At 36.3% G+C, this 72,089-nt stretch overlaps 2 protein-coding genes across 3 annotated transcripts; one reads left to right on the top strand and one right to left on the bottom strand.

Moving 5' to 3' along the window:
* Positions 1-25,486: 25,486 nt before the first annotated feature.
* Positions 25,487-53,145, bottom strand: LOC125493483 (uncharacterized). Of its 2 annotated transcripts, none has more exons than XM_057391982.1 (2): positions 52,781-53,145; positions 25,487-26,146 (listed from the first exon to the last, which is right to left on the bottom strand). In XM_057391982.1, the coding sequence occupies exon 2, from the start codon at positions 26,144-26,146 to the stop codon at positions 25,649-25,651; it is 498 nt and encodes a 165-aa protein (XP_057247965.1). In that variant the 5' UTR covers positions 52,781-53,145; the 3' UTR covers positions 25,487-25,648. The 2 variants fall into 2 exon arrangements, 1 of the variants encoding a protein (XP_057247965.1); XR_007270080.2 differs by lacking the exon at positions 25,487-26,146 and adding an exon at positions 47,043-47,242.
* Positions 53,146-58,201: 5,056 nt separating this feature from the next.
* On the top strand, positions 58,202-59,164 carry LOC125493249 (uncharacterized). The gene has a single exon (XM_048636406.2). The coding sequence runs from the start codon at positions 58,202-58,204 to the stop codon at positions 59,162-59,164; it is 963 nt and encodes a 320-aa protein (XP_048492363.2).
* The last annotated feature ends 12,925 nt before the right edge of the window (positions 59,165-72,089 follow it).

Below are 72,089 nucleotides of genomic sequence, written 5' to 3'. Positions count from 1 at the left end.
CTCAGTCTGACCATAAGTCGCAGAGTGAAAGGTTGTACTCATATTTAATGTTATCCCAAGATTCAATTGGACCTTTTTCCAAAATTTCGAGAGAAATCTTAAATCAGGATTAGAAATAATATCTTTTGGAACTCCATGCAATCTCACTACATGCCTAATGTACGTCTTCGCAATTTGTTTCTTTTTCCATGTCTCCTTAATATGTATGAACATGGCGGACTTCGTCAGTCGGTCAACGATAACCCAAATAGTATCATTGCCACTCCTTGTCCTAGGCAAAGTAGTCACAAAATCCATTGAAATGGAATCCCACTTCCATCCAGGAACCTCTAAGGATTGAACCTTCCCCATGGGTCTCTTATGATCTATCTTCACTTTCTGACAGGTTAGGCCCTTAGACACATATTCAGCTACCTCACGCTTCATGTTTGGCCATCAATATATATCCATAAGGTCTTTGTACAATTTGTCACCCCTATGGTACACAAAATATGGAGTGTTATGCCCCTCATCCATAAGAAGTCTCTTATGCTCATCACATTTTTGTGGTACACACCACCTTCCCTTAAACCTCAAACATCCATCATCATGGATCTTAAAGTCGGATTTCTTACCTTGCTTCATTTTCTCCTTGGTGCTCATCCCCAACTTGACCCTCTTTGATCTCGTCGAAAACTGACAACCCCAAAGATAAAACGCTCAGTCTTGCCTCACTTTACCCAGGATTTAAAATTTCTAGGCTCGACCTTTGCATATTTCGACACAACTCCTCAGGGACTTCCAAGGCACTCACGCTACGGCTCGACTTACTACTCAAGGCATCAGCAACTTCATTTGCTTTCCCTTCATGATATTGGATGTCTAAGTCATAGTCCTTAATCAACTCCAACCACCTTCTCTGCCTCATATTGCGGTCTTTCTGGGTGAATATGTACTTCAAACTCTTATGGTCGTTAATATTTTACAGGTTGCCCCATAAAGGTAATGTCTCCAAATTTTAAATGCAAACATCATGTCGGCTAACTCTAGATCGTGGGTAGGGTAATTAGCTTCATAAGTTTTCAACTAACGCGACGCATATGCAATTACCTTCCCGTGCTGTTGTAACACACATCCCAGAACATTCTTCGAAGCATCACTATACACCTCAAATCCCTCAATCCCATCAGGTAGGGTCAAAACAGGTGCGGAGGTTAAACGTTCCTTCAAATTTTGAAAGGCTTCTTCACACTTTTTATTCCACTCGAACTTTGACTCTTTCTTCATCAAATTTGTCATGGGCCTCGCTATCTTCGTGAAATCTCTCACAAATCTCCTATAATAGCCTGTTAGACCTAGGATCTGACACATTCTTTGGAGTTGGCCACTCACTCACAGCTTAAATCTTAGCATGATCTACAGAGACTCCTTCCTTAGACACATAGTGACCCAAAAATGCTACTTTCTCCAAACGGAACTCAGACTTAGAGAACTTGGCATACAATTGATTCTTCCTAAGTGTCTCTAATATAGTTCTCAAGTTCTCATCATGCTCTACTTCATTCCTCGAATATATCAGAATATCATCAATGAATACCACCACGAACTTGTCTAAATACTCATGGAAAATCCTATTCATCAAATCCATAAATATGGTAGGAGCATTAGTTAACGCAAACGACATTACAGTGAACTCATAATGACCTTAACGCGTCCTAAATGCAGTCTTAGGTACATCCTTATCAGCTACCCTCAACCGGTGATACCCCAAACGCAGATCAATCTTTGAGAACACACTTGCTCCATTTAATTGGTCGAATAGGTCATCTATCTTAGGCAAAGGATACTTGTGCTTGATGGTTACATTGTTCACTTCCCTATAGTCAATACACAACCTCATACTTCCATCTTTCTTCTTCACAAACAATACAGGAGCTCCCTAAGGTGATGCACTAGGCTAACATCACCCTTATCTAACAATTCCTGCAATTGCATCTTCAACTCACTCATCTCATGTGGTGCCATTCTATAATGTGCTTTTGATGATATTAGTTCTAGGAACTAAGTCTATGGTAAACTCAAAAGCTCTCGGAGGCGGCATGCCCGAAATCTCACTTGGAGATACGTCTATAAAGTCGTTCACAATTGGGACATCCTTAATCTTCATCCCAACTTCCTTACTCACATCCTGCCCACCATAGAAAAAAAATTCACACCCCTTCTTCATCAACTTCCTCACTTGCATCGCAGAATTAACCCCAAAGTTCTTAGGCTTCCCAAAACATCTATAGGAGGTTAATTTTCCAGAAGGGTTTTTCAACATTACCTTCTGAACCTCACAGTCAATATTCGCCTTGTAGAAACTCAACTAGTTCATCTCAAGAACAACATCTAAGTCCCCCAAATTGAACTCTATTAGATCAGATGGAAATACACAGTCTTCTATCTTTAGAGACAAATTTTTAAACAATTTGGTACATCTTATGATCTTTCCAGTAGGTATATTAATATGCAAGTCAATTTCTTCACAATCTACTAACCCAGACTCTTAAGGCTAGATGACGACATAAAAGAATAAGTCCCTCCCGAATCAAACAGCGTTTTAACAAGAACGAAGTTAATAGAAAAAGTACCAGAAACCACGTTAGCAAATCTTTCAGCTTCCTTGCGACTCATGACGTACAGTTTACCTGGAGCCTTGTTCTGGTTAAGGTTCTCACTAGAAGGCTTATTATAGTTTTCCTGGTTGTTCTGCGACCCTACAGGCTTAGAACCTTGGTTTCCCGACTAGTTGAACCCCGATCTGACCTGGTTACCACTCCCATTGCCATTCTGCTCCTTCTTTTACTTAGCAAATCACTCATACTCCCTATGACCCTTCTTATGGCAGTAGTTACAAGTTACTGGTTCTCCCTTATAGTCTCTACTAGGATGGTTGTTGCTGCACTTCTTACAGTGATACACTCTCTCGGCTCTACCCTTATTGTTGTTGTCTAGATTGTTCCTCCCTTGGAAATTCCAATTTTCATTCCGGCTTCTCTTGAAGTTCCCCTGATTTCCCCTAGCACTGAAATCTTTCCTCATTTCACCTAATACAACATTCTTTTTGTCCCGCCTCGACTGAAGTCCATAAATGTGGGTGACTCTTCCATACACAATGTCTAGGGATGTAAAGGTCTCACAACCTAACCCCAGCTGTATCTCATCAATTAAACCTTGCTCAAACCTCTTAGTCTTCAACTCCTCAGCTTGACCTACTCTCATACCCTTAAAACAGTTCACGGCCCCCAAAGATCTTTTCAAACTTCCTAATCCAACTCTTTAAGAAGGTAGGATCAACTTTCCCCTTAAAGTATGATGGCTTAATTTTGGCTGGCCTTTCAAACATGTCCCCAGCAGGATCAGGACTCTTAGTTCCATTTTGAGTTAATTTCTCCGCCAAAAGACGAATTCGTTACTGTTGGCCATTCCATTTCACGACCTTAAATTTAACGTAACTCAACTTTAGGTTTTGATACACAACTTACTTGTCATTCTCTACGAAGGCAACACTTGATTTAACCATACAAGATCGCATCAACATACAATTCTCATGGAGTTACTATAACTGATAACACTAAGTTCACAAACTATGAACCATAACAATCATAGATTCACGCATGAATAAGTATTCACATTATAAGAATCACATAAGGATCAAATGAAACCAATCATAATAAACAAAATATTTCCATTTTCACGTACTGAATTATATTCTCACTCAACTCAAATAACTAGATAATAACTTTCATTCCTCGAATGATAATAAGAATATTCTTCCAATCCAAAATAACTAACTCATTCCTCAACAATATCAAAATGCTAAATAAGGAAATCTAAAACCATTATAGCTTAGCTACTTATTCAATTACTAACCTTAGAACACAAATAAATACTCTATGGAGTTACATTATCATTCCTATGATTATTTTCTTTGTACTTTTATGGAGTAAACATTTTATCTTCGAAGTCTCCAAAGTCTTCACTAAAATAATAATAATCTGAATTCCTAGGTCTAATAGATATTCGAATCCTTTTGGGCTGATGTTCATTTTCATCCAACTCGGAATCACTCAAATTGCTCAGATAATGTCTCCAACTATCATTGTAGATTTCCTTTAGGGTTTGCCCTCTAGTACGATCAAACTCTTGAATTACTTCATATATCGCTAACAGGGATGTCAACTTTTAACATAGAATGCATAATGATCTCTATGCTAGTGTAGCTATCACTGCCAGACTCATGACCTCCATGACTCTCATCACCACTTAACAAAATAGGGTTATAGTAGCTCTCTACTCTAGTATCTTCTCTATCTAACATGGCTAGAAATATATAACAAATAAATATAACTTCCATAAATATTTGGTACTCTCACTTAACGTAATTCTCAGCAATAAACAATAAGTCAGCACAACAAAAAAATATAAGCATAAGAATATAAATAGTTAACAGAGAAGAAAAATATAATCATGCTAAACTAAATATTTAATGCGAACATTTAACCTTTCTATCCTATATGTCTTTCCTATATTACCCATCTCTCACAACACAATGAAGTAAATAAAATAAACTAGAAATATTAAAATAAAAAATAATATATTTATTATTTTCAAATAAATAATAAATAAAATAAAAAACGTTGAACCTAATAAAAAACATTCGGAAATAATTTCAGACAATAAAAAAAAATTCGAGACTCACATAAATTTTAGAAATAAAACAAAAATTTTGGATAACAATTTTTTTTTTGAATAATAACATGTTTTAAAAATTAATTTAAATACAACGAATAAGTAGGAGCTCATTTCTAAGAAATTCATTTTTAAATAATTAACTAGTTAGGCGCCTAAATTTTATAAAAGAAACCTAAAGCTCTGATCCACTTTGTAACAACCCCATAATTCTCTCTTTTCCAAAAATACTTTTCTAATATAAAACTAGATAATCATCAATGCATTATCGCCCGTGTGATAACGTATCGGCTTATTCAAAATTTTGCAGCGAAAAACATATAACTAAAATTTAGAATTGAAATCTAATAGATAACTTAAAACCAAATAACAATTTTAAAGTTAACTTCAAACCAACTTAAATATAAATGTATCAACTTTAATATGATAAATAAAATCAACATGCTACACAAGCTCTTAATTCCCGAACCCCCATGATGCATCATCTACGCACCTATAGATAACAATGCACTAGAGAATTTCCGCATCAAGAATGGATCATCACAAGATCAATAAGGCAAAATCATGATCAACACATACAAACAAAGCACGTATGTAATCCCCCATAATTTCAAAGGATTTTATAAATAATATATTTTAGTATTTATATATTTATATTTAAACATAAGTTACTTTTAAATGATTTGATCATTTATTGAAGGTTGACTATTTTAAAAGTCAAATGAAATTATTTTAAGGATTTAAGAAAGTTAAAAATATTTTATTTAGGCATGCTTGGAAAAAGGTTTCAAATACTAATTTGATTTGGAAAACAAGTCTAAGTGGACTTGAGGAACCCGAATTCTAAGTAGATGAGGAAAAAGGAGTTATATTAATGTTAGGAGTTCTAATTTATTTATCCTATTCATCATCAATTTTAATTGAGCCCAATCTCCTTATCCTAAGCCCAAAAGGAAGCCTCCTTATAAATATCTTAATACCCAATTATTTTACCCCACACAAAGATTATTTTCTCTCTCTTCTCTCTCAAACCACACGACCAACCTATTCTTTTTCTCTCCTCACGTTCTTTCTTGTTCTCTCTTTCAAATCTTTTCTTCTTCTTCAAATAATGTTTCTTATTCAACAAGAAACGTCACAGAACCTTCAAATCTTCAAGTTGTGCATCGGATTTCTGCTGCTACGTGTCCTTTGTTTCGACGCCTTTCATTCTTTTCTTGGTTCTTTGCTTTGTTGGTTAATTTCTTTTCTTCTTCCTCAAGATTCCATTAAAGACTATGTTTTTATGCTTTATTTTAATGCTAATCATGATTATTGATTTTAATTTACTATTTTAATAAATAATCTTGATTCATATATATTATATATTATAAGAATAAATAATCTTTGCTTTGTTGATTTTGTTTAGGAAAGTATAACATTATAGTAACATTCATTTTATTAAGTACCCTTTATGGAGGAATAAAAGCTATTATTTATTTATATGAGTGAGTAAGAATTTATTCTGGACACGTGATGGGAATGTTCTTTTTTATTATTTAAATTTTTATTATGTGATTATATTCTTGCTTGCCTGTTTCTACTTGCATGTTGTTGTGAATATATTTTACATGGATGATTATGTGATTATTGGAGAACATTACATGTCAAACTTGAAACTAGTTGAGAAATTGTTTGTTGATGCAATCATTAATGATCAAATCAAATGTTACCTTCTGAGTTGGACATGTAAGTTATGCTGGAACCTAAAGTAGAGTTATATTACTTTCAGGTCCCAAAGTAGAATGGCTAACAACAACGACCTAGCTGTTGCCATTCGCCTCTTGGCGGAGAAATTGACTCAGGAGAGAGATGAGCGTCCTGAGACTGCTGGGGAGATGTTCGAAAGACTAGCTAAGGTTAAATGATACGAGTCGTTTACCGTACACAAATTAATAATTTATAATACCTAACTTTAACCTTAAAAAAAGTGTTTATAACTAGTACAAAGGTAAGAAAGGATCGATCCCACGAGAAGATTATTATAATTCCTAAACTCAAATATTCAACTAAGTGACAAAAACATATATATATACGAATTTACACTATTTAGACTATTCACATATATACGATTAGGGGGGTTTCGGTTGTAACCAAATACTTAGACGAAGTAAAATTAAAACTACTACTAAACTAATAATTACAAGTGACGACACACAAACTCTATTAATTCCCGATTCGATCATAGAATGTTTAGTCATGATTTAGCTTCTTAACCTTTATGAATGAGACCACTTTAATAGTTAATTTAGCATTTAGATTGGTGAATTATCGCCGCGATCAATTCTTGTCTTACTCACTAAAAATCTAGAATCTTGCTAAGACAAATCCAACCCTAATAAACTTGTTTTATTAGCACAATTCATACACTTAAGAATATTAAGATGAGCCGCTCACTCTTATTAATCTCAAGTCGTCCACCCTATCCAACTATTAAACGCGCGCCTAATAGTCATATAGCACAATTTGAGTATCTAAACAACTAATTGCGTCCAATTACAAGTAAAGATATCAAATTTCATAACCAACCAACAATAGTATGAATTGTATAAATACTAAATTAAATAATTAAAATCAATCAACTCAGCGTTAACCAATTAGACTCAAATAATAGAAATATAAGAAACTGAAAATATGAATAAATTCAGATAAAATCCAGTTCAATCACAAGAACAACTAATTGAAAATAGATTAGAGAGAAAACTCATGATTGTAGACCCGAATTGATGTAGCCGCTACCCTCAATTCGCCTCCGAACGCAATAATTCTTCAATTCCTATCAACTTGTCGATCTTGGACGAACCCGATTATTTTCTTCACTCTCACGAACTCTCTTGTATGTGTGCGTGTTTTCCATCTCCGAAAGATGGTGAATTCATATCTAATTGTGTAGAAGATAGAATCAAAAAGATAAAATTTCACAACTGAAAATCTCCTAACAATGTGTATCATGAGAATTTTTAGAGATAAAATCATATCTCCTCCTTGTTTCTTGCGTGGAATTCGGAAGGTAGAAGCTGACTTCCTTTTTTTTTGTTTGCTGAGTGTACAGGTAAGAAGAAGGGGGAATTAAAAGATGTAATTACCCCCCCTTTGTTATTTCCTTCAATCTTGCCAAAGCTCACGTGAGTTTGCTCATTTTTTTTTTCTTTTCTTTTCTTCTCTTCTTTCTTCTAGTCTTGTTGTCTTCCTTTAGCAAAGTGAACTTGTAAAATACCTATAATAAAATAACACACTATTTAAGCTAATTATTTAATAAAATATAATATGGACATAAATACGTCACTTATTAATAAAAGTCAATAAATATTATAAAATAACACATAAAAGACAACCATAAGACTAATTTTAGGGGACAAAAATATAGACATATATGCGCTTATCAAATTCCCCCATACTTAGCTTTTGATCGCCCTCGATCAAAATACTACTAAAATAAAAGTAAAAACTATACTAGGAAAGCAATAAACCTAACTCACTGTCGTAGGAATCACGTTGCACTTAGCATGTGCAACAAGCCCTTTAAACCCCTAGGCTACCCTAGTGGACGAGTAAGGTCTCGTGAGGATTTTCAGAGGCAACCCACAAAGCCTTATTAACATAGTTTCCCAAACCAACTAGCAAACATGGATATTCTAATGACAGAAACTAAATGCAAGACCTAATATACCACCTCAATTTTCTTTGTCGGAAATAACGAAATTAGATAAGCACACTACAAGAAACTAAAACATTTTAAAGTTAGTCAGAAAAACGTTGAGAAAATGTTAATGGAGATGTCATACTCTTGGTTTTAAACAATCGAACTATCAAATCTCATAATACTTCATGAACTAATTGTTATCTTTTGCAACTCAAAAATTTCCAGCATGAATCCACAAATGTATGCGTATCAAGTTCAATAAATAGACCCTCACAGGAATAAATAAAAACACTCAACTCTCATGTGTCTGGGTTAAATAATATTCACTCAAACCTATAACCGAGTCGACTCAAAATGAAGTATATTTCTTTAAACTTGACTATCGTCTCAATTCTCCACTTTGAAGTGACATAATGCATAAAGATCAAAAGGTCTTTCATAAGGTTGTAACGTGGCCAGGCTAAAGGGTAGGAATAATATTTAGGAATGTGGAGTTAATTATAAGCCGAGCTAAAGGGAGCAAAAATACATGACTTATGATGTTCCACTCACAACAAACTCCACTTTTTTTTCTTTTCATATTATTCACCATATCCTTCACATGTAATGCCATTATAATACTTATATGGATATTTCATAGCATTTTCATCGTTCTATGACTTTCAAACATTATTTCTTTGATATTTTTCAATAATAATAATTTTTCATAACCCTTGTTTTCTCTTTTTTTTTTTTCAACAATATATCACAATCTTACAATACAAACTCAATATATAATAACTCCCCTTAGCCAAGCATGGGTATAATCTGTAGGAGGCCGCAAGTTTGTAATGTATGGTTAGCAAAAAAACGGGATTTTAAGGCTCAGAAGGGCTAAACAAAGGAAATATTATATGAAATAAAATCTCTGAGGCTAAAAAAAATGAAAAGAACGCCTAAATCATTTCTTCATAGCATTTGTCACAAAAGTCTCAAAGAGACCAAGTCAAGTTCAAGAGCCACACTTCTTGAGGAACTATCACACAAGAAAGAAAATAATGAGACTGATGCAGATGTGTCAGTCTAATAGGCTCAGAAGCTCACAAGGTTTGGTCTATTTATCTAGCCACTTATTTAAGAGAAGCAAGATAATTTTTTTTTCAATTGTATTATAAATCTCTCAAGTTTGATTATCCGTTTCCAATTATATAACATTCCCAAAATCTTTTATTTCAAAAAATATATTTTATTTCAAAAACAAGTTAGATTAGAGTTTCTTATCAACTTACTAATCGCCATTCCTTAGGAAGTTAAGAGGTGGAAATCCTAAATTAAATGCAACTAAAGTTCTATAACTAATGCAAGCAAAAGCACAATTTCTTCTTTTTTTTTTTTTATAAGTACTTAATAAAATAAAAGTTCTACAGAAAATTTGGCAGCACCTCCCCTAAAACAGGACATATCCCAATTTATTTTCAATTTAAAGTCATGGATACCAAACCTGTATTTAGCCTATAAAATTATACATCATATAATGCCAGCACACGCCACAATCCACCTATGATTTTGCCAATTTACCACATGTCCAGCTCCAAAGTGAAATTTGTCACCATTTATCTCCCCCCACACTTAGAATGTGCATTGTCCTCAATGAAAAAGAATTGAATTAAAGAATGAGAGAACTTAGCTGGTTATGTGTATCTTTCTTCACAAAGAGAAATAATAATGAAAGATCATAACGGGTTGCCTTGTTCATATATGTTGCTGTAATGTGCTGCCTTCCTAATAGAAGATCTAGTTTGGAACCTCTGAGTGCTTCACCACTTCTAGAGTATCACTCATGAGATGTGAAGGTGGCATGGTGCTGGTGGACAAGGAGCAAAAACAAGTTAGAATATGACTAAATTTCCTAGCTATGATAAACATAAAGCATGAATGATGAGTGTAAAACTGAGAGAACAGTAAGAAAATAAAATGAAATAACAAGAGGAAGTGATAGTAGCAGGATTGGGTTGCCTCCCAAGTAGCGCCCTTAGTTTATGTCGTTGGCTCGACGTTATGCAAGCATCTTCTCGATGAAGCTCGATCTCTTCAATTAAACCTGCATGCTCAAACTCATAAAATGGTTTTAATCTGTGGCCATTTACTTTAAACACTTTTCCAGATTCCAAGCTTTTAATCTCCACTGCACCATGAGGAAAAATATCAGTAATAACAAAAGGACCTAACCATCTGGACCTAAGCTTACCAGGGAACAACTTTAAGCGAGCATTATATAAAAGGACTTTCTTCCCACTGAAAATCAGTTTGAATAATCCGCTTTCATGAAAGGCTTTAGTCTTATCTTTATAAATCTGAGTGTTTTCGTAAGTGCTAATCAAGTTCTTCTAGTTCTTGCAAACTAAGTTTCCTCCTCTGTCCAGCTTGTTCGTAGTCCATATTACATTGCTTTACAGCCCAGTAAGACTTATGCTCGATTTCGACAGGTAGATGGCATCCTTTTCCGTAAACAAGTCTGTAAGGGGACATTCTTAGAGGTGTCTTATAAGCTGTCCTATATGCCCACAATGCGTCATCTAATCTAAGGCTCCAGTCCTTCCTGTTAGGGTTTACCATCTTTTCTAGAATTGATTTGATTTCCCTATTGGACACTTCAGCTTGTCCGTTCGTCTGAGGATGATAGGCTGTTGCTACTCTATGTGTCACATGATATCTTTCAAGGAGAGTCCCAAATGTTTTGTTACAAAAATGGGTACCCCTATCACTAATTATGGCCTTTGGCATACCAAATCTGTTAAATATGTGACTCTTAACAAACTTAACAACTGTCTTAGCATCATCAGTTATGTAGCTTGAGCTTCCACCCATTTAGAAACGTAATCGACAGCAAGAATAATATAAAGATTACCAAAAGATGAGGGGAAGGGACCCATAAAATCAATTCCCCACACATCAAAGATTTCACATACTATGATTCCATGTTGGGGCATTTCGTTCCTTTTAGATACATTTCCAGTCTTTTGGCAACGTTCACAAGACTTACAGAACACATAAGCATCTTTATAAAGTGTAGGCCAATATAAACCACATTCCAGAACCTTATGAGCAGTCCTTTGAGGACCAAAATGTCCTCCACTTTCAAGACTATGACAGAATGTAAGAATCGAAGCATATTCAGATTGGTCTACACATCTCCTAATTACTTGGTCAGAGCATGATTTCCACAAATAAGGGTCATCCCAAAAGTAATACTTTGACTCAGATTTAATCTTTTCTTTTTGAGCTCTAGATAGAGTCGGGGGAATGTGCTAGTGACCAAATAGTTAACCATATCAGCATACCAAGGAGTTTCAACATGATACATTGAAAGAAGTTGTTCATCAGGAAAGAATTCAGTCATTAAAGGCCAATCATCTCTAGGAACAATTCTACTAAGGTGGTCAGCAACTAGATTTTCAACACCCTTCTTATCTCTAATTTCTAAGTCAAATTCTTGTAACAAAAGCATCCACCTAAGTAAGCGAGGTTTGGATTCTTTCTTTTTCAAGAGATATTTTAGAGCAGAATGGTCAGAATACACAATAACATGTGTGCCTAGTAAATAAGGTCTAAACTTCTCTAAAGCAAAAATCACAGCATACATCTCTTTTTCAGTTACAGTATAGTTGCATTGAGCAGAATCAAGTGATTTAGAAGCATAATGGATCACATAGGATTCTTTATCTTTCTTTTGACCTAAAACGGCACCGATAGTCTTATCACTAGCGTCACACATGATTTCAAAGGTAAGGTCCAATCAGGTGGTCGAAGCACGGGTGCACTAGTTAATCTTCTTTTAACTCATCAAAAGCCTTTTTACATTCCTTATTAAAATCAAAAGTGGCATCTTTAGCAAGCAAAACACACAAGGGAGATGCAATTTTTGAAAAATTCTTAATAAAGCGTCTATAGAAGCCAGCATGCCCTAAAAATGATCTAACTTCACGAACACATGTAGGATATGGCAAGAACTAATAACATCTATTTTAGCTTTATCAACTTCTAAACCTTTAGCACTTACAATATGCCAAGTACTACACCTTGTTCTACCATAAAATGACATTTTTCAAAATTCAATACAAGGTGAGTTTCAACACATCTTTGCAAAACACGAGCTAAACCCTGGAGGCATCTATCAAAGGAATCACCAAAAACAGTAAAATCGTCCATAAACACTTCCATATCTTGTTCAATCAAATCAGAGAAAATACTCATCATACAACGCTGAAAAGTTCCAGGGGCATTGCATAGTCCGAAAGGCATTCTCCTGAATGCAAATGTACCAAAAGGGCAGGTAAATGTGGTTTTATCGTGATCTTCCGGAGCGATGGGTACTTGAGTATAACCAGAATAACCATCAAGAAAGCAGAAGAATGACTGACCAGCAAGTTTTTCTAACATTTGATCAATAAAGGGCAAAGGGAAATGATCTTTTCTAGTAGCTTGATTAAGCTTCCTATAGTCAATGCAGACCCTCCATCCATTTGACACTCTAGTTGGAACAAGCTCTCCTTTAGTATTTTCAACAACAGTTATTCCACTCTTTTTAGGGACCACATGAACAGGACTCACCCACTGAGAATCAGAAATAGGATAAATCACGTCGGCATCTAACCACTTAAGGATTTCCTTTTTAACTACCTCCATCATGGAGGGTTTAACCTACGTTGAGTTTCTCTAGTGGGTTTAGCATCTTTTTCAAGAAAAATTCTATGCATGCATAAGGTGGGACTAATTCCTTTTATGTCAGCTAAGGTCCATCCTATAGCCTCCTTGTGGTTTTAGCACATTTACCAATTTATCTTCTTGAAATTGATTTAGAGCATTGGAGATAATCACAGGTAGAGTTTCATTTTCACCTAAATAAACATATTTTAGATGCGAGGGTAGTGGTTTCAATTCTAATTGAGGTGCTTGAACAATAGAAGGGATTAGTTTAGGTAGACACTGGCATAGAAAGATCAAAATTATCTTTTTTATCATTTTGCGAATCAAGACTTGCTACATCAGACATATCTACTAAAGAAACAGGCATTTCAGTGTCCTTGCTATCAGTAAAATTATCAGTCTCAAACAATTTTTCACACCACAGATCAAAAATTTCTTGAGCATCCAGTCAAAAGCATCAAAGGAATCAATAGAACTAACATTATTGACATCATTTGGGTACTCATAGCATCGAATATATTGAACTTAATTATTTCACCAAAATTCCATCGTCAAATTACCCTGATGAACATCAATTTTAGTCTTAGAAGTTTTCAAGAAAGGTCTTCCCAACAATAAAGGAACATTATCGGTTCTATCACCCATATCAAGAACATAAAAATCAGCCGGAAAAACTAATTCATTTACTTGAACCAGTACATCTTCTAACACTCCAATGGGAAATGCATTTGACCTATCAGCTAACTGAATAACCACATCAATTTTAGACAAATATCCCACATTTAAAGTATCATAGACAGATTTGGGCATCACATTAATCGAAGCTCCTAAATCTAACATGCATCTTTCAAATTTAGAATTACCAATTTTGCAAGGAATAGAAAACATGCCAGGATCTTTACATTTGGGGGAAGCTTCTTTTGAATTACAGCTGAAATATTCTCTCCCATACTTACCTTTTCAGAAGGATGAAATTGTCTTTTGTTAGTACAAAGTTCCTTAAGAAACTTTGCATAACGGGGAACCTGTTTAATAGCATCAAGTAAAGGAATATTGACTTCAACTTTCCTAAAAGTCTCAAGAATTTCATTGTCAAGAGTAGCTTTCTTAGCTTTAGCAAATCTGGAAGGGAAAGGGGCACATCTTTAAAATGAGAAACATCAATTTCTGGATTAAGCTTACCCTTTCCTTCATTGTCTTTCTACTCTCAATCTCTCCATTTCCCCTATATTAAGTTCATCGTCAGGTTTAACCTCTATCTCTCTTTCAATTCGCGACTCTTTGCCTTAGGTTCACTCAACTCTTTCCCACTCCTAAGGGTCACGGCTTTGGCATTTCTTTTGGGTTAGGTATGGCTGAGATGGTAGTTTACCTGAAAATTGAGTTTCTAGGTTACTTAGTGAAGTACAAATTTGTCCTATTTGAGTATCTATGTGGTGAAGGTGATTATCAGTTTTCTTTTGATACTCGACTCCATGGTTGTGAACTTGACCTATTTGAGTAGTTAATTGCTTCACTAAATCTTCTAATGATGGGCCAGAAGATTGAGGTGGAGGGTTTTGTACACCAAATTGCCTAGGTTGACTAGTTTGTGAAAACTGTGGTCTAGTTCCATACCTAAGATTTGGGTGATCTTTCCAACCTTCATTATAAGTCTGTGAATAAGGATCATATTTTCTTTGATTGGAAAAACCTCCTAAGGCATTAACATCTTCAGTTTTTAAAGTAGGACAAGCATCAGTGGCATGAGAAAACTCAGAACATATACCACATACTCTAGCTCTAGACTCATTTCCAACAACATTTAAAACTAAAGGTCAAAGTAGCAATTTGTTGAGCATTTTCTTGCAATTGAGATTTAACACCACTTAAGTCAATTTCATTTACCCTTTTAACATCATTTCTAGTGCTATGTTGTTGAGTGTTTTGGGCATGTTAGCAATTAAATTCCTAGCCTGAGTTGGTGTCTTGTCTACTAATGCGCCACCACTAGAGCATCAATCATACCCCTATCGTTAGGCAACAATCCTTCATAAAAATATTGAATTAAAGTTGATCAGTTATTTGATGTTGTGGACAGGAAGCACATAATTTTTTAAAACTTCCCAATATTCATAAAGTGTTTCTGAATTATTTGTCTAATTCCACATATTCCTTTCTTATGGATCCAATACGACTGGCGGGAAAGAATTTTTCCAGAAAAGCTTTTTGTAAGGCGTCCCAAGTCGTAATGGAACCAGAAGACATAGTATACAACCAATCTTTAGCTAAGTCATGTAGGGAAAATGGGAAAGCATGCAATCTTACTTGATTTTGTTCAATTCCTTCAGGTTTCATGGTTGAACAAACAACTATAAATTCTTTTAAATGTCTATGAGGATCCTCACCTGCGTTCCCATAAAATTTGGGAAGGAGATTAAGAAAACCTGAGTTCAGCTTCAAAGGTCTTTCCAAGGTTGGAAAAACAATGCAGAGAGGTTCATCATCTAGCTTAGGAGCTCCTAATTCCTTCAAGGTTCTTTCATCACCCATCTCTGAGTCTTCACGTGGTGTCTTGAAAATGTAAAGTAATTTCTCTGGGCTAGCTTCGTTTAGAGTTTCAATAAACAGGTTTATAAGCTTAAGTTTGGTTGCCAAATCCAAACTCATGCACCTGAAAATAGAAAAGAGAAAGTTTAAGAGTGAAGTTCATGAAATTATGTAATTTATGTATAAACACTAAATATCCAGGAAATCAAATAAGAGTTCATTGAGCAGTCATATACTGAAAGTGGTCCAGAAGCACTCATGTCCATGGTAGTTATATAAACATAATCCAAAAATCAGATCTTTATATACTTGCAGATAAACTTAAACTCTGATTATGGAGACAGTACATGATATGTTTCAGATCATCAATCATAATCTCAGCTAGATCTAAACGCAGTTTCTAAGTATAGAGCCATAAAACATATTACTTCTGATCATAACTAAATAAATCTCCATATTACAGCAAACACTCTTCTTCAGAAAACTGTAGAAATTTCATATTTGACTTTCTTCTTTAAGTTACTCCTTTTCATTCTTTTATAGGAAGTCAACTATTGTCAGATAATATTAATGAAAAGAAAATAGGTGTACTCAATCAAAGTGAATTTTAACAGTGAACAATTATAAGATCAACTTTTTAGACACCTAGAACACACACACATTCTAGATAAGCATGATTTTCTAAGTTCCACAGCTGCAAAATAAAATCCACCAGTATCAGTTATCTAGTTGACTTGCATTTTTAGTATTAAGTTCTAACTTAATACCAAAAAGAGAATAATTTAATTTGAATGCCAACTAAATCCTTATTTGGTACCAACTTACCTTTCCAGCCCGTGAAATTATCAAAGTACCTTGTTGGAATCTTTTAAAATATTACAATGATTAGACACCAAGCATTTCTCTGAGGAAATATGAACTTATCTTGAATAATAACATTTCAGCATGAAAATGCCAGTTATAATTTTCATTTAAATATCATACGCAGACAAGATCTACAAACAAGATCACAGAAAAACTATATCTATTTGTACTGCTGTAAAAATTCAGGATCACTTTTGTGATTGTTTATAAGGACATATACATCATCAACAATTTTTTAAGAAATTGGGGAAGTCATTAACTAAGTACTTATGTTAGGAAGCTAAATAAAACTGTGGTCAAATTTCTACTATCTTCTGTAAGCAACCAATTTGGCTTCAAGTTCAGCTCCATGTGCACCACCAAAGTTTTTTTATTTTTTTTATTTTTTAAACCAGTTAAACTATCAGAACACACATTCATTAAATCAAAACTAATCTCCCCTATAATTTCTTAACCGTGAACTAGAGCTATAACTCTAGTCAAGTGAAAGGAAAAACTTCATATAGACCAAAAGCCATGGAATCTAATTATCCACAAACAAAGAGCATGTGGCATAATCAAAACAAGGGAGTAAGATTAGTTTAATGAAGTCAAGCACACAATATTACATTTAGTGCCACATTTTCTAACCAAACATCTCAGCCCATAATCACTACATTTCCCTGGTTCTGTCCAAGCAACCCTTACTTACGAATGAATGCAGACAGAAAACTAAGGTTCCCTGGTTAAGCCATCTATAAAGCAAATTTGAAATTTGTGATTTTGCTTTTAGTATCTCCAGTATTGATTAAATAATGAGTGGAACTACATTCATAATGCTCCCTCATTATGAACCACAACTTAGTAACATATTAGTAGTGCAGAGGAAATCAATTCCAACCCTGTCACTTAATCCTAATTCAATAAACACATTAGATAATCATTATTCCCTTGGCAACTAATTCTGAATTTTGTGACAGTTGATGTATAATAATAAAAAAAAAACTGATAGTCATTACCATTAATCAAGGCTATTTGAATAAAAGCTGAATAAAGTAATGAACGAGGTACCTTAGTGAAATTATGACTAATGCCAAAATATGGATATTGATAAATCAGGATCTATACAGTAGTGATTAAAAACCATATCTACATTATGTTTCATGATTACAAAATTAAACAAAGATAAATGACATTAACACATGGTCACTCTTAAATTAACCTACTATAAAAATACAATAAACACGATTCATGCGCTTATCATTAAACCACCATATTATAAGGGGCAAGCTGACCCAACCTTCCTAGACAACTGGATTAGGGAGTTTGAGAAACTTTTTGAGGTTGTGAACTGCCCTGAGCATATGAGAGTGGGTCAGGCTGTCCTATATCTGAAAGATGAGGCTGATTTATGGTGGAGAGAGAGTGGAGCTAGAGGAAGCAAAAAGCCCAAGAATTCATTAACCTTAGGATGGGTAGTATGACCATCTTTGAGTACTACGACAAACTCATAGCCCTTTCTAGATTTGCACCTGAGGTTGTAGCCACTAAGAAACTTAAGGCGCAGAGGTTTGAGCAAGGCTTAACTGATGAGATACAGTTGGGATTAGGAGGAGAGACCTTTTTGTCCCTAGATGTTGTGTTTGGGAGAGCATTCCATATTTATGGTCTACAGTCCAGGAGAGATAAGAAAAATGGGGTAGTAGGTGAAAAGAGCAAAGATTTTAATGTTGGGGCAAACCAAGAAAATTTCAAGAAAAACCGAGATGGTAATGGGAATTTTCAAGGGAGAAACAACCAGGATAACCGCAATCAGAGTAGACATGAAAGATTTTATCACTGTAAGAAGTGTAACAAAAACCACCCTGAGAGAGACTGTAAGGGAGAATTGGTGATTTGTAACTACTACCAAAAGAGGGGTCGCAGGGAGTTCGAGTGCTACTCTAAGCATGGTAAGGAGCAGAAAGGCCATGGGAGTGGTAATCAGGTCAGATCAGGGGTCAACAGTCAGGAAACTAAGGTCGTAAGCCTGGAGGACAATAGAATAATCAGGGGAACTATAGTAAGCCTGCAAGTGAGAACCCCAACCAAAGTAAGCATGCGAGAAAGATGTACGTGATGAGTCGAAAGGAAGCTGAGAAATCTGCCGACGTAGTTTCTAGTAATTTTTATATTAACTCAGTCCTTGTTAAAATATTATTTGATTCGGGGGAAACTTATTCTTTTATATCATCATCTGTCCAAAAGATTCTGGGCTTAGTAGATTATGAAGTAATTGACTTGTATATCAGTATTCCTAATGGAGAAATCATAAGGTGTACCAAGCTGTTTAGAAATCTACCTTTGAAGATAGGATGCTGTGTCTTTCTATCCGATTTAATAGAATTTAATTTGGGAGACCTAGATGTGATTCTTGGAATGAATTGGTTAAGTCGTTACAAGGCCAATATCGATTGTGAGATTCAGAAGGTAGAGTTGAGAAACCCTTTGGGAAAATTGGCCTCCTATAGACGTTTTGGGAAGCCTAAGAAATTTAGACTTATCTCTACTATGCAAGTGAGGAAATTGATGAGGAAACACCGTGTCTCTCTCTCACACCCTCTCACCCTCAAACCCTAAAAGACACGAGCAACGTCTCTCATCACTTTTCCCCTCCCTCTCTCTCATTTTTCCATTTTTCGAATTTGTTTCATTCACTTATTTCAGGCTCAAAAGTAACCTACTGCTCTCTACCTGACGGAGATCCACAAAGTTTCTTCATTAACTTGCTGTTTCACTTGATCTAAAGCTATCTACCTTTTCAATCCCTAATTTATTGGGGGAAAAAGGAAGAAGAAAAGTTAACTCTAATTTTCAATTTTGAGAAGAGTAATTTAGGGTTTTGTGTATCTGAGATTGAGTTTATTGAAGATACAGTTAATTTTTGCGGAAATTAGGGTTGAAATTGATGGTGGAGGGTGAAGAAGGAGAAAAATGCAAGGGTAATTGAATAGGAATGGGCAGGAAGGCGACGAGAATAGGAATTGAGTTCGCATATGTTCTCATCTTGTTCCCCTGTTACTCTTCACTTTCATGTCCATCAGAGGGAGGTTTTTTCGTTCATCAGGTTTAACTTTTTTAAGTTTGCATCTCATCAGATGTAAAAATTTTTATTTTTGTATAATTTCTGTAAATGTGTAATTGATTTTTTTTTTCCTTTTGTTGATTTGCTTATTTTTATTTTCTGTAATTTTGTATTATTCTGTAATTAGGTTTTGTAAAAATACACTTTTATATCCAATCTAAAAATTCAACTTTTTTCAAGTTTAGCTTCTGAATTGCTGATTTGAATTTCATTATTTCGTTGCGGATGAATTGTGCGTGAATTATGCTGCTGATGAATGATGAAATTCATGGGTTGATTAGCCTCATGTGCGTCGCACATAGCACTACATGCGACGCACATGAGCTTGGCTGCTGGGATTGATAAGCCTCATGTGCGTTGCGTGTAGTGCTATGAGCGACGCACATGAGTCATCTGCGTCGCATTTTAGTCTTCATGCGACGTAGATGAGTCTTGCCTCTATGACATGGGTGAGGAGTCATCTGCGTCGTATGGTAGGCGGGGTCCGACGCAGATAGCTAATTAAATGCATCGCGCCGTTGTCTGACACAGATAGCTAGTTAAATGCATCATGTATTCTAATCTGCGTCGAGGCCTGTGGCGTCGGACCCATGTCCGACACAAATAGGCGCCTCGCATCCGACGCAAATCGTCTATTCTGTACTAGTGTGTGCAGGGTGTGAGTAAGGAAGTCGAAGTAAAGCTTGAGGATATCCCAATTGTGAACGAGTTTATGGATGTGTTTCCGAGTGAGATTTCACGTATGCCGCCTGCTAGAGCTATTGAGTTCACCATAGACTTAGTTCTTGGAACTGCACCCATATCTAAGGCACCCTATAGAATGGCACCTCTTCAGTGAGCTGAAAATGCAATTGCAAGAACTACTAGATAAAGGTTATATTAGGCCTAGTACATCACCTTGTGTAACACCCTCCAAATTTCAAATAAGTGTAAAATCCAATAAGTATAGTTTTAAGAAAATCCTTTATTCAAACTTGGAGGATATTACCGCCCATTTACTCTCTAGGAGTAAATGAAAGGCAACAAAAGATAAGTTAACCCAAAAGTCTTAAAATAGAAATATCATTATAACCAAAGTTAATAAAATCTAAAATAGTAACTCCAAATAAAAAAAAAAACTAAATAAGGTCGTCTAGGTGAATTAACTAAGCCTCCTCACACGAGATCCCGTCATCAAGTCCAACCTGCAAGTAATAGAAAGGAGACAACAAGGGAGACAACTCCCAAAAATCAGTAAAACTGAGTAATTCGACTCCATCCCGTAAAAATAATAATTTTATAAATAATTTTGGTTTTAGAAATAAAAAAAAGTGCTCCAACAAATTCAACACTAATGTTTGGATATCAACGTTTGTATTACTAACTCCAATTACAAGTCATATATCATAGCGTTTAGGCACACCACTTAAAATAATAATTTTAAATTAAGAGAGGGAAATGTGAACGCCAGTAGGCCGGGACTAATCCCTATTAACCGCCTACTTCAACAAGAGGTCGTCACCCCAATATAACCATGGCCAAAATCATAGAGTCCCTAGTGTGCACACCCCTTCTACTTGGATCACAACAAATAGAAGGAAGACAACAGTTCGTATCGTATCTATTAATCAACCTATAGATAGTTATACCATCGTATAGGGCAACCTGTTCAACACCCTTTCGGGCTTCATTACCCTCCTTAGTTTTTATTTAAAGGTCATAATAAACATAAATTCTCAAGTTGATAACCATACAATTCCACATGTTTTGTTAACATAAAACATACTCTAGTCATAAAGGTTTGCCACAAGAATATTCACATACTAATACTTTAGTTCAAAAGAACACATTATTATAACATATTTATACTCTTACCAAGTTATAATAACATACTCCAGTTCATAGTATTATGAGGATCCTACTTTTAGAATAGTGATTACTAACTCAGAAATTCATAATATTAGTCAATAAAATATTTGTCACATACATAATCACTTAATCATATAATCACACAGATAGCCGTTTTGCAACGGGAACTAGAGTACGATGAACATCGAAATTACCTCGAGTAGCGCAGATACGAATAATAAAGTCACCCCTAGAAAGCTCCTTCTACAAAATCTCCGTCTACAATAGTAAGTGAAGAACTAAATAGTCACCTATGTAATATTCGAATCTATTAAGTTTATGAATTGAAGGTGGATGAAATAATAAAGTTTTCACAAGATTTAATTGTCAAAAGTAGAAAAAAAAAGAAAATCTTTGTTTAAAAATTAGAGAATGAAGAGAAAGAAAAGATAAATAAATAATGAGAGAAAATAAGAAGTTGCATTAAACAACTTTACTGATTCAAGGAATCAGTTAGTAAGAAAAGACAAAAGGTAAAACCAAAGAAAATAAAAGGAAAAGAAACAAAAAGTAACTAAAGAAAATAGAAGGAAAAGAAACAAAAGTAAACTAAAGAAGATAAAAGGAAAAGAAACAAAAGTAACTAAAGAAGATTGAATCAGTAAGGTAGAAAATTTTGTACGAAGGAAAACTAAAAGACAGAACCAAAACAAGACCAGAGGAGAGAGAAAGAAGAAAGAATAAAGAAGAAAGAAGATGAAGATGAAGGAAGAAAGGGCCGGCCATCCGCGGCGGTACGCGACCCGTCCCCCCCCCCCCCCTTTTTTTTTTCTTCTTCTTCTTCTTCTCTGATTTTGTTTAACAGAAAAAGGGTTTCTCACCTACTGAATTTTTGAGCGAAAAATTGTGTTTAAATGAGGTATAGAAGTCCGGTATTTATAGTCTTAGAAGAGGGAAAGAGGAATAATTCAAGAAGGAAGGGAAGATTTGATTGAAACAAAGAAGGAAGGTTAGAATTGATTTTTCGAAATTTTTGGGTGATAATTGATTGAGAATCAATTTGACAGATTGCTTGATAAACTGACAAAATTCTGAAATCTGCGTGAGATTTGCTCCAAAACAGAATTTTTTTTTTTTTTTTTATAAGATTATTATTTCCGAAATTCAGATTTCCAAATAAAATAATTCAAGTATATTAGGTAATAAAGTATTTTTTTTGAATTTTAAAATAAAATCATGAATTTTGTAGTTTGGAGAAAATAATTATTTAGGAGTTTAAGAATTTCGGGATATTAGATTCACTCCTCCTAAAAAGCAAAGTTCGTCCTCGAACTTAAATTGCATAGACTCTCTAATTTAGAAAACGAAAAGTTAGTATTACACTCTTCCCTTCATTAAGGAAGTTTCGTCCTCGAAACTTTACCATACCTGAGGAAAAAGTTCCGGATATCGGTTTCTCATGGCATCCTCAGCTTCCCAAGTGGCTACCTCGGTTTTCTGATTCGACCATAATACCTTAACTAACCTCACAACTTTGCGTCGAGTATCTCGCGTTTTGGTATCTAAGATTTTAATGGGTCGGTTTTCAAAGGTAAGGTTTTGATCTAATTCGACAGTTTCAGGTTGAAGGATATGGTTTGGGTCATGAACATATCTGCGAAGTTGAGACACATGGAAAACATTATGGACATTGATCTAATTCTTCCTTATCTCTTGAGAAGACCAGAATGTCATCGATGAATATGACCACACACTTATCTAAGTACTGCTTGAAGGTTCGATTCATGAGGTCCATGAATGCAGCAGGCGCATTAGTGAGTCCAAACGGCATAACTGTGAACTCATAATGGCCATACCTTGTGCGGAAGACGGTTTTGGGTATGTCCTCATTCGCGATCCTTAGCTGATGATATCCAGAACGCAAGTCGATTTTTGAGAATACTACAGCACCTTTTAACTGATCGAATAAATCCTCGATTCTAGGAAGTGGGTATCTGTTCTTGACAGTGACGTTGTTTAACTCCCTATAATCAATGCATAATCTTAGAGATCCATCCTTCTTCCTAACGAACAACACTGGGGCTCCCCAGGGTGAGACACTTGGTCTTATATATCCTTTATCCAAGAGTTCTTCTAATTGCACTTTCAATTCTCTTGTTTCGGCTGGGGCCATTCGATATGGTGCTTTAGAAATAGGGCCTGTTCCAGGAACTACGTCGATTTTGAAATCAACTTCTCTCTCTGGTGGCATTCCTGGAATTTCTTCTGGAAATACATCCGGAAATTCACAAACAACAGGAATGTTGGGTATCTCCTCATCCTCCTTACTTATGTCTTTCATGTGACACAGGTACACTGTGTAGCCTTTCCTAAGGTAAGTTTGAAGGTTCAAAGCTGAGATAATCTTGATTCCAGGTGTAAAGACAACCCCTTGGTAAGATATCCTATTCCCTTGCGGTCCTTTAAGAGACACTTTTTGTTTATAACACTCAATCTTGGCCTTATATCTACTCAACCAGTCCATTCCTAAGATAACATCAAAGTCTTTCAGGGAAAACAAGATCAGATCAGCAGGTAGATCAGTCCCGCCTATGGTAATAGGAATGTCTTGAAAAAGGGTATTACATGGGATTGTGGTCCTGGTGGACATGACAATGTTGGCTAGACACGACGATGAAGGTTCTAAAGAAAACTTTTCCACAAAGGACTGAGAAATAAAAGAATGAGAAGCTCCAGAGTCAAAAAGTAGGAAAGCAGGATTAGAGTTTACGAGAAAAGTACCCGTCACGACCTTACTGGTGGTGTCCGCTTCAGTTCTGCTCATGACATGAATTCTGCCATAAGTTGGACGTGCACCATTTCCATTGATCTGGTTGTTGCTCTGGGTAGCATTTGGAGTGGCTTGATTACCATTGGTGTTTGGAACTTGAGGATTGGCAGGGCGATTAGGGGTCTGGTATTGGTTTCGATTGGTATTCCCATTATTGTGGTTTCCCCTATTTTGCCCATTTTGGTCAGTTTGCCTATTTGGACACTGGTTGGCCTTGTGTCCAGGTTCGCCGCACTGGAAACACTTAATTCGCTCACCCTGACATGTGAAACCTGGGTGACTCTTATTGCACTTCTTACAGACAAACACCTTCTTATTATTGTCTCCTGGTCTCCTTTGACCTTGATTGTTGTTGTGAGAACTGTTATTGTTGGTATAATGACCTCCCTGATGGTTACCCCCGCTATTATTTCCTCCATAGCGAGCCTTTTTCTCATAACCTTGAGTTTGAGAGTTCCCACTTTGGTCCTTCCTCTTGATTCGTCCCAACACTTCCTCTTCTCGTTTCAAAATTCTCTCCATGTTGCAAGCTTTACCATAAGCCTCCATAAAAGTGTGGGAGGTACTACCGCCTAGTCTCTTTTGAATTCTAAAACTAAGTCCATCCTCAATTTCTTGGGCTTTTGCGGCTTCATCAGGAACCATATTGGGGCAAACCCTAGCATATTCGTGAAATTTCTGAGCATACTCTTCTACACTCATAGTAGATCCTTGATTGAATCTAGTGAACTCACTACATTTTTGTCTCCTAATGTGCTCGGGAAAGAATCGGGCCCTCATAGCAGTCTTAAAAGTAGACCAATCAAAATTAGGTTGCATACGAATGGTTGGTCCTTGGGTTTCCCACCAAAGATCAGCATCCTCTCGAAGGTAAAAGGTAGCATGGTCAACCTTTTGGTTGTCAGGGGTTCCATTAGAGGTGAATATCTTCTCTATATCCCGCAACCAGTTTTCTAACACAAGAGGATCTTCTCGACCAATGAAGGTTGGTGGTTTCAAATTAGCAATTTTCTTGGCCATGGTTGCTTGGGATTCCTCACCGACGTGGTTGTTGAGTTGGTTTTGAAGAACAAGTCCAAAACTTTGAGATAATTGCTCGAGAGTTCGCAATCGAGTAGCAATTTGTTCGGGAGTCTCAGACATATTTTTGTTTGAGCGGAAACGAGAAGGAGTATAGACGTTTAATTGCATAAGCTACCTAGAAAAGAGAAAACAATGGTGTGACCACCATTTATTATTGATGTAAAATATAATAATGAGACATAAGTATTTAGTTTGAGCTAGTAACACAACTTTAGAAAAATTAAACATCTTTATTCAATCATTCAATCGACATAACATCGTTGGTCAACAAAACATCTATTGGTTCTAAAAAAAATCTTATTGCACGTAATAAAATAAAAGAAAGAATAACTTAGAGGTCATCATCCTCCATAGGCTCTTCATCCTCCATCTCGGACTGAGGGTAGGTAGGGTTAGGGCTTCTATTAGCTTCCCCTTCATCAGAACTAGAGCCATTTACATTGAGATTGTAATAGTATTCTTCCATAGCATCAATCATGACCCTTCGTAGATACTCAATGGTCAGAAACCATGATCCTTTATGCGTGTACCTCTCAACATTAGGGGCATCATTAACATAAACATCATTGTATTTTCTTTTGATTGCTCCTAATGGTCCTCGCTCAGGTTGGGTTGTCAATAAAACATATGCTTTCTTTTCACGAGTGCAAAAGTCTGAATCTCCATATAAGTCATTAAAATGGTAGCTTTCAATAGCCAAGTTCAAACGATGGACATAATCACAAATATCCTCCCCGTATCTCATGCGAATCAAGTAAGGTGAAGCAGAGAGAGGGCCAGTGAGTTTCCTCGCTGTCCTTTTTCTTGCGGTTTGGTGAAGTCTTGCCATCTAAAACATAAAGAAGCATATATTAAGTACTTAGAAATAGTACTTCAAAACATTAATAAAATAATCCATTTTCGAACCTACTCTCATAACTTAATTCATTTAGTCCTAATTTTATTTATTTAATTTACTTAACCTATTTAGTTCGTTTAGCCCAATTATCCCTAGTTAATCTTAAACCTAAGCTCTTGATACCACTTTGTAACACCCTCCAAATTTGAAATAAGTGTAAAATCCAATAAGTATAGTTTTAAGAAAATCCTTTATTCAAACTTGGAGGATATTACCGCCCATTTACTCTCGAGGAGTAAATAAAAGGCAACAAAAGATAAGTTAACCCAAAAGTCTTAAAATAGAAATATCATTACAACCAAAGTTAATAAAATCTAAAATAGTAACTCCAAATAAAAAAAAAACTAAATAAGGTCGTCTAGGTGAATTAACTAAGCCTCCTCACACGAGATCCCGTCATCAAGTCCAACCTGCAAGTAATAGAAAGGAGACAACAAGGGAGACAACTCCCAAAAATCAGAAAAACTGAGTAATTCGACTCCATCCCGTAAAAATAATAATTTTAAAAATAATTTAATTTTAGAAATAGAATATATAAAGTGCTCCAACAAATTCAACACTAATGTTTGGATTTCAACGTTTGTATTACTAACTCCAATTACAAGTCATATATCATAGCGTTTAGGCACACCACTTAAAATAATAATTTTAAATTAAGAGAGGGAAATGTGAACGCCAGTAGGCCGGGACTAATCCCTATTAACCGCCTACTTCAACAAGAGGTCGTCACCCCAATATAACCATGGCCAAAATCATAGAGTCCCTAGTGTGCACACCCCTTCTACTTGGATCACAACAAATAGAAGGAAGACAACAGTTCGTATCGTATCTATTAATCAACCTATAGATAGTTATACCATCGTATAGGGCAACCTGTTCAACACCCTTTCGGGCTTCATTACCCTCCTTAGTTTTTATTTAAAGGTCATAATAAACATAAATTCTCAAGTTGATAACCATACAATTCCACATGTTTTGTTAACATAAACATACTCTAGTCATAAAGGTTTGCCACAAGAATATTCACATACTAATACTTTAGTTCAAAAGAACACATTATTATAACATATTTATACTCTTACCAAGTTATAATAACATACTCCAGTTCATAGTATTATGAGGATCCTACTTTTAGAATAGTGATTACTAACTCAGAAATTCATAATATTAGTCAATAAAATATTTGTCACATACATAATCACTTAATCATATAATCACACAGATAGCCGTTTTGCAACGGGAACTAGAGTACGATGAACATCGAAATTACCTCGAGTAGCGCAGATACGAATAATAAAGTCACCCCTAGAAAGCTCCTTCTACAAAATCTCCGTCTACAATAGTAAGTGAAGGAACTAAAATAGTCACCTATGTAATATTCGAATCTATTAAGTTTATGAATTGAAGGTGGATGAAATAATAAAGTTTTCACAAGATTTAATTGTCAAAAGTAGAAAAAAAAAGAAAATCTTTGTTTAAAAATTAGAGAATGAAGAGAAAGAAAAGATAAAATAAATAATGAGAGAAAATAAGAAGTTGCATTAAACAACTTTACTGATTCAAGGAATCAGTTAGTAAGAAAAGACAAAAGGTAAAACCAAAGAAAATAAAAGGAAAAGAAACAAAAAGTAACTAAAGAAAATAGAAGGAAAAGAAACAAAAGTAAACTAAAGAAGATAAAAGGAAAAGAAACAAAAGTAACTAAAGAAGATTGAATCAGTAAGGTAGAAAATTTTGTACGAAGGAAAACTAAAAGACAGAACCAAAACAAGACCAGAGGAGAGAGAAAGAAGAAAGAATAAGAAGAAAGAAGATGAAGATGAAGGAAGAAAGGACCGGCCATCCGCGGCGGTACGCGACCCGTCCCCCCCCTCTTTTTTTTTTCTTCTTCTTCTTCTTCTCTGATTTTGTTTAACAGAAAAAGGGTTTCTCACCTACTGAATTTTTGAGCGAAAAATTGTGTTTAAATGAGGTATAGAAGTCCGGTATTTATAGTCTTAGAAGAGGGAAAGAGGAATAATTCAAGAAGGAAGGGAAGATTTGATTGAAACAAAGAAGGAAGGTTAGAATTGATTTTTCGAAATTTTTGGGTGATAATTGATTGAGAATCAATTTGACAGATTGCTTGATAAACTGACAAAATTCTGAAATCTGCGTGAGATTTGCTCCAAAACAGAATTTTTTTTTTTTTTTTTTTTATAAGATTATTATTTCCGAAATTCAGATTTCCAAATAAAATAATTCAAGTATATTAGGTAATAAAGTATTTTTTTTGAATTTTAAAATAAAATCATGAATTTTGTAGTTTGGAGAAAATAATTATTTAGGAGTTTAAGAATTTCGGGATATTACACCTTGGGGAACTCCTGTGTTGTTTGTGAAGAAAAAGGACGGTAGCATGAGGCTGTGTATTGATTATAAGGAGTTGAACAATGTAACCATCAAAAACAAATATCCTTTTCCTAGAATAGACGACCTATTCGACCAGTTGAATGGAGCGAGTATGTTCTCAAAGATTGACTTACGTTCAGGATATCATCAATTAAGGGTAGCTGATAAGGATGTACCTAAGACAACCTTTAGAACGCGTTATTGTCACTATGACTTCACTGTAATGCCATTTGGGTTAACCAATGCTCCTGCTATATTTACGAACTTAATGAATAGGATCTTTCATGAGTTTCTAGATAAGTTTGTGGCGATTTTCATTGATGACATACTAATATATTCGAGGAATGAAGCTGAGCATGATGAGCACTTGAGGATCATTTTGGAGACAATGAGGAAAAACCAATTATAGGCCAAGTTCTCTAAGTGTGAGTTTTGTTAGGAGAAAGTAGCGTTTTTGGGTCACTATGTGTCTAAGGACGGAGTCTCAGTAGATCCTGCTAAGATTCAAGCTGTGAGTGAGTGGCCAACTCCAAAGAGCGTGTCAGATGTCAGAAGTTTCCTAGGTCTAGCTGGCTATTATAGGAGATTTGTGAGAGATTTTTTGAAGATAGCAAGACCTATGACCAACTTGATGAAAAAGGAGTCCAAATTTGAGTGGAGTGAAAAGTGTGAAGAAGCCTTTCATATTCTGAAAGATCGTTTAACCTCCGCTCCTGTTTTGACCTTGCCTGGTGGGAATGAGGGATTTGAGGTATATAGTGATGCTTCGAAGAATGGTCTAGGATGTGTGTTACAGCAGAATGGGAAGGTAATTGCGTATGCGTCGCATCAATTGAAACCTTATGAGGCTAGTTACCCTACCTATGACCTAGAGTTAGCTGCCATAGTATTTGCATTGAAAATTTGGAGACATTACCTCTATGGAGTGACTTGTAAGATATTCACAGACCATAAGAGCTTGAAGTACATTTTCACCCAAATAGACCTGAATATGAGGCAAAGAAGATGGCTAGAGTTAATTAAGGATTATGACCTAGATATCCAGTATCATGAGGGGAAAGCAAATGTGATTGTTGATGCCTTGAGTAGAAAATCGAGTCATAGCTTGAGTGCCTTGATAGTCCCTGGGGAATTGTGTCGAGATATGCAAAGGCTGAGCCTAGAAATCTTAAATCCTGGGGAAAGTGAGGCAAGACTTAGTGCTATATCTTTAGGTTTGTCAATTTTCGATGAGATCAAAGAGGGTCAAGTTGGGGATGAGCACCTAGATAAGATCAAGGAGAAAATGAAGCAAGGTAAGGAAGCTAACTTTAAGATTCATGATGATGGGAGTCTAAGGTTTAAAGGGAGGTGGTGTGTACCATAGAAGTGTAATGACCTTAATAGACGCCTTATGGATGAGGGGCATAATACTCCATATTCTATGCACCCTGGGGTGATAAAGTGTATAAAGGCCTTAAGGTTATCTATTGGTGGCCAAATATGAAGCGAAAGGTAGCTGAGTATGTGTCTAAGTGCCTAACCTGTCAGAAGGTGAAGATGGATCATAAAAGTCCCATGGGGAAGGTTCACTCCTTAGAGGTTCCTGGATGAAAGTGGGATTCTATTTCTATGGACTTTGTGACTGCTTTGCCTAGAACGAGGAGTGGAAATGACACTATTTGGGTTATTGTGGATAGATTGACCAAATCCGCTGTGTTTATACCTATTAAGGAGACATGGAAAAAGAAGCAACTTGCTAAGACATGCATTAGGCATGTGGTGAGACTACATGGAGTTCCAAAGGATATCATTTATGACCGGGACTCTAGATTTCTTTCGAAATTTTGGAAAAAGGTCCAATTAAATCTTGGGAGAACATTGAAAATGAATACAACCTTTCACCCTGCGACTGATGGTCAGACTGAGAGGACTAACCAGACTATGGAGGATATGTTGAGAGCATGTGCTATTGATTTTCAAGGTAGTTGGGAGGACCAATTAGCCCTGATTGAGTTTTCTTATAACAATAATTATCATGCGAGCATCAATATGGCACCATTTGAGGCATTATATGGACGAAAATATAGAAGTCCCATTTGTTGGAACGACTTTAGTGAAAATATAGTCTTGGGGACAGAGTTTATTGAGGAAACCGTCAAGAATGTCAGACTGATTCAGGCTAGAATTAAAGCTGTGCAAGAGAGGCAGAAGAGTTATGCTAATTTGAAACGACGCGAGGATGAGTTTGCTACAGTTGATAAGGTGATCTTGAAAGTATCACCCACTAAGGGCGTCATGAGATTTGGAAAAAAGGGCAAGTTAAGTGCTAATTATGTAGGCCCATATGAGATTTTAGAGCGAATTGGGAAAGTAGCCTATATATTGGCATTGCTAATGGAGTTTGAAGATGCATGATGTGTTCCATATTTCCCAACTCAAACGTTACATCCCTAATGAGCATCATATCCTATAGCCTGAACGAATTCAGATCGATAGTAGCCTCACATATGAGGAAAGACTTGTCAAAATTCTCGACAGAAAAGTGCGTAGTACACGCAATAAGGACGTCCACATTGTGAAAGTACTTTGGTGTAACCACGAGCTTGAAGAGGCAACGTGGGAAGCCGAAGATGATATGAAAAGGAAGTATCCATATTTATTCCTTGAGGTGAGTTACGAGGGCGTAACTCGTTTTCTTTAAGGGGGATAGAATGCGATAAATTTCATATTTTTTGTCTATTTTTATGAGATTTTCATGCATATGTATGCTTATGTTGGGCAATTTGCACATGTTAATGCTAAAAAGTAGATTCTCCGCATAAAAAAACGTGTTCATAAGTAACACAAGTGTTTTAAGTTAGAAAAAGTGTGCCCAAGTGGCACAATTCTTTTTAAACTTTTGAAAAGATGAGCTCAAACTTTTAAAAGTTGTGAGTTTTCGTGTAAAGTTTCGGGACGAAACTTCTTTTAAGGGGGGTAGACTATAATCCCCCATAATTTTAAGGGATTTTATGAATATATTTTAGTATTTATGTATTTATATTTAGTATTTATATATTTATATTTAAACATAAGTTATTTTTAAATGATTTGATTATTTAAAGAAGGTTTTTCTATTTTTAAAAGTCAAATGAAATTATTTTAAGGATTTAAGAAAGTTAAAAATGTTTTATTTAGGCATGCTTGGAAAAAGGTTTGAAATACTAATTTGATTTGAAAAAGAAGTTTAAGTGGACTTGAGGAACCCAAATTCTAAGTAGATGAGGAAAAAGGAGTGACATTGAAGTTAGGAGTTCTAATTTATTTATCCTATTTATCATCAATGTTAATTAAGCCCAATCTCCTTTTCCTAAGCCCAAAAGGAAGCCTCCTTATAAATATCTTAATACCCAATTATTGTACCCCACACAAAGATTATTTTCTCTCTCTTCTCTCTCAAACCACACGGCTAACCTATTCTTTTTTCTCCTCACGTTTTTTCTTGTTCTCTCTTTCAAATATTTTCTTCTTCTTAGAATAACGTCACAAAACCTTCAAATCTTCAAGTTGTGTGTCAGATTTCTGCTGTAACACCCCGACCCATATTGAGTCGAGTATATTGTCACCAATGCACATCCAGGGCCAACAACTGTCCTCAATAACCAACATAAGTTCTTCCGGCGCATTTTGTCCTCACTCATGCGCACCCTGAGAAACTTCCCAGGAGGTCACCCATCCCTGGACTACTCCCAGCCAAGCACGCTTAACTGTGGAGTAACTAAGCAAATAAGCTCCCTAAAAGAAAGATGCATCTTGTTGGAATGAGTAGCATGCTACACCCCTTTAAAGCAATCATGAGGGGTATTACATACACCCCCACTTATTCGGCCACAACGACCTGTGGGTCGCCCCAGCCTGAAAACTCAAGATCTGGGTGCTCCATATGACAATGCAGCCCCAGAATCCTCCCCCACTAGGCGCTTGAGGACTCCTAATATTCGGCCTGACGGCCTTAGGGTCGCCCCAACACGCGGTCGCAGGGTTGCTCTGATACCATTTGTAACACCCCGACCCATACGAAGTTGAGTATATTGCCACCATTGCGCATCCAGGGCCAACAATTGTCCTCAATAACCAACACAAGTTCTTCCGACGCATTTTGTCCTCACTCATGCGCACCCTGAGAAACTTCCCAGGAGGTCACCCATCCCTGGACTACTCCCAACCAAGCACGCTTAACTGTGGAGTAACTAAGGAAATAAGCTCCCTAAAAGAAAGATGCATCTTGTTGGAATGAGTAGCAAGCTACACCCCTTTAAAGCAATCATGAGGGGTATTACATCTGCTGCTACGTGTCCTTTGTTTTCTCGCCTTTCATTCTCTTCTTGGTTCTTTGCTTTGTTGGTTAATTTTTTTTCTTCTTGCTCAAGATTCCATTAAAGACTATGATTATGCTTTATTTTAATCACTAGGGGAAAAAAAAGGAAGGGTTGCGCTGGAAGTGCTGCGTTTTCTTCAAAACGCATCCCTTCTTTATTGTGGGGCTGCAATTTTAAATAAAACGCAACCCTTCTTTCTTGTAGGGCTGCATTGTTTGGGACAAGCACAACCCTTCACAAAAAAGGGTGGCGCTTGTGCAAAAAACGCAGCCCTTTTTATAGTTATAAGGGTTGCGTTTTATAGTCAAGCGCAGCCCTTGAAGGCCTGCGTTTTTTGGATAAGCACGACCCTTCCTTGTAGTTTTTATTCTAATTGCGCACATGTACAGTACTACCCAAGCACAATTATTCCTTTCTCTCCCTTAGAAATTTTACGCACCATAATGCGAGAAAATCCCTAATTCGAGTGCACCACCACCTGCTCCACCACCACCTTGCGCACCACATTGAACCACCACCACCACCACACAGCGCACCACATTGCTCCACCACCACGACCACACACCACATTGCTCCACCACCACTACTGCCCACCACTAATGTCCACCACCTTAATTCGAGTGGGTTTGCGCACCACCAGTGCTCCACCACCACCTTGCGCACCACCCACCACGTACAGCCGCAACCTCCACCATCACCACTACCCTTCTCTTCTCTTCTCCACCATTTGAGTGGTTTAGGGTGTGGAGCTCCTCCACCACTACACAACGCCACCACCCACAAGCGGCAGCAAGATTAAGTATGAATTAATCTTATTTTTAAGTTACTTTTGTTTTTCTTAATTGAATTAAATGATTAATGTGCAATGTGGGTTTTGTTAATTGTAGGAAGAAGAGGCTAAGGAAGGCAAATAAAGTTCCAACTATCTCTTCTCTCTTCATTGCTCGTCGTTGGTGTTAAGAGGTAATTAGTTTAATTTCGTTGTCTTTTTTGTTGATTTAATTTGTTAATGAGAAAAGTTTCATGTGCTTCAAATTGATTAAGTTATGATAATTTATTGATGTATATATGTATTTTTTATAACGTATGTATATTTCTTGATATGAGATTGTATGAAAACGCAATGTAATTTAGCTATTGAAATCTACAAGTTGTGTTGAATCATCATCATATGCCTAGATACCCGTTCAAGACTTACTCATTAGGAGTAAGCTTGAATAGTCCCCGGTTTGGGACTGTTCTTGGACGTTTGATCTCACTTAGGTGGTGAATGTGTTCTTCTTTTCAATTCTGAGGAAATTCTTGGTTATCGTTTTCTACATTGTTTCTTGGGTACATAGTAGATAAGCAATTATCTACATTGTGTACTTGGAGAACTGTAGGGAAATGCTGTCGGATTTTCCTTAGAATTGAAAAGTTGGCATATATTCACTAGTGAGATTAGACGTCCAAGGATGGGTTAGGTTGGAGTGATAAGGACCTTCGGCTGCATGCATACAATTGAACATGTCACTATCTTAGCTTGCTCTGTACGTGTGTGATTTGAATATGTGATGGTATGTACTTAAATAATGATTGATGCATTATAATGAATGATTGTGTTTAATTATTAGAGGTGGTCTTCTTGAATGGATGGATCATACTTGGATGCATGGTAGTCGTGAATCGATTGCGTTTGTGAAAGGGGTCTCGGAATTCTGTACTACTGCTCTCTAATATCAAACATCCTCTGGAGCAGTCAACTTTTATTGTCCTTGTGTCGATTGTAGAAATGTGAGCAAGGTTAGTAGTATACATGTGGTTAGGGAGCATGTTTTTTCGCCGTGGGTTTAGGCCTCAATACCACGTATGGGTTTGGCATGGTGAGCAGGGGAGGTATATAGGAAGCTCTAGAGTAAAGAATGATGTATGTGAAGAAAAAAAGGATGATGAGTTAGGGGATGAGAATTTGGATGATGATTTTGGAGATGACGATAGGGATCGGGTAGACGAGATGATACACGAGGTTGAAGATCAGTCGTGTAGACGACCTCGTATTTTTGAGTCTATGTCTGAGGCTGCTGAAAAGCCGTTGTATCCAGGTTATACAAAGTACACCAAACTTTCCGCGGTGGTAACACTGTTCAACATTAAGTCACAAGCTGGTTGGACGGACTCTAGTTTCACATTGTTGGAAGTTTTAGCTGATATGCTCCCTGATGGAAATGAATGCCAAAGTCGTACTATTATGCGAAGAAACTGATGTGTCCTTTCGGTTTAGAGTACGAGCGGATACATGCTTGTCCTAACGATTTTGTGCTTTATCGTAATGAGTATGAGCATTTACATGAGTGTCCACGTTATGGATTGTCGAGGTACAATGAAGGAGCTGGAGGTAGTGAAGGACCACCAGCTGGTTTGTGGTATCTACCCATAATACCTAGATTAATTAGCGCATGTTCTCAATTAAAGGAGATGCGAAGAATTTGAGGTGGCATGCAGATCGTAGGAAGAAAGACGGCTGCTCAAGCATCCGGCTGATTCGCCTGAGTGGAAAACTATCAACAGGGTGCATAAGCATTTGGTAATGAGGATAGGAATCTGAGGCTTGGATTATGTACGGATGGCATGAACCCTTTTGGCAATCTCAGTTCGCAGCATAGTACATGGCCAGTAGTTTTAGTGGTTTATAACTTGCCTCCTTGGTTGTGCATGAAACGCAAGTACATGATGCTGTCGCTTCTTATATCGGGGCCCAAACAACCTGGAAATGACATAGATGTATACCTTCAGCCGCTTGTTGAAGATTTACAGAAGATGTGGAACGAAGGAGTGTTAGTATTTGATGCGTATGCTAATGAGATGTTCACTCTGCGTGCCATGCTTTTTTGTACTATGAACGATTATCCAGCTTATGGGAACTTATCTGGGTATAAGACTAAAGGAAAACAACCTTGCCCGATTTGTTTAGATGACATGAAATCTACACACCTTAAGGGCTGCAAACATGTGTATATGCGCACACGAAGGCTCCTCAGCCGCGACCATCCCTATCGGTTTAAGAAGAAGGCATTCGATGGGACGGTTGAAGAAGAAGTTGCTCATAGACCATTAACTGGTACTGAAGTTTATAATCAGGTGAAGGGCATTGAAAACTCTTTGGTAAACCTGCTAGTGAGGTTGATCGACCTACAGGATTATGGAAAAGAGTCCATTTTTTGGAAACTCCCATATTGGAAAGATCTAAAGGTCAGACATTGTTTGGATGTCATGCACATAGAGAAGAATGTTTGTGAAGCTATTCTCGCGACACTTATGAATATTCCGGGCAAGACAAAAGATGTTAAGGCGTCACGACTTTACTTGGAAAAAGGGGTTCGACCAGAGTTGTGGGCTCAGAAAAGGGACGGAAGGAAGAAGAAAATGGAGGAAAGGGTTGATGATGAAACTCAGAAAAGTAAAAAGAAGGTGGAGGATTCGGAGAAGAATTATTTGCCACCAGCTTGCTACACGATGTCGCGTGCAGAGAAACGGATTTTTTGCGAGTCATTGTATGGCATTAAGGTCCCTACTGGCTACTCATCGAATATGAAGCGCTTTGTTACCTTAAATGGTGAGTTGAAGTTATCGAGTATGAAATCGCACGATTGTCATGTCATGATGCAAGTATTCTTACCGATTGCAATTCGTGGGATACTTCCAAAGCATGTGAGGCACACCATTACAGAACTGTGTTCATTTTTTCATACAATTGCAGCAAAGTCCTAGACCGTCGACCCTCGATTCCTTGCAGCCAGAGTAGTTGAAACTCTATGCAAATTTGAGATGTATTCCCCCCCCCGCATTCTTTGACATTATGGTCCATCTCATTGTCCATCTAGTTCGAGAAATTAAGCTGTGTGGTCCAGTGTTTTTGAGGTGGTGCTATCCTTTTGAGAGATATATGGGACTTTGAAGGATAAAGTTCGGAATCCTGCACAACCAGAAGGTAGTATAATTCAAGGGATTGTGGGTGAAGAGATCAGTAATTTTGTGGCTGAGTATTTTGCTAGTGTTGATCCTGTTGGACTTCCGACATCCCGACACGAGGGCAGACTTGAGGGCAAGGGTACAATTGGTTCAAAATTGATCACACCTTCCGTAGAAAAGCGTAAACAAGCTCACTTATTTGTATTGCATCACGTACCAGAGTCCATCCTTATTTAATGAACATATGGAGGAATTACGTGTTAGCAATCCTGAGGAGGAATGCATAACAAGACTTTCATTGATTGGTTTCATAAACGAGTACTAATGATTTGGATGAAAGTGTTCCTGAAACAGTCAAGTGGTTAGCATTTGGTCCTCGTGAAGCTGTACGCTCTTATGAGGGTTATGATATTAATGGGTATACGTTTTGGACTGAACGTCAAGATCTGAAGTCAAGATCGCAACAAAATAGTGGTGTTTCACTTGTGGCGTCGTCTACACAATAGCAAGCTCGAAAGATAAGTCGCTGTACATGCTGAAAGCAACTATTATGGGCGAATACAAGAAATATGGGAGCTGGACTACTGTACTTTTAATATTTGCCTCTTGTGTTGCAAGTGGGTTGACGATAATCGACGTTGTGTAAGAAAAGATGATCCTTGTGGATTCACTCTTGTTGACCTTAGTCGTCTACTTGAAACTTAAGTGCCATTTGTAATTGCATCACAAGTCAAGCAAGTATTTTTCGTAACTGATCCTGCTGATCATAAGTGGTCAGTTATTGTACCTAGTAAAAGGAGTATCCTCGGTATTGGTGATGTTGATAATGAGGAAGAATATGATGCATTTGAGGACCTCCCCGCTTTTACTTATCTTGAAAATAGTGTGGAAGATGATGTGAATATGTCAGAGAACTATATGCGTGTAGATCACACGGAAGGGATACATGTACTTAAGGAACCTAAGAAACGGCGGAAGGTTAATAAATCATGAGACATAAACTCAGGTCTGTGTAATTTCTCCAATTTGTAACTATTGTGTAGATTTTAAGGCCTATTTTTGCCTTTTCGCTCCCAAATCGTACTTATCGAGTCATTTTACCCCAAATTCTCTTTGAACTTACTTGTATGAGGTATAACGTAACTAGTGTGTAGAGTTATAGGCTTGCATTTGTTGTTGGTTGCATTTCGGGAACGAAAAGGGCATTTCGGGACTATTTTTGCCTTTTCGCTCCCAAATCGTACTTATCGAGTCATTTAACCCCAAATTCTCTTTGAACATGCTTATATGAGGTATAATGTAACTAGTGTGTAGAGTTATAGTCATGCATTTGTTGTTGGTTGCACTTCGGGAACGAAAAGGGCATTTCGGGCCTTTTTTTTGCCTTTTCGCTCCCAAATCGTACTTATCAAGTCATTTAACCCCAAAATCTCTTTGAACATGCTTATATGAGGTATAATGTAACTAGTGTGTAGAGTTATAGTCAGGCATTTATTGTTGGTTGTATTTTGGGCCTATTTTTGCCTTTTTGCTCCCAAATCGTGCTTATTGAGTCATTTAACCCCAAATTCTCTTTGAACATGCTTATATGAGGTATAATGTAACTATTGTGTAGAGTTATAGGCTTACATTTGTTGTTGGTTCCATTTCGGGAACGAAAAGGGAATTTCGGGCCTATTTTTGCCTTTTCGCTCCCAAATCGTACTTATCGAGTCATTTAACGCCAAATTCTCTTTGAACATGCTTTTATGAGGTATAATGTTACTATTGTGTAGAGTTATAGGCTTGCATTTGTTGTTTGTTGCATTTCGGGAATATAAATTTGATTTTAGGCCTATTTTTCTTTGAACATGCTTATATGAGGCATTTGTTGAGGCATTTGTTGTTTGCTGCCGTCCCCTCCCCACACCCCACCCCACTGCCCCGCACCCTTCCCCTCCCCTACACACTGCCCACTGCACAGCCACCTCCCCTCCCCTCCCTGCCCCTGCACACAGTCCTACATACAGCCCTCCCTTCACCTCCCCTCCCCTCCCCTCCCTGCCCCTGCACACAGCCCTACACACAGCCCCCTCCCCTCCCCTCCTTGCCCCTACACACATCCCACTACACACACCCCTCCCCTCTCCTCCCCTCCCTGCCCCTAACACATCCCTCTCCTCCCCTCCCCTCCCCTCTCCTCCCCTCCCTGCCCTGCCCCTGCACACAGCCCACTGCCCTGCACCCCTCCCCCTCCTTTGCACCCTACCCACTGCATAGCCACCTTCCCTTCTCTCCCCTCCCCGCCCTGCCCCTGCACACAGCCCCCTCCCATCCCTGCCCCTGCACACAGCCCACTACACACACCCCACTCCACTACCCTGTACCCCTGCCCTCCCCCCCCCTTCCCTCCCCACTACTGTTGCACACCCTCCCCTCCCCTCCCCCACTGCCCTACTGCACACCATCCCCTCCCCCACTGCCCTGCTGCACAGCCCCCTCCCCTCAATGTGAATTTTAATTTTTTTTTTAAATAATCCGTATATTTGTACAATTTCAGGGACATGGCGGAGGTGCATACGGATACGAGTACGGAACACACTACCGAGGATGAGTCTTTCGATATGAGAAAGGAACGGGGTAAATTGGTTCGAACTCGCCGTGAAGAAATAGACGCACAAATGCCTAGGAAGTCATTGGCGACGAAAAAGAGAAAAGGAAGGGAACCTACAAAGTCACTAGGGAAACACACCCTAATGACTTTTGAGTACGATCATTTGGGGCACCTTGTGGAAAATGGCGTCAAAAGTATGCCATGCAAGTTGGCATTTGCATGCATAAGCTCTCCATTCTCCACTCATGGAAAGAGGTGCCCGAGACTTTGAAGAAGTGTATTTGGGAAGATACCATGGTAAGCTTCGCGTACATTAACGTTTAGATTCTTAATTATTTAGTTAAATATATGTGTAATATTTAATAATTTGTGAACTGCGTTTTTTGTAGAATCAATTCAATATCGAAGATGATGAAGCCAAGAAGAATGTGTTTCTATCCGCGGTTGCCCAAAGATCCAGAGATTTCAAGGCTAAGTTAGTGTCTGGGTGGATCACTAAGCGGAGAAAAGTAGTGGGTACAAAGAAGAAGAACATCTACGGTGGAGAAACACAAGTCAGTTATGAGGCTTCACCGGACACATCATCTGCACCCTCAAGTTACCATATCAGATATGGAGGAATATCAAACCTGAAGAGTGGGAAGCATTTGTTGCCAAAAAAACAACCCCAGAAGCTATTGTAAGAATATTTTATAAAGACTTAATACACTTAGATCCAGTATTATTGTATAACACCATACCTAACATTTGTTTATAATTGTGTATTTTAGGCAACTCGTGAGGAAACTAGCGCGAGTGCAAAAGCTAGGAAGTATTATCATCATCTGGGTGCTCACTCATATGTCAGGCGAGAGATAAGTGGATGTATAGCCATTACCCCCACGATAGGGTCGACAATGGCAACAGGGACTAGCTCAATGACTACAGGTTCACAGCCTCGGCAACCAGATAGAGTTTTCGATTAGTGGTGTTCTATGCATGGGGTTGATGCAAAGGGACAAAGAGTCTTGCCTGATCCCGGAACACAAAAGATAGCCAACGCCATTGTAAGTACAGATTATATGATTATATAAGGTATACATAATATAACTTGTGTGCTCACGGTCACTCCTAAAGGACACATTGATGCATTGCACGAGACTTTAGGACAGGACCACTATGGACGCGTGAGGGGCGTAGGAGGTGTCCGCCTCGGGTTGAGAAAGGTATATGGTGATCAATACACTACAACGACAAAATCGAGTTCAAGTAGTGTGAATTCGGTAGCTTCAGTAGATGTGGAGGCTATGATAGCTGCAATTCGGGAGGAGATCAGAGAGGAGATGACACAAAATTTCAACGCCATTTCGGAGCAAATGGGTTTACCGACTATTGGTGCATTCAAGAACGGTAGTGTTATTACACCTAGGCAACCTGATCTAGTTGTAGTATCGGAGTTGAAGGTAATCACTTAATCCCTTTGTTTTGTTAAACAACTATTGTTCTTAAATGCATGAAATTCTTACTATAGATATGTTGTTTCATATACTAACCATAAATAGAGTTTTTTTAAAAGGAACAGACACCATGTGAACTATTAGCTCGAGGAGATGATTATGCTAGTTTCATTCTCGTAGCTTATGGCCATGCACAACCCCCTAGTGACCGAGTACGATTGCACAACCAGTTAGTGGATGATATTCTCTATGTGGTCAGCGTCAATGGGATTGTGTCTGGTTTTGAAGAATTACATCTTCCGCTGCCGAAGCCAGAAGTTGGTCTACATTCACTGACTGATGCCCTTGGCAGTTCTGGTCTATGGCCGTGTGCATTGGTGCGATTTTCAGATGAGGTACAATGATTAACATGATATATATATATATATATATATATATATATATATATATATATATATATATATATATATATATATATATATATATATATATATATATATATATATATATATATATATATATATAGTTCCTATGATTATTGTCAGTAATATCTTTACTTTTAACTAATTACTAGGTTTCGGGGAAGGCCGACGTGATGAAGGTGAACGAAATGTGGAGAAGGAAAAGGTTTCCTGGACAAAGAATCCACTTATTACCGATCTAGAGGTGGTGCAAGGCCTTAGTTCTCCATGCTTTTGGTTACATGAGTGCACTAGCGATTTAAGCGATGATAATATCATTGAGATTCATTTGTCGAACAAACAATTCCACTACTTTGAGGATCCATCGACCTTCATTTCTAAGCTTGATATTATTGAATTCTTATGTGGGGTAGAGTTGAATGTTTCCATGATACAAACATTCATGAGGTAATACTTTAGTATATAAATTAAATATTCATATACATATACCTTAAGTAGTTTTCAATTCAACTTCCATAATAAGTAAGTTTTCTTTTAATCAATATGATTTCTCAGGTTATTATACAATGAATTGATTGCATCTAGCAATGAGCCAATGTTTGGTTGGTTATGTCCAAACATAATACGAGATGCCAGTTGCTTACAAAACAAAACCGAATTGAAAGAGTATCCCGGTACGAGTTTCAAAGCATCTTCTCGTATTGGATATAAGATCATTCTTGTTCCTTATATTGAAACGTATGCTTCTTAAACTCACTTTACTTTTAGTATTTGATAATTAAATTGACCTATTAATTATTCTACGATTAATAATAACTATATTTTATTGTTGTAGGCTCATTGGACACTGCTTGCGATAAGTTTGTCGACTAACGAAGTCTACCACTTTGATTCTTTGTGTAAACAACCACCACGGTCCTTACCAATCAAATCATTGTTAAATAGGTAGCCTAATTGAAACTCAATATATGTGCACTTATTAATATTAATGTACAACTAATCTTATAATAGTGTATTGATGTAGTGTGATGAAAGATGTTAAAGCAACAGGATTTCGAGCATCAAAATCTCCTGTTTGGAAATCATCGAGGTAACATGACTGGCTAATTTTTTTGTCCTTATATAGAAACACATACTACACATCTAACATGAATGTCATTGGATGCATCCTTTGGTGAACATTTAGTGTCCGCAACAACAAGATGGACTTGCATGTGGCTGTTACGTCATAAGGTACATGTTCGATATCGTTAACCGTTGCACTAAAGTTGATGAACTTCAAAAGGTATGTAATTATCAACTATATTAGCCTTCTTGTTTAACTCATGAAATTCTAAATTATAAATTATCGCCACTATTCTATTAATATTTTTAAGTTGGAAATTTTTATATTCGTTTTATTATACGTTAATTAATTAGTGGAACTTTAGGTAAAATATAATTTAACTACTCATAAGAAAATTAATTATTTATTGAAACACGTTTAAGTTTTCAGGATATTACATCCTTACCCCCTTAGAAAAAGTTTCGTCCTCGAAACTTGCAATTTATTTAATTGATAAAACAACAAGCTAAATTCATTTAACGGGACCAAGATCTCAAGCCTTCATGGCTTCGTTAGATATTCAGCCTCCATTCCGCCATCATCTTTTGTATCTCTACTTCAACTCGACTCGCGAAATCGAGGAGCAAAGAAAACAAAAAGGGCAAACTTGTTGGCAATGAATTCCAACTAACTCATTTGATGAGACCTCGTTTGAAATTCTTTTGGTTTCTCAAATTATCAAGATACATACTTTGAGTAACTACATATCATAAAAAAAAATGCATCATACTACGTACGCATTAAGAGATAACTAACACAGATAATCACATGTACCACATCTTTACATAGACAGATTCATATTGCACACGCAAAAGCGCAAACGCTCAAACGGCTTGGTTCATCTATACCTAATTTTTAGCCAACCCATTAAATCTATTTAAAACCTTTACGCTACGATATGGAGATCATAGTGTTCCTGAATCTAATCTCAAACTTTCTCAATACAACTTTACTTTCCATAATATATGTTGAATCCTTGTGACTTTAAATATCCATGACACAATTTCATACTACGCCTGCCAGTTTTACTTAGAAGGCTTAAACTCGAATGTTAATCATGCCCCTTAATATATCAACCTATTCTTTTCTTACTCATTATCATTTGACGATTCTCATTCCGCTTGGTATATAATATACATTTTCTTATCAACTCCACAATATAAGCTTAATAAGGCACCCGTAAACATCACATTTTGGTTCATGTCTGTATAATAACAGTATCATCTAACAAGGTATTCACTAAAGATCCCTAAACCTAATATTTTATGCATTCCCAAATTTTCAATCATCACATTATCATACCAAATCAATATCATTATCATAGCCTCAACGTTAAGCACTTACTAATTTGACAATGTCATAACGTACTCCTTACCAACTTCCTTACCTAGCTAACATCAATACTCAAGATTTTAATTAATCAAGGCTTCACCGATCCAAATAATATTTACGTCTCATCACAATTTCAATTTCCTCCACATTTTTTTTCATTATCCTCTTTTATTGGTAATTCGATCACTTGAATTCATTCCTAGATCATCTCAATACCATACACGAAGAAACCATTTATCTAACAACATTTCAAACTTATAAATTCTTTGTCCCAAATCTTGGTAAAATAGGAAAAAAAAAAAAATCAAGCACTTACGCACATTAAGTTTCATCTCGACATCAATGCTTATTTCTTAATTATATTCCATATAGCTAGTACATCTCCAAGTAGCAAATTCCTATTCCTCCAAAACATCAATTTGTCTAACTTAGTCATAATTTATTTTTCACTACAATCCCATAACATCCCAAAAAGTGGTTCGCATCACATTATGAAAGTAGTGCTTCAACCTTTAAAACTAAAATCCTTAATAACTGAAGTAATGGTAATTGCTTTCTAATTCCTCGAGTAGAATTTCTAAATCCCTTCAAAATTTTCAAATCTCCAAAATCGTCATATGAACTCCTATAAAGTAAAATTCAGTCTCAACTTATAACCATCAGGATTTCATATAGCTTAGCCTTTTTATCATCCCACAAATAATATAACCCTACTCATCATAGCATATCTAAATATTAATTCGTGTATTACCTCGAGCATCAAATATTACTACTGATACCTCAAAAGATCATTCACCTTGGCCCCTATTACTCAAATAGCCATCATTTTATCCTCAGGTTATTCAACATCAATCTTTTCACTGCCAAGTTTAAATCGCAAAATTTTCCATTTAACATCTTAAACTCTAGTTAATCCCAAAGTTTTAGGTTGTACTAATCTTCAAATAATACCTCAAAAGATCATAACTTCAAATTCTCACTTCTTTAAGATTCTAATAACCCAAGTAATCATCAACTCCTAATAACTCATTCATGGAAGTAAACCTCATATTTTTCATCCATTGTCTTATATCTCATCTTATATCAACCCAAATGGTCATTTACTAACCTCGAGTTTTCCTTAACATCTAACTTAATCCTCGCCGTCATTCGCCGCACCTGCCAACGTTCCCGCACTCTCTCTCTTCCTTGCACTCTTCTTTCTCGCTCAACCTCGCGCCTTGCTGTACCACGCCACTGGAGGTGCCGTCAGTATCAGTCGCCCCCTGCCGCACCGTCGATTGCCGACCGCCCGCCCGCCTGCACGCACTCCCGTCCTTTCTCTCCTCTCTCGTTCAATCTGTCGTTCTTCTTCTTCTCGCGTGACACCGCCGACGACCCTCGCGCGCCGAACCACCGGATACCACCGTCGGAGATCGTTGCTGCTCGTCACCGCCGTCCACCGAGCCAGAACCGAAGTCACGGTGCCACGCTTTGTCCCCCCCTGCTCTTAGTAGCAGAGGTAATGGCCTTTTCCCTTTTAAAATTCTGATTTCCTAAGTTTAATTCAAGCCCAAGTTTAATTTAATTCCCTTGTTAGTATATATACTTGTTTGGGCCTAGGAGACTACAATAGAACTTAAAGTGAAGTTTTATAAAGCTAATTTGTTGTTATGTTGGGCTAAAAGATGTTTTAGACTTGTTTCATGGACTGATTTTAGTTAGTTTCATTAAACCACCTAACTTATTTACCAAAATTTATTATTGGGTTATAATTAATGACTTCTAAACTAGTTGAGTTGTTTTAAACAAATCCATTGCACTTGTTATTTGTAATTTGAGTTTAAGTTATCATCACTTCACTAATCCTTAAGTTCACTTATAATAACCAGCTACTTGACTTACTAGTTTAACTGATTTAATAATATAATGTCAATGGTTCTAGTATATTTCAAATTAGTTTAATAATAGACGATTAATTGGTTATTAACTACGAACTCTTATAACAAAAATATATTTTCAAAGGGTTATATGTTATGTATTAATATAGCTTTAAGTACGATGTTAGATAATTCTAAAAGTATAACTAAAGGAGCTATTTCACCAAATTAGTTGATTAAAGAGTCATCTTAATTAAAAAGTTGTTAACGATTAAGGAATAATAATCTTTAAGGAGACCTTTATGACGTTATAATGAACGTTATGACCTTAATAAGCGCTAACTAATATTTAAGTTTAAAAGCTAAATAATAATGAAACGTTCTTTAATAAAATTATTCTTGAATAGATTAAAGAAGATAAAGGATATTACAAGCCTCCCCCGGCTATCATGGTTGGTAAGCAGGAATTCAGGTAACGTCTATTGCTAACACCCAAAATCCCTTTCGAATGATGTTTTATGGTATTTCGCACTATTTTGTTGATGTATGGATTGTGGGATATGAAAGGTTTTATGAATATGATGATTTTCGATGATATGAAATGATTTTGATGTTTATGAAAATATGAGTATGATGCCACTATGATTTTAATGATGTTTCATGATTATGATTACAATAATGTAATGTAATTATGATATGTAAAAAGAGAAGAAACATGATAAAGTACAGTGAAAGATGGTTCTTGGCAGTATGATACGGGCACCGCAAGTGTCACCTATGTTGTGACCGCCTGACTGTTTTATACGGGCACCGCAAGTGTCACCTATGTTGTGACCGCCTGACTGTTTAAATGATACAGGCACCGCAAGTGTCACCTATGATGTGACCGCCTGACTGTTATGAAGTGGGAGACGTCCCCTATGTTATGATGTACTAGCCAAGTTACCAAAGTAAAAGATATATGATGATGAACATGATAAAGAAATAATGTAACATGTTATGATATGTTTGTGAAATGGTTTTACCTATTCTCTTCTCCCTGTTTATAAATAAAATGATGTGAAATGAATTTACGATGTTAGAGTAGTATGTTACTGAGCCTCGGCTCACGACGTTTTGTTTTATGTTTTAGGTATGGAAGAACAATTGTGGATCACTATTATACTACGTTATGGAGATTATGTATGATTCATGGGGTTTTAAGATACTTTGTATAATGGATAAACAAGTATTATCTTGCGATGAGTAATTGTATAGTGAATTTTAAATTTTAGGCTACTATTTTATTTGTGGGCCATAACCCACGGGATTAAGTTATGCTTCCGCTGACGTTAAGGTCATGTTAAATTGTCGGGGCGTTACAGACTTTGTAACGCCCCGACAAATTGACATGACCTTAATCGTCAGCGGAAGCATAACTTAATCCCGTGGGTTATGGCCCACAAATAAAATAGTAGCCTAAAATTTAAAAGTTACTATACAATTACTCATCGTAAGGTAATACTTGTTTATCCATCATACAAAATATCCTAAAACCTCATAGAATCATACATAATCTCCATAATGCAGTCTATCAGTGATCCACAACTGTTCTTCCATACCTAAAAATAAAACAAAACGTCGTGAGCCGAGGCTCAGTAACATACTACTCTAACATCGTAAATTCCATTTCACATCATTTTGGTTAAAAACAGGGAGGAGAGAATAAGTAAAACATTTCACAAATATATCATAGTAGTTACATTATCTTCTTTATCATGTTCATCATCATACATCTTTTACTTTGGTAACTTGGCTAATATCGCATATCACATATCGCATATAGGGACGTCTCCCTAAACAATGGGTGACACTCTCGGTGTCCAAATATTGCCAGAAAGGCAGTCACAAATGGATGACACTCTCGGTGTCCAAATATTGCCAGAAAGGCCACAAATGGTGACACTCTCGGTGTCCAAATATTGCCAGAAAGGCGGTCACATCATAGGTGACATTTTCTATGCCCACATAATTGCCAAGAACCATCTTTACTTTATTTATATAGTTTCAATTCATATTACATTACATCATTATAATCATAATCATGAAACATCATTAAAACCATAGCGTTATCATACTCATATTTTCATAAACATCAGAGTCATTTCATTTCATCGAAAACCATCATATTCGTAAAACCTTTCATATCCCACAATCCATAAATCAACAACATAGTGCGAAACACCATAAAACATCGTTTGAAAGGGATTGTGGGTGTTACCAGTAGACGTTACCTGGATTCCTGCTTACCAACATGATTGCCTGGGGAGGCTTGTAATATCCTTTATCTTCTTTAATCTATTCAAGAATAATTTTATTAGAACGTTTCGTTATTTAGCTTTTAAGCCTAAATATTAGTTAGTGCTTATTAAGGTCATAGAGGTTATTATAACGTTATAAAGGTCTCCTTAAAGATCATTATTTCTTAACCGTTAATAACTTCTTAATTAAGGTGATTCTTTAAAAATCAACTAATTAGGTGAAATAACTCCTTTAGCTATATTTTTAGAAATTAACGAAACATTAATGTTATATTACTACATATTATACAACCTTTCGAAAACATAACATTATTCTAGTTCATAGTTAGTAACTAATTAGTCGTCCATTAATAAATTAATTAAGTTAAGCTATGCTAGAACCATTAACATTATTTAATACTATTTAGTCATTTAAAATTAAACAAGTCAAGTAACTAATTATTATAAGTGAACTTAAGGATTAGTGAAATACTCATAACTTAAACTTAATTATAAACAACATGCTTAATGAATTAGTTTTTAATTAGTTTTTAGTTAACTCATGCAACTCAATCATTAGGAATTATAGCCCAAACATAGTTTTAGTAAGTAAGTTGGGTGGTTTAATAAAACTAATTAAATCAGTCCACTAAAGCTCAAAATATTAAAGCAACAAGATTAACTTGAATTACTTAACTAGGTAAATCAGATTATAAGCCCAACATTATACTTAATTAAACTAACATGACTTATTAAAGCACTAAATCAGCTTTAGTTTAACTCAAGTTGTCCATCTAATACTAAATAGCTTAGCTAATACAATTAAAAGTCAGATTTGAGCCCAATTTATGTACATGCAATACTTGATTTGGGTTGTTTTAACTAATATAAATCTGTTTCCTTTAGGCCCAACTTAAACTAATTAACACTAGGTAGTAATTTGGGCTTATATTAACATAAACTAGAGAAATCAGAATTTTTTTCAAAAAACAAAACATCACCTCTGCTACTAGGAGCAGGGAGACCACGAGTGGGGCGAGGAAGCTGCGAGCTCCGGTGTGCAGCGTCTCCGGCGAACGGCGGCAATGCGACGGCGAGGCAGTGGCGCTGTGCGCGTGCTGCTAGCGCGACGAAGGAGAGCGATGAGAGAGTGCGCGAGGAGGAGATAGAGAACGAAGCTGCTAGCGCGGTGGAGCTCCGGCATCTGACGCGCGATATGGGGGCGCGACTGAGTCGTGGCGCGAGGCCGGCGTCGCACGACCGGCGGCGACCGGTGGTCGGTTGTGGGGGGGGAACCAAAACAGAGGAGAGAGAGTAAAAATTTGGGGGTTTCTTTTTGGATTTCTTTTTGTTACAATTTTCTGGCGATTATAGACGGAATTTCTGATTAGAGAGAAGAGATGACGAAGGTTGTTGTTGGTGTGTTCTTGGTGTTGTATCCATGATTATTTATAGGGAAATTTGGAGTTAAAATCAGTGGTTGGGAGGAAGATGGTGAAGTAAATAATCTGATTTTGTTAACTTGATGAAGCTTTGGTGAAGATTGGTGACAGATTTGTCTGAAGAAGGAGAAGAAAGTTGTGCTTGCATGAGTGACAAATGGACATGGTGGAGTGAGGAAGAAGACACCATTAATGGGGGGGGGGGAATTGACCATAGCTTTGTTTTCTCTTTTCTCTTTTTATTTTGCAACCCAAAAATCAGAAATTTTTCCATACTAACACTCCTAAACGTGACTTAATGAAACTTTGGGTGAAATGTTGACATTTTATACTTTAAGTGAATTACCAACTATGTTAGCCTTCTTGTTTAACTCATGAAATCGTAAATTATAAATTATCGTCACTAGTATATTAATATTTTTAGGTTGAGAATTTTTATATTCGTTTTATTAAACGTTACTTAATTAGTGAAACTTTAAGTAAAATATAATTTAACTACTCAAAAAAAAATAATTAGTTATTTACTTAAACACGTTTAAGTTTCAGGATATTACATCCTTACCCCCTTAGAAAAAGTTTCGTCCTCGAAACTTGTAATTTAGTCAGTCGATAAAACAACAAGCTAAATTTATTTAACAGGTTCAAGATCTCAAGCCTTCATGGCTTCGTTAGATATTCAGCCTCCATTCCGCCATCATCTTTTGTATCTCTACTTCAACTCGACTCGCGAAATCGAGGAGCAAAGAAAACAAAAAGGGCAAACTTGTTGGCAATGAATTCCAACTAACTCACTTGATGAGACCTTGTTTCAAATTCTTTTGGTTTCTCAAATTATGAAGATACATACTTTGAGTAACTATATATCATAAAAAAAAAAATGCATGATACCACGTACGCATTAAGAGGTAACTAACACAGATAATCACATGCACCACATCTTGACATAAACAGATTCATATTGTACACGCAAAAGCGTGAATGCTCAAACGTTTTGGTTCATCTATACCTATCTTTTAGCCAACCCATTAAACCTATTTAAAACTTTTACGCTACGATATGGAGATCATAGTGATCCTGAATCTAACCTCAAACTTTCTCAATACAACTTTACTTTCCATAATATATGTTGAATCCTTGTGAATTTAAATATCCATGACACAATTTCATACTACGCCCACCAGTTTTACTTAGAAAGCTTAAACTCGAATGTTAATCATGCCCCTTAATATATAAACCCATTCTTTTCTTACTCATTATCATTTGACGATTCTCATTCCGCTTGGTATATAATATACATTCTCTTATCAATTCCACAATATAAGCTTATTAAGGCATTCGTAAACAACACATTTTGGTTCATGTCTGTATAGTAACAGTATCATCTAATAAGGTATTCACTAAAGATCCCTAAACCTAATATTTGTGTGTTCCCAAATTTTCAATCATCACATTATCATACCAAATCAATATCATTATTATAGCCTCAACGTTAAGCACTTACTAATCTGACAATGTCGTAACGTACTCTTTACCTAGCTAACATCAATACTCAATATCTTAATTATTCAAGGTTGCACCGATCCAAATAATGTTTACTTCTCATCACAATTTCAATTTCCTCCACATTTTTCCATTATCCTCTTTTATTGGTAATTCGATCACTTGAATTCATTCCTAGATCATCTCAATACCATACACGAAGAAACCATTTATCTAACAACATTTCAAACTTCGAAATTCTTTGTCCCAAATCTTGGTAAAATAGAAAAAAAAAATCAAGCACTTGTGCACATTAAGTTTCATCTCGACATCAATGCTTATTTCATAATTATATTCCATATAGCTAGTACATCTCCAAGTAGCAAATTCCTATTCCTTCAAAACATCGACTTGTCTAACTCTTCAATTATTTATTCATAATTTATTTTTCACTACAATCCTATAACATCCCAAAAAGTGGTTCGCATAACATTATGAAGTGCTTCAACCATTAAAACTAAAATCCTTAATAACTGAAGTAATGGTAATTGCTTTTAAATTCCTCGAGTAGAATTTCCGAATCCCTTCAAAATTTTCGAATCTCCAAAATCGTCATATGAACTCCTATAAAGTAAAATTCAATCTCAACTTATAACCATTAGGATTTCGTATAGCTTAGCCTTTTTTTATCATCCCACAAATAATATAACCCTACTCATCATAGCATATCTAAATATTATTTCGTGTATTACCTCGAGCATCAAATATTACTACTCATACCTCAAAAGATCGTTCACCTTAGTCCCTATGACTCATATAACCATTATTTTATCCTTAGGTTATTCAACATCAATCTTTTCAGATAATTCCTGCCAAGTTTAAATCGCAAAATTTCCATTTAACATCTTAAACTCTAGTTAACCCCAAAGCTTTAGGTTGTACTAATCTTCAAATAATATCTCAAAAGATCATAAGTTCAAATCCTCACTTCTTTAAGATTCTAATAACCCAAATAATCCTTAACTACTAATAACTCATTCATAGAAGTAAACCTCATATTTTTCATCCATTGTCTTATATCCCTTCATGTCCAACAAATATGTGTAAGCCCGTATATGTTATATGTGATGTTTTATAAATGCTCTTGCACATGAATACGAATATGTGATGATGATTATGTGATATAATTATGTTTTACAATGTCGATGTGGCATGATGAAATATGATATGATTCAATGATGGATATGTATACTATGAGCAATGATGTTATGATTTATGAAACCTGGTTATCATCATTTATGGGTGTTATTCGGAAATATGAACATATGCATGTTTGTAAAAGTGGATGGTTCTGCTAGCTTGGCATTATGAACTGAACTGGCAAATGGGCAAGTTACAGGAGAAGAGAATAAGTAAAACCATTTCACAAACATATCATAGCATGTTACATTATCTTCTTTATCATGTTCATAATCATATATTTTACTTTGGTAACTTGGCTAGTACAACGGAAGGGACGTCTCCCCAAAACATCGTAACATCATAAACGGAAGGCAGCCACCCGAGGACAAAAGCCCTCACTAAACGGAAGGTGGCGTTATTTGCCCAAATGCGCGGTGCCACCCGAGGACAATAGCCCTCACTAAACGGAAGGTGGTTAACCGGCCAGAAGGTACGTGCACGACCCGGGATAACAGAATACTTGCCAAGAACCGTCTTTCGCTTGAATTTATCATGTTTCATTGGTTTTAAGCATATCATCATCATCGTGAATAATTATATTCATTAGTTTCATCATCATCATTTCATAGCATCATATCATCATAACCATCATAAAACATTTCATTTCGATCCCGCAATCCATATATAAAACATAATATTAATCATGATCATAAAACATACTTTAAAGGGGAATGCGGGTGTTAGCAGTAGACGTTACCTGAATTCCTGCTTACCAACCATGATAGCCGGGGGAGGCTTGTAATATCCTTTATCTTCTTTAATCTATTCAAGAATAATTTTATTAAAGAACGTTTCGTTATTATTTAGCTTTTAAGCTTAAATATTAGTTAGCACTTATTAAGGTCATAGCGGTCATTATAACGTCGTAAAGTCTCCTTAAAGGTCATTATTTCTTAATTGTTAATAACTTTGTTCAATTAAGGTGACTCTTTAACAACCACTTAATGAAATAACTCATTTAGCTATATTTTTAGAATTATCGAAACATTAAAGTTATACTACTACATATTATATAACCTTTCGAAAACATAACATTATTCTAGTTCATAGTTAATAAATAATTAGTCGTCCATTAATAAATCTGTCGGGGCATTACAGAGTGGTATCAGAGCCGAAACCTAGCCGGAAGTGCGGAGTAATAGACTTTCCACTGCCTAGGAGTGGTCCTTTGGGAAATCAAATGTTAAGGAAAACTCGAGGTTAGTAAATGACCATTTGGGTTGATATAAGATGAGATATAAGACAATGGATGAAAAATATGAGGTTTACTTCCATGAATGAGTTATTAGGAGTTAATGATTACTTGGGTTATTAGAATCTTAAAGAAGTGAGAATTTGAACTTATGATCTTTTGAGGTATTATTTGAAGATTAGTACAACCTAAAACTTTGGGGTTAACTAGAGTTTAAGATGTTAAATGGAAAATTTTGCGATTTAAACTTGGCAGGAATTATCTGAATAGATTGATGTTGAATAACCTGAGGATAAAATGATGGCTATTTGAGTAATAGGGGCCAAGGTGAATGATCTTTTGAGGTATGAGTAGTAATATTTGATGCTCGAGGTAATACACGAATTAATATTTAGATATGCTATGATGAGTAGGGTTATATTATTTGTGGGATGATAAAAAGGCTAAGCTATATGAAATCCTGATGGTTATAAGTTGAGACTGAATTTTACTTTATAGGAGTTCATATGACGATTTTGGAGATTCGATAATTTTGAAGGGATTTAGAAATTCTACTCGAGGAATTAGAAAGCAATTACCATTACTTCAGTTATTAAGGATTTTAGTTTTAAAGGTTGAAGCACTACTTTCATAATGTGATGCGAACCATTTTTTGGGATGTTATGGGATTGTAGTGAAAAATAAATTATGACTAAGTTAGACAAATTGATGTTTTGGAGGAATAGGAATTTGCTACTTGGAGATGTACTAGCTATATGGAATATAATTAAGAAATAAGCATTGATGTCGAGACGAAACTTAATGTGCGTAAGTGCTTGATTTTTTTTTTTTCCTATTTTACCAAGATTTGGGACAAAGAATTTCTAAGTTTGAAATGTTGTTAGATAAATGGTTTCTTCGTGTATGGTATTGAGATGATCTAGGAATGAATTCAAGTGATCGAATTACCAATAAAAGAGGATAATGAAAAAAAATGTGGAGGAAATTGAAATTGTGATGAGACGTAAATATTATTTGGATCGGTGAAGCCTTGATTAATTAAAATCTTGAGTATTGATGTTAGCTAGGTAAGGAAGTTGGTAAGGAGTATGTTATGACATTGTCAAATTAGTAAGTGCTTAACGTTGAGGCTATGATAATGATATTGATTTGGTATGATAATGTGATGATTGAAAATTTGGGAATGCATAAAATATTAGGTTTAGGGATCTTTAGTGAATACCTTATTAGATGATACTGTTATTATACATACATGAACCAAAATGTGATGTTTACCGGTGCCTTATTAAGCTTATATTGTGGAGTTGATAAGAAAATGTATATTATAAAGGTTTTAAATAGATTTAATGGGTTGGCTAAAAATTAGGTATAGATGAACCAAGCCGTTTGAGCGTTTGCGCTTTTGCGTGTGCAATATGAATCTGTCTATGTAAAGATGTGGTACATGTGATTATCTGTGTTAGTTATCTCTTAATGCGTACGTAGTATGATGCATTTTTTTTTATGATATGTAGTTACTCAAAGTATGTATCTTGATAATTTGAGAAACCAAAAGAATTTCAAACGAGGTCTCATCAAATGAGTTAGTTGGAATTCATTGCCAACAAGTTTGCCCTTTTTGTTTTCTTTGCTCCTCGATTTCGCGAGTCGAGTTGAAGTAGAGATACAAAAGATGATGGCGGAATGGAGGCTGAATATCTAACGAAGCCATGAAGGCTTGAGATCTTGGTCTTGTTAAATAAATTTAGCTTGCTTGTTTTATCGACTGACTAAATTACAAGTTTCGAGGACGTTTCACCCAAAGTTTCATTAAGTCACGTTTAGGAGTGTTAGTACGGAAAAATTTCTGATTTGTGGGTTGCAAAATAAAAAGAGAAAAGAGAAAACAAAGCTATGGTCAATTCCCCCCCCCCCAATTAATGGTGTCTTCTTCCTCACTCCACCATGTCCATTTGTCACTCATGCAATCACAACTTTCTTCTCCTTCATCAGACAAATCTGTCACCAATCCTCACCCAAAGCTTCTTCAAGTTGACAAATTCAGATTATTTACTTGACCATCTTCCTCCCAATCACTGATTTTAAAACCTCCAAACTCCACTATAAATAGACATGGAGATTCAACATCAAGAACCCACCAACAATAACCTTCATCCTCTCTTTTCTCTCTAATCAGAAATTCAGTCAATAATCGCCGGAAAAGTTGTAACTAAATGAAATAAAAAAAAAAAAAGAAAGGAAAAAACCCCAAATTCATAATCTCTCTCCTCTGTTTTGAACCCCCACAACCGACCACCGTCGACCGCCACCTGCGCCGCGCACAGTCCTGCCTACACCTCGCCAACTCGCCGGTCATCAGCCCACCGCCGGAGATCCACACCAGCACCCTCGCGTTCGCTCTCTTCTCCTCCTCACGCACTCTCTCTCCTAGTCGCGCTCTCTCTCGTCGCTCCTCGTCGCGTGCCGCTGCTGCTGCCTTTCGCCGCCGCCGGAGACTAACGTCGCTGACGCTGACCGCCGCTGCTCGACGCCGTTCACCGGAGCCGGCATCCCACCTCTGCCACGATTACGTTCTCCCTGCTCCTAGTAGTAGAGGTGATGTTTTGTTTTAAAATTTCTGATTTTCTTTAGTTTATGATAATGCAAGCCCAAGTTTTTAACCCTTAACATTTATTAAATTATTTGGGCCTAGAACCTTGGACTCGGAAATAAGCTTAAGTTTTAAATCTGAATTATATTGTTGTTGGGCTAAAGGAGTTAAACTAAAGCTGATTTAGTGCTTTACTAAGTCATGTTAGTTTAATTATTAAGTTAAGTATAATGTTGGGCTTATAATCTGAATTTACTTAGTTTAGTCACTTAAGTTAATCTTGTTGCTTTAATATATTAAGCTTTAATGGACTGATTTAGTTAGTTTTATTAAACCACCTAACTTATTTACTAAAATCTACTATTGGGTTATAATTCATTATTTCTAAACTAGTTGAGCTGTAAATTCATTAAGTTTATAATTGAGTTTAAGTTATGAGTACTTCACTAATCCTTAACTTCACTTATAATAATGAGTTACTTGACTTGTTAGTTTTAAATGACTAAATAATATTAAAATAATGTTAATGGATCTATTATAACCTTAAACTTAATCTATTAGTGGACGACTAATTAGTTATTAACTATGAACTAGAATAATGTTATGTCTTCGAAAGCTTATATAATATGTAGTCATATAACTTTAATTTTTTTATAATTTCTAAAAATATAGCTAAATGAGTTATTTCACCTAATTAGTCGATTAAAGAGTCACCTTAATTTAAAAGTTATTAACGATTAAGAAATAATGACCTTAAGGAGACCTTTACGACGTTATAATGACCGATATGACCTTAACAAGCGCTAACTAATATTTAAGCTTAATAGCTAAATAACGAAACGTTCATTAATAAAATTATTCTTGAATAGATTAAAGAAGATAAAGGATATTACAAGCCTCCCCCGGCTATCATGGTTGGTAAGCAGGAATCCAGGTAACGTCTATTGCTAACACCCACAATCCCTTTCGAATGATGTTTTATGATATTTCGCACTATGTTGTTGATGTATGGATTGTGGGATATGAAAGGTTTTATGAATATGATGATTTTCGATGATATGAAATGATTTTGATGTTTATGAAAATATGAGTATGATGCCACTATGATTTTAATGATGTTTCATGATTATGATTACAATGATGTAATGTAATTATGCTATGTAAAAAGAGACGAAACATGATAAAGTACAGTGAAAGATGGTTCTTTGCAGTATGATACGGGCACCGCAAGTGTCACCTATGTTGTGACCGCCTGACTGTTTTATACGGGCACCGCAAGTGTCACCTATGTTGTGACCGCCTGACTGTTTTATGATACGGGCACCGCAAGTGTCACCTATATTGTGACCGCCTGACTGTTTAAATGATACGGGCACCGCAAGTGTCACCTATGATGTGACCGCCTGACTGTTATGAAGTGGGAGACGTCCCCTATGTTATGATGTACTAGCCAAGTTACCAAAGTAAAAGATATATGATGATGAACATGATAAAGAAGATAATGTAACATGTTATGCTATGTTTGTGAAATGTTTTACTTATTCTCTCCTCCCTGTTTATAAATAAAATGATGTGAAATGAATTTACGATGTTAGAGTAGTATGTTATTGAGCCTCGGCTCACGACGTTTTGTTTTATGTTTTAGGTATGGGAGAACAGTTGTGGATCACGATTATATTGCGTTATGAAGATTATGTATGATTCATGAGGTTTTAAGATACTTTGTATAATGGATAAACAAGTATTATCTTGCGATGAGTAATTGTATAGTAAATTTTAAATTTTAGGCTACTATTTTATTTGTGGGCCATAATCCACAGGATTAAGTTATGCTTCCGCTGACGATTAAGGTTATGTAAATTTGTCGGGGCGTTACAGAGTGGTATCAGGTTGGTATCAGAGCAACGGTTCTCGATGCCTCAAGTAAAATCTCAAAGGTTTTACTTAAGTTAGCAAATAAATGGTAAAGTAATCTAGTAAAACGAGAGTCATCACCATAAGTATAGGGTTCATATAATATAATAATATGAATACAAAATGGTGTAGTTAATAAGTGTTTAAAAATGAAAATGAGTGTGAGTGTTAGGATCGGGGAAGGGAATATTTTTATATTATTTTTACGATGATAGTCATGCCTCGCTTAACATGTTATGCACATGGAATATGTGATGTTTTAGAACATGGCAACAAGTGGAAGTGGACCTACTAATGGAGGAAGTGGAACTCATGGACCTGAAGTCACACTTGAAGAAATGAGGCAAAGGTTAGATACCTTGTGAAGTGACCCTGTTTTCGAAGAAACACCTGAAGATGCTAACGGAAATCAGGTGGATATGATGAAGCTGATGATGGAATTCTTGCAAGGAAACCGACCAAGGGCCAAGACGGAGCAGGAAGAATGCTCCAATATGTTCAAAAGGTTTTCTGCTCACAAGCCGCCTACTTATGATGGAAAACCTGACCCCACCGAGTTCGAGGAATGGTTGAATGGCATGGACAAACTCTTTGATGCCACCCAGTGTCCAGACAAGTGGAAAGTTAACTTTGTTGTATTCTACTTAAAAGGGCAAGCTGATCTGTGGTGGAAGACTGCTAGAGAGATGCAGAATCAACCTGGATTTGGATGGGAAGGTTTAAAGGAGGCTATGAGAAACCAGTTTTACCCTCAGTCTCTGCAGCTCCAGATGGAATCTGAGTTTATCCATCTGAGACAAAGGGGTATGCCAGTTCTGGAATATGCTGTGAAATTTAATGAGTTAGCTCGATTTGCTCCTGATCTGGTGTCTACGGATTGTCAAAGGATGAATCGATTTGAAGGAGGTTTGAATCTGGACCTTCAAGAAAGGCTTGCTGCAAACATAAGTAAGTCCTATCAAGAGCTATATGATCGGGCTATCAATGTTGAAAGGAAAATGAAGCTGCGAAAGGATGTTTATGAGAATGGAAAAAGGAAAGGTAAAGGTCAAGAAGTTTCAATAAGCAATGCCTTTAAGAATCAGAACACTGGATTCTCAGGAAACAACAATGGTCAGAGGCAAATCCCTCGCTGCAACATATGCTCCAAATTGGGCCATGTAGCCAGGGAATGTCGAGCAGGAACCGATCAGTGCTATCGGTGTGGTAAGACGGGCCATATGGTCAGGAATTGCCCGGCTTTGGAAAGGAAGAACGAGAACACTAACAACCGTGGCCAGTGCAAAGGAACAACTCTCAGAACTATGGTTATGGTAGGAATGCAAGTAATAATGCCAACAGAAACCCTCCACGTGGACCACCACAAGCCGGACGAGTGTTCATGATGCAAAAAGAAGAAGCTGAGGCTGATGACACCGTTATTACTGGTACTTTTCCTGTCAACTCTGTACCTGCTTATGTCCTTTTTGATTCCGGAGCTTCCCATTCGTTTATATTTACTGCATTTTCTAGAAGCTTGAATGCAAAACCATGCTCTGAATTCTCTGCCATGTCTGTCACCATCCCTAATGGTGAATCCATCTTATGTGATGTCATGTATAGAAATTGTCCTATTCTCATAGGAGGATGTGAATTTCAAGTAGACCTCATTCAATTTCAATAAACCGACTTTGATGTGATATTGGGAATGAATTGGTTGTCGAAATACAAAGCGGACATAAATTGCCTTAACCATGAAATAACCCTCATGAAGCCAGATGGGTGTAAGGTTTCTTATCGAAGAAGAAAATTCCAACCCAAACCGAAATCATCTCATCCTTGAAAGCCTTCAAGTTACTTTCAAAGGGTCATTATGGATACCTATGTAGTGTGGTAGACCTAACCAAACCTGAACCCTCATTATCCGATATTCCTATAGTTTGTGAGTACCCTGATGTATTTCCGGAAGAGATACCTGGCATGCCACCAGAAAGGGAAATAGATTTCAGCATTGACCTCGTTCCTGGATCTGCTCCTATCTCCAAGGCACCTTACGAATGGCACCTGCTGAGTTACAAGAACTGAAAAAGCAACTAGATGAATTACTCGAGAAGGGGTATATTCGACCTAGTGTGTCGCCATGGGTGCACCAGTCCTATTTGTCAAGAAGAAAGATGGAAGCATGAGGTTATGTATTGATTATCGAGAGTTGAACAAGATCACCATCAAGAATAAATATCCATTGCCTCGTATTGATGATCTTTTTGACCAACTTCGAGGTGCAACTATCTTCTCCAGGATTGATTTAAGATCCGGATATCATCAACTCCGCATAAAGCCAGAAGATATTTCAAAAACTGCTTTCAGGACCCGGTATGGTCATTATGAATTCACAGTAATGCCATTTGGGTTAACCAATGCCCCTACTGTCTTCATGGATCTGATGAACCGAGTATTTAAATCATACCTCGATAAGTTTGTGGTTGTATTCATCGATGACATCTTGGTGTTTTCAAGAAACTTGATTGAGCATGAAGAACATTTGAGGAAGGTGTTAGAAGTGTTGAGAGAAAGGAAGTTGTATGCGAAGTTGAAGAAATGTGAGTTCTGGTTGAAAGAAGTTGCCTTTCTAGGGCACATCATTTCAGATACTGGAGTCTGGTTGATCCACAAAAGATAAGAGCTATCATGGAATGGCCTAGACCCACTAATGTTCCTGAAGTTCGGAGTTTTATGGGTTTAGCTGGATATTATAGAAGATTTGTCCAAGATTTCTCCAAGATAGCCATGCCTATAACTCGATTGGTAAAGAAGACGGTTAAGTTTGTATGGAGTGATGAATGTGAAGCAGCTTTTCAAGAGTTGAAGAAGCGTCTCACTACTGCTCCTGTTCTTACTCTCCTTCGGAACTGATGGATTTGTTGTGTATGCGATGCCTCTAAGCATGGATTAGGTGTGTGTTGATGCAGAATGATAAAGTTATAGCATATGCTTCCCGTCAACTCAAGCCTCATGAACAAAACTACCCAACTCATGACCTTGAACTAGCCGCAGTGTTTGCTCTCAAAATATGGAGACACTATCTCTATGGTGTTCCGTGTAAGATCTTCACCGACCACAAAAGCCTTAAATACATTTTTACCCAAAAGGAATTGAACTTGAGGCACGTAGATGGCTTGAACTCCTAAAGGATTATGATGTCGAGATCCTATATCACCCAGGCAAAGCTAATGTCGTAGCTGATGCTCTAAGCCGCAAATCCTACCTAAACACAACCTTAACCTTGCCGAAAGAAATCAATGATGATTTGATGAAGATGAAAGTGGAGATCATGCAACCGAAAATAGAAGCACAGTTGTACGCAAGGGAGTTGAGGCCGACTTTGTTGGAAGAAATAAAGAGGCGCAAGATGGAGACTTGGAGTTGCAAAAGATAAAGAGTGATGTGAAGAAGGGAAAATCACCGGGATTTGTGATCCAAGATGATGGCACGTTGAGATTTCAGGGTAGAACATGTGTTCCAGATAAGGAGGCATTGAAAAAGAGAATTCTGGAAGAAGCTCAAACAGTCCTTTTTCTGTTCACCCTGGAGGAAACAAGTTGTACAAGGATTTAAAGCAGACCTTCTGGTGGAGCAATATGAAGCAAGAAGTTGCAGAATTTGTGTCAAGATGTCTGACTTGTCAAAGGATAAAGATCGAACATCAGAGACCTGCAGGATTGTTGCAACCATTAGATGTTCCTGCATGGAAATGGGATTCAATTTCTATGGATTTTATCATGGGGTTGCCACCATCATTTCGAGGAATGAACTCTATATGGGTCATTTGGATAGCTGACAAAATCCGCACATTTCTTAGCCATTAGAAATAATTGGAGTTTGGATAAGCTAGCTGAGTTATATATGAGCACAATTGTCAGATTACATGGAGTGCCAAGTTCTATTGTGTCAGATCGTGATTCGAGATTCCAAGCAAAGTTTTGGAAGGAATTACAAAAGGCACTTGGTATGAGACTGGATTTTAGCACCGCTTTCCATCCAGCAACAGATGGTCAAACAGAAAGGACCATTCAGACTCTCGAAGATATGTTGAGAGCATGTATTCTGGATTTTCAAGGAAGTTGGGAGAAATACTTGCCATTGGTTGAGTTTTCTTACAACAACAGCTATCAAGCTAGCATTCAAATGGCACCATATGAAGCACTCTATGGAAGAAGATGTAGAACACCCCTGTGTTGGAGTGACATTGATGAAGCTCAAATGATTGGACCTGACTTGATACAAGAGACAACGGAAAAAGTACGATTAATTCAAGCCAGGATGAAAGCTGCACAGAACAGACAAAAGAGTTATGCGGACCGTCGAAGGAGACCATTGGAGTTCGAAGTGGGTGATCATGTTTTCTTGAAAATTTCGCCTACTAAGGGTATTATGAGATTTGGTCAAACTGGTAAGCTAAGTCCGAGGTACATTGGTCCATATGAGATTTTGGATCGAGTCAACGAAGTAGCTTATCGCTTGGCGTTGCCGACAGACTTGGATAAAGTCCATAATGTTTTCCACGTGTCGATGTTCGGAAAGTATATACCAGACCCTAGCCATGTGATCAGACACGAGCCTTTGCAGTTTAGGGATGATTTGACTTATGAAGAAAACCGATTGAAATTCTTGATCGTAGGGAAAAGCGACTTAGAAACAAAGTAATTCCTATGGTTAAGATTTTATGGGCTAATCACACGTCATCCGAAGCCACTTGGGAAGTCGAAGATCAGATGAGAACAAAATACACTCACTTGTTTGAATAGATTTCCTTGATGTGTTTAATTATGTGCTTCTTAAATCTTATGTATGAATGTTCAAGTTTATGAATGCATGATTTTATCCTTTTGACAATGCTATGTAAGTTTCGAGGACGAAACTTTTTCTAAGGGGGTAAGGATGTAATATCCTAAAAATCTTAAACATATTTAAGCGAATAATTAACATAATAATGTAGTTAGAGTAAATTTTATTTTATTCATTCCACTAATTAAGCAACGTACAATAAAATGATTATAGAATTTTCAACATATAAATTCACCAACTTAAATTATGACGATAATTTATAATTTACAAGCATGAGTAAACAAGAAGGCTAATATAGTTGATAATTTACTTAAAGTACAAAATGTCAACATTTCACCCAAGATTTCATAAGTCACGTTTGAAGGTGTTAGTATGGAAAATTTTCTGATTTTTGGTTGGAAACAAAAAGGGAAAAAGAAAAAGAGAAAGCTATGGTCAATCCCCATTAATGGTGTCTTCCTCCTTACTCCACCATGTCCATTTGGCCCCATGCCTTGACTCTCTTCTTCTCCTTCTTCAGTCAAGTCTATTACCAATCCTCACCATTGCTTCTTCAAGTTAACAAAATCAGATTATTTACTTCACCATCTTCCTCCCAACCACTGATTTTAACTCCCAAATTTCCACTATAAATAGCCATGGAAATTCAACATCAAGACACACCAACAATCTTCATCCCCTCTTCTCTCTCTAATCAGAAATTCTGTCAACAAATTACCGGAAAATTGAAATTGTGACTAAAGGAAACCCACAAGAAAAACCCCATTTTCTCTCTCTCTCTCTTCTTTGTTTCGACCCCCACAACCGACCACCGGTCGTCGCCGGCCGCGCGACGCCGGTCTCGCGCCACGAACCAGTTGCGTCCCCACCTCGTGTCGTTCGTCGACCACCGCGCAGCTCGCCGGAGACCCGCGCCAGCACCCTCACATTCTCTCTCTCTCCCCTTCGCACTCTCTCGCTCCTCTTCTCTTCGCGCGACGCTGCTGCACGCGCAGTACCGCCGACGGGCCGCGCTCGCCGAACCACCGGATACCACCGCCGGAGATTTCTGCTGCTCGCCGTCGACCACCGAAGCCGGCGTCCACCTCAGTCGCGATTCGTCCTCCCTGCTCCTAATAGCGGAGGTGATACTCATCTCCTTTTTATTTCTGATTTCTTATAATCAAGCCCAAGTCAAAATTCCTTTTCTTAGTTATATTAGTTTTGGGCCAAGAATAGTTTAATTAGAATCTAAACTAAGTAACTTAAAACTAAATCCTTGTTGATGGGCTTAGGTGTAGCTTGAACTTGTTCCATGGACTTACTAAGTTTTATTAGTGGACTGATTTATATTAGTTGAACCAACTCAATTAAATTGTTGCATGTTTATTAATTGGGCTCAATCTGATTTTTCATGGTGTTAGTCAAACTACTTACTAATGGTTAGGCTAATGGAGTTAAATGAAACTGATTTAGTGCTTTATTAAGCCATGTTAGTTTAATTTATTAAGTCAATCATAATAATGGGCTTATAATCTGAATTTACTTAGTTAAATCATTTAAGTTAATCTTGGTGCTTTAATATATTGAGCTTTAGTGGACTGATTTAGTTAGTTTTACTAAAACACCCAATTAAGTTGTTTAAAACTAATTAAAAATAATTCATCAAGCTTGTTGTTTATAATTAAGTTATAACTTTAATGTTTCGATAATTCTAATATAGCTAAATGAGTTATTTCATTAATTAGTTGTTAAAGAGTCACCTTAGTTAAAAAGTTATTAACGATTAAGAAATAATGACCTTTAAGGAGACCTTTACGACGTTATAATAACCGTTATGACCTTAATAAGCGCTGACTAATATTTAGGCTTAAAAGCTAAATAACGAAACATTCATTAATAAAAACTATTCTTGAATAGATTAAGGAAGATAAAGGATATTACAAGCCTCCCCCGGCTATCAAGGTTATTAAGCAGGAATCCAGGTAACGTCTACTGCTAACACCCGCATTCCCCTTCAAAGTATGTTTTACGATCATTATTAATATTATGTTTTATATATGGATTGCGGGAAATGAAATGTTTTATGATAGTTATTATGATATGATGCTATGAAATGATGATGATGATGTTATGATATTCACAATGATGATGTTACGCTTAAAACCAATGAAACATGATAAATTCAAGTGAAAGACGGTTCTTGGCAGTATGATACGGGCACCGCAAGTGTCACCTATGTTGTGACCGCCAGACTGTTTTCTACGGGCACCGCAAGTGTCACCTATGTTGTGACCGCCTGACTGTTTTATGATACGGGCACCGCAAGTGTCACCTATGTTGTGACCGCCTGACGGTTTAAATGATACAGGCACCGCAAGTGTCACTTATGATGTGACCGCCTGACTGTTATGTAATGGGAGACGTCCCCTATGTTATGATGTACTAGCCAAGTTACCAAAGTAAAAGATATATGATGATGAACATGATAAAGAAGATAATGTAACCTACTATGATATATATATTTGTGAAAGGTTTTACTTATTCTCTCCTTCCTGTTTTTAACTAAAATGATGTGAAATGAATTTACGATGTTAGAGTAGTATGTTACTGAGCCTCGGCTCACGACGTTTTGTTTTATGTTTTAGGTACCGATGGTGATAACGGGATGGCGTAGCAGTGAGGATTTACTTAACATCTAGATTATATAGACTCTCTTGGCTTTTATTTAAGTTTATGTCAAAACTCTGATTAGTAACTAAGTTTCTATTAATCAAGAGTAGTGTTGGATCTATATTATGCTTAATGTTATAAGATGTTTAAGTTTATGATTTATGTCGCCTTGTATTTTCCTTATGGAAAGTACGGCGGTCACGCGCCGACTATCTAGGTTCCGCTGCTAATAATCGATTAATTAACTTAACTACGATGATTAGAGGTCGGGGCGTTAATAGCCTAAAATTGAAAATTCACTATACAAATACTCATCGTATAATAATACTTGTTTATCCATCATACAAAATATCCTAAAACCTCATAGAATCATACATAATCTCCATAGTATAATAGTGATCCATATCTGTTCTTCCATACCTAAAACATAAAACAAAACGTCGTGAGCCGAGGCTCAGTAACGTACTACTCTAACATCGTAAATTCATTTCACATCATTTTATTTATAAACAGGGAGAAGAGAATAAGTAAAACCATTTCACAAACATATCATAGCATGTTACATTATCTTCTTTATCATGTTCATCATCATATATTTTACTTTGGTAACTTGACTAGTACAACGGAAGGGACGTCTCCCCAAAACATCGTAACATCATAAACGGAAGGCAACCACCCGAGGACAAAAGCCCTCACTAAACGGAAGGTGGCGTTATTTGCCCAGAATGTGTGGTGCCACCCGAGGACAATAGCCCTCACTAAACGGAAGGTGGTTAACCGGCCGGAAGGTACGTGCACGACCCGGGATAACAGAATACTTGCCAAGAACCGTCTTTCACTTGAATTTATCATGTTTCATTGGTTTTAAGCATATCATCATCATCGTGAATAATTATATTCATTAGTTTCATCATCATCATTTCATAGCATCATATCATCATAACCATCATAAAACATTTCATTTCGATCCCGCAATCCATATATAAAACATAATATTAACCATGATCATAAAACATACTTTGAAGGGGAATGCGGGTGTTAGCAGTAGACGTTACCTGAATTCCTGCTTACCAACCATGATAGACGGGGGAGGCTTGTAATATCCTTTATCTTCTTTAATCTATTCAAGAATAATTTTATTAAAGAAGTTTCGTTATTATTTAGCTTCTAAGCTTAAATATTAGTTAGCGCTTATTAAGGTCATAGCGGTCATTATAACGTCGTAAAGTCTCCTTAAAGGTCATTATTTCTTAATCGTTAATAACTTTGTTCATTTAAGGTGACTCTTTAACAACCACTTAATGTAATAACTCATTTAGCTATATTTTTAGAATTATCGAAACATTAAAGTTATACTACTACATATTATATAACCTTTCGAAAACATAACATTATTCTAGTTCATAGTTAATAACTAATTAGTCGTCCATTAATAAATTAATTAAATTTAAAGTTATAATAGATCCATTAACATTATTTTAATATTATTTAGTCATTTAAAACTAACAAGTCAAGTAACTAATTATTATAAGTGAACTTAAGGATTAGTGAGGTACTCATAATTTAAACGCAATTATAAACAACAAACTTAATGAATTAGTTTTAATTAGTTTTAAACAACTCAACTAGTTTAGAAATCATGAATTATAACCCAATAATAGATTTTCGTAAATAAGTTAGGTGGTTTAGTGAAACTAACTAAATCAGTCCACTAAAGCTCAATATACTAAATTAGTAACAAGATTAACTTAAATGACTTAGCTAAGCAAATCAGATTATAAGCCCAACATTATACTTAACTTAATAATTAAACTAATATAACTTAATAAAATACTAAATCAGCTTTAGTTTAACTCAATTAGTCCATCTAATAATAAGTAGCTTAGCTAATACTATAAAAAGTCAGATTTGAGCCCATTTAGAAATTACAACAATTAAATTGAGTTAGTTTAAGTTTAACTAATAAAAATCAGATTTTTGAAACCCAACTAATCCATGCAATAATTAAAGTAAGTTGGTTTTACTAATTTGATTTGGGCCCAATCTAAACTAACTTAGCAATAGGTTTGGGCTTGCATTAACATAAAACTTAAAGTCAGTTTATAAGAGGGAGGAATAAAAGAGGTGGTATTATACCTCTGCTTCTTAGACAGGGACGACCCAAGACAGGGCAGCAGCCCTCTGCGAGTTCCGGCGAAGATGCGGTGACGGCACGGAAAGTCGGCGGCGGCCCACAGAACTCCGGCGGCGGCGAAAAGCTCGAGCAGCAGCAGCGCGTGAAGAGGAGCGACGAGGAGAGAGAGTGCGCGAGGAGGAGAGAGAGTGAATGTGTGCCGGTGCGACGTGGCCAGCGAGCGACGGCGAGGCCAAGGGAATGCGGCGCAGGTCCGGCGTCGCGTGAGGTGGCCGACGGGGGGGTGGTCAAACGCGGTGGTACTGTGGTGGTGTTGGTGGTGCAAAAACATTTTTAAATTTTGGCTTTTTAACTTCCTTCTTGTTTTCATTTGTTTCTTGATTAAATTTGAGGTGAATTTCTGGATGGAGTAGTGCTGATTTGTGTGGTGTGTTTGAGCAAAGAGGGTATCTATTTATAGCCATTGTTGGAGCTCAATACCATGAGCTTTGTTGGGTGGTTTTTGACCAAAATTATGGATGTAAACCATTGAGTTATGGAATTGAATAGTATATCTACTGAAATATTGATTTAGGTGAAGGTATGAGTGGGTTGGGCAGAGAAAAAGCTGATCAAGTTTGGGCATGTTTGCCATGTGTTTGCCATAGAAGAGGAAGGAATGAAGTAGGAGGAAGAAAGCAGTAAACTTTCTCAGTTTTATAATATTTTCTTTATTTTTCTTTTAATTTATGAAATCAGGAAATGGTCATTGTTTTAACTTTCAACCACCTAGTTGGGTGATAGTTAAATATAAGTCTAGTATTTTCTGGTTAAACAAAAGAATAGAATTACCACTTTTTACAAAGTCTAGTAATTTATATTTAGCATAACAAAAGAAAATCTAAATCTTAGTCAAATTAGTGATAACTATATTTAATTAATTACTTAAACATGGTTAAGTTTTTAGGATATTACATCCTTACCCCCTTAGAAAAAGTTTCGTCCTCGAAACTTGCAATTTAGTTAATTGATAAAACAACAAGCTAAATTCATTTAACAGAAAGATCTCAAGCCTTCATGGCTTCGTTAGATATTCAGCCTCCATTCCGCCATCATCATTTGTATCTTTACTTCAACTCGACTCGCGAAATCGAGGAGCAAAGAAAACAAAAAGGGCAAACTTGTTGGGAATGAATTCCAACTAACTCATTTGATGAGACCTTGTTTGAAATTATTTTGGTTTCTCAAATTATCAAGATACATACTTAGAGTAACAACATATCATAAAAAAAAATGCATGATACTACGTATGCATTAAGAGGTAACTAACACAGATAATGCACCACATCTTTACATAAGCAGATTATATTGCACACGCAAAAGCGCAAAGCTCAAACGGCTTGGTTTACTTAATTTTTAGCCAACCCATTTAACTTATTTAAAACCTTACGCTACGATATGGAGATCATAGTGTTCCTGAATCTAACCTCAAACTTTCTCAGCACAACTTTACTTTCCATAATATGTGTTGAATCCTTGTGAATTTAAATATCCATGACACAATTTCATACTACGCCCGCCAGTTTTAATTAGAAAGCTTAAACTCGAATGTTAATCATGCCCCTTAATATATCAACCCATTCTTTTCTTACTCATTATCATTGACGATTCTCATCCTGCTTGGTATATAATATGCGCTCTCCTATCAATTCCACAATATAAGCTTCACGAGGCATTCATAAGCATCACATTTTGGTTCCTCTCTCTATAATAACAGTATCATCTAAAGGTATTCTAAAGATCCCTAAACCCAATATTTGTGCATTCCCAAATTTTCAATCATCACATTATCATACCAAATCAATATCATTATCATAACCGTTAAGCACTTACTAATCTGACAATGTCATAACGTACCCCTTATCAACTTCCTAACCTGGCTAACATCAATACTCAATATCTTAATTATTCAAGGCTTCACCGATCCAAATAATATTTACTTCTCATCACAATTTCAATTTCCTCTACATTTTTCCATTATCCTCTTTTATTGGTAATTCGATCACTTGAATTCATTCCTAGATCATCTCAATAACATACACGAAGAAACCATTTATCTAACAACAATTCAAACTTAGAAATTCTTTGTCCCAAATCTTGGTAGAATAGAAAAAAAATCAAGCACTTGTGCACATTAAGTTTTGTCTCGACATCAATGCTTATTTCTTAATTATATTCCATATAGCTAGTACATCTCCAAGTAGCAAATTCATATTCCTTCAAAACATCGATTTGTCTAACTCTTCAATTACTTATTCATAATTTATTTTTCACTACAATCCCATAACATCCCAAAAAGTGGTTCGCATCACATAATGAAGTGCTCCAACCATTAAAACTAAAATCCTTAGTAACTGAAGTAATGATAATTGCTTTCTAATTCCTCGAGTAGAATTTCCGAATCTCTTCCAAATTTTCGAATCTCCAAAATCGTCATATGAACTCCTATAAAGTAAAATTCAATCTCAACTTATAACCATTAGGATTTCATATAGCTTAGCCTTTTTTTTATCATCCCACAAATAATATAACCCTACTCATCATAGCATATCGAAATATTATTTCGTGTATTACCTCGAGCATCAAATATTACTACTCATACCTCAAAAGATAATTCTCCTTTGTCCCTATGACTCATGTAACCATCATTTTATCCTCAAGTTATTCAACATCAATCTTTGCAGATAATTCATGCCAAGTTTGAATCGCAAAATTTTCCATTTAACATCTTACACTCTAGTAACCCCAAAGCTTTACGTTATTCTAATTTTCCAATAATACTTCAAAGGATCATAATTATGTTCAAATCCTCACTTCTTTAAGATTCTAATAACCCAAATAATCCTCAACTCCTAATAACTCATTCATGAGAGTAAACCTCATATTTTTCATCCATTGTCTTATATCTCATCTTATATCAACCCAAATGGTCATTTACTAACCTCGAGTTTTCCTTAATATCTAATTTCCCAAAGGACCACTCCTAGGCGGTTCAAAGTCTATTACTCCGCACTTCCGGCTAGGTTTCGGCTCTGATACCACTCTGTAACGCCCCGACAAAATTACATAACCTTAATCGTCAGCGGAAGCATAATCTAATCATGTGGGTTATGGCCCACAAATAAAAATAATAGCCTAAAATTGAAAATTCACTATACAAATACTCATCGTATAATAATACTTGTTTATCCATCATACAAAATATCCTAAAACCTCATAGAATCATACATAATCTCCATAATGCAGTATAATAGTGATCCATATCTGTTCTTTCATACCTAAAACATAAAACAAAACGTCGTGAGCCGAGGCTCAGTAACATACTACTCTAACATCGTAAATTCATTTCACACCATTTTATTTATAAAGAGGGAGAAGAGAATAAGTAAAACCAAGGCACAAACATATCATAGCATGTTACATTATCTTCTTTATCATGTTCATCATCATATATTTTACTTTGGTAACTTGGCTAGTACAACGGAAGGGACGTCTCCCAAAAATCGTAACATCATAAACGGAAGGCAGCCACCCGAGGACAAAAGCCCTCACTAAACGGAAGGTGGCGTTATTTGCCCAGAATGCGGGTGCCACCCGAGGACAATACCCTCACTAAACGGAAGGTGGTTAACCGGCCGGAAGGTACGTGCACGACCCGGGATAACAGAATACTTGCCAAGAACCGTCTTTCACTTGAATTTATCATGTTTCATTGGTTTTAAGCATATCATCATCATCGTGAATAATTATATTCATCTATTTTCATCAATCATCATTTCATAGCATCATATCATCATAACCATCATAAAACATTTCATTTCGATCCGCAATCCATATATAAACATAATATTAATCATGATCATAAAACATACTTTGAAGGGGAATGCGGGTGTTAGCAGTAGACGTTACCTGAATTCCTGCTTACCAACCATGATAGCCGGGGGAGGCTTGTAATATCCTTTATCTTCTTTAATCTATTCAAGAATAATTTTATTAAGAACGTTTCGTTTTATTTAGCTTTTAAGCTTAAATATTAGTTAGCGCTTATTAAGGTCATAGCGGTCATTATAACGTCGTAAAGTCTCCTTAAAGGTCATTATTTCTTAATCGTTAATAACTTTGTTCAATTAAGGTGACTCTTTAACAACCACTTAATGAAATAACTCATTTAGCTATATTTTTAGAATTGTGGAAACATTAAAGTTATACTACTACATATTATATAACCTTTCGAAAACATAACATTATTCTAGTTCATAGTTAATAACTAATTAGTCGTCCATTAATAAATTAATTAAATTTAAAGTTATAATAGATCATTAACATTATTTAATATTATTTAGTCATTTAAAACTAACAAGTCAAGTAACTAATTATTATAAGTGAACTTAAGGATTAGTGAGTACTCATAATTAAACGCAATTATAAACAATAAACTTAATGAATTAGTTTTAATTAGTTTTAAACAACTCAACTAGTTTAGAAATCATGAATTATAACCCAATAATAGATTTTAGTAAATAAGTTAGGTGGTTTAGTGAAACTAACTAAATCAGTCCACTAAAGCTCAATATACTAAAGTAACAAGATTAACTTAAATGACTTAGCTAAGCAAATCAGATTATAAGCCCAACATTATACTTAACTTAATAATTAAACTA

The sequence above is a fragment of the Beta vulgaris genome, chromosome 9 (genome assembly GCF_026745355.1).
Source record: "Beta vulgaris subsp. vulgaris cultivar EL10 chromosome 9, EL10.2, whole genome shotgun sequence".
Taxonomy (NCBI): domain Eukaryota; kingdom Viridiplantae; phylum Streptophyta; class Magnoliopsida; order Caryophyllales; family Amaranthaceae; genus Beta; species Beta vulgaris.
The sequence above is the reverse complement of the archived record's forward strand: the minus strand, read 5'-3'. Positions and strand labels throughout refer to the sequence as shown.

Excerpts from the sequence above, each read along its gene's own strand:
- LOC125493249 (XM_048636406.2), top strand. The coding sequence starts at position 58,202 with ATGAAGCTGATGATGGAATTCTTGCAAGGAAACCGACCAAGGGCCAAG.
- LOC125493483 (XM_057391982.1), bottom strand. The coding sequence starts at position 26,146 with ATGGCAAGACTTCACCAAACCGCAAGAAAAAGGACAGCGAGGAAACTC.